This window comes from Lissotriton vulgaris, chromosome 7, assembly GCF_964263255.1.
Source record: "Lissotriton vulgaris chromosome 7, aLisVul1.2, whole genome shotgun sequence".
NCBI classification, from domain to species: Eukaryota; Metazoa; Chordata; class Amphibia; order Caudata; family Salamandridae; genus Lissotriton; species Lissotriton vulgaris.
In genome coordinates, this window is record NC_141695.1 from 115,040,456 (window position 1) to 115,112,544 (window position 72,089).

At 46.3% G+C, this 72,089-nt stretch overlaps 1 long non-coding RNA gene across 1 annotated transcript; it reads right to left on the reverse strand.

Moving 5' to 3' along the window:
• Nucleotides 1-5,533: 5,533 nt before the first annotated feature.
• LOC147700949 (uncharacterized) lies at nt 5,534-54,887 on the reverse strand. Its single transcript, XR_015297148.1, has 2 exons — nt 54,725-54,887; nt 5,534-6,739 (listed from the first exon to the last, which is right to left on the reverse strand). It is a non-coding gene; the product is annotated as an uncharacterized LOC147700949 (long non-coding RNA).
• Between the last annotated feature and the right edge of the window lie 17,202 nt (nt 54,888-72,089).

Here is a 72,089-nt window from a genome sequence, read left to right on the forward strand (position 1 = left end):
CCTCACCCTCACTCACTCACCCTCAACCCCTCACCCTCAACCCCTCACTCACCCTCACTCTCACTCATCCTCACTCAACCACCCTCAACCTCACTCACCCTCAACCCCTCACCCTCACTCACCCTCAACCCCTCACCCATTCACCCTCAACCCCTCACCCTCACTCACCCACCCTCAACCCCTCACCCTCACTCACCCTCAACCCCTCACCCTTACTCACTCACCCTCACTCACCCTCAACCCCTCCCCCTCGACCCCTCCCCCTCAACCCCTCACCCTAACCCTCACTCACCCTCCCTCACCCTCAACCCCTCACCCTCAAACCCTCACTCGCCCTCAACCCCTCACCCTCAACCCCTCACTCACCCTCAACCCCTCACCCTCACTCACCCTCACCCTCACTCACCCTCAACCCCTCACCCTCAACCCCTCACCCTCAACCCCTCACTCACCCTCACTCTCACTCACCCTCACTCAGCCTCAACTACTCCCCCTCACCCTCACTCACCCAAAACACCTCACCCTCACTCACCCTCACCCTCACTCACCCTCAACACCTCACTCACTCTCACCCTCACCCTCACTCACCCTCACCCTCACCCTCACTCACCCTCAACACCTCACCCTCAACCTCAACCCCTCACCCTCACTCACCCTCACTCACCCTCAACCCCTCACCCTCATTCACCCTCACCCTCACTCACCCTCACCCTCACTCACCCTCACCCTCACTCACCCTCACCCTCACTCACCCTCACCCTCACCCTCACCCTCACTCACCCTCACCCTCACACAGTGCAATAGTTCTCAGACCATTTCAGTTAGAGCTTTTAGAAATGTTTATGGCTTTTTTTATTTGTAATACTTTAGCATTGGCTACAGGAAACAAAAATGCTAAACATTTACAAAATAAACCCATAAATAATTCTAAAAGCACTAACTCTAATGGTGCGAGACCTATTGCATTTCCAATGCTTGTATCTAGTGGTTCCTGTGCAAGCTAACTTTGTAACTATTTTAACACGGCGCTGGCAGCTTGCTGGCGCCATTGTAAAATAGTTCCATGAGTGGGGGTTCAACTTTTGAACCCGTTACGTCCGCGGATTTTTTTTTGCGGATTTTGCGGGAAATCCACAAAATTCGCGGATTGCGGATTTCCCAAAAATCCGCAAAATCCGCGGGCGTAACGGATTTCCCGCTAACCCTTAATTAAAACCCCATTTATTTTGAAATGGTGAATACTGGATCTCGATCAGGGTTAATCACAGCTAGACCTAAGACTGATAGCGGTCCTTAGAAACTAAGCATGTACAATACTAAATAGCTTGAAAGAAATTGTAAAAAGGTAAAAGCAGGTCTAACCTTCTTAAAATGTGCTTTTTTAAGGATAGGGATAATAAAAGACTTTTTAGAAGACTCATAGAAACTACAAAACAATACAAAAAAATCATATCCTGTGGAGACTTGCCTCCGCAGCCACAGGGTATGAGACACTGCCTTCTATATGCGACACATGGTTGGGCCAAAAGATAATGAAAAAGATCAAGTCAAAATCTGGACAATAAAAGAAACAATCATGATTACTTTTAACCAATAAATAATAAGCGGGCATATTACCAACGTTTAGCGATATTTATCGCTAACGATGCTTAGCAACGAATTTTTTAACGCTACGCATCGCCGGAAATTATCGCAGAGATAACTTGCTATTAGCAAGGTTTATCTCAGAAGTGAAAAAAATCCTCACGCTAACTGCCAATTGAGAGATTATCGCTGGAAAACCAACGATAATCTCTCGAAGTTTGGCATTAGCTTGATGATAGGGGCTCACAAACGTAGCCATGATATCCACCTTGCATAGTATATCATGGCTAAGTCAGGAAAATACCAGGTGTAAAAAAAGCAGTGCTAACTGCGGTTAGCGCTGCTTTTTTTTTATAACTAACAGGGTTAGCGAAATCCTTGATAATAGGAGAAATGTTGCTTAACAAAATTTCTCCTATTATTTTTCTCTGGAACGCCCCCTTTGCATCTCATTAGAGATGCAAGGGGAAGCGTAGAGAAAAAGGGTGCCAACATGTGAATTTGCGTGTTAGCACCCTGTTTCTGATTGGGAGATAATTTTATCTCTGCTTTCTTGGCTTTTAAAGCCAAAAAAGCAGAGATAAATCCCTTGATAATATGCCCCAAGGTTAGATACAAGACACAGTTTTCAGTAAAATATACCTACGCACACTAGGCCGTCTTAACACTACTTCCTCTCTGGCCCAAATATGTTTCTTTTGAAAACACTCCTTTACTCAATTTAGATCCCTACTACAGATCCCCTCCAGATTCTCAAATAATTCTGCCCTTCCCAGACTGCAAAACATTCTCTAACATATTTTATCCAGTAGATATGGTTAACATGGTCAAGGGAAAGATACAATGTTTCCTTAAAAAATCCTTACTAAGGGTATTTTCCTTCTATTTCCAAATTTTCAACCACAAAACTAGGCAACAAAAAGGCAACACGTCTGATAGGAAGGCCAACCCCAATTCTTCACGCACTACATGCAACGGGATGCTCTGCGGTAAGGAAGGTACACATCTCAAGAAAGTATTTTCAACAATTTGCAGTGCCTCCTGGCCAAAATAGCCCCATATCTCACTCCCATAGATGACCTGCGAGATACATTTAGCTCTATAGATCTGCAGAAGTGCCCCGATCGGTATACCACCCAGTTTAGATATGACATTTAAAACAGCGGCGGTTGCTCTAGCCAGATCCCTTTTCTTTCAACTAATCAAAGGGTGCCAGCTCAGGACATCATCAAACACAACTCCCAGGTATGAAAAAACATCTGTCTTGGGGATCGGCATAGTCCCTACGCTAAATGTGTAGGGCTTAGCTCTTCGAGGGTCCACCTGAATTATAAACGATTTACTGTGGTTGACCAACAGGTCCAAGTCCTCCATGACATGTACAAAGGAGTTCAGCAAGAGTTGTAGACCCCTAAATGTCCTCGCCATGAGGACAGCATTGTCTTCATACAGGAGGACTGGTACACTATGCTTACTCAACTGGGGGCAGCCAGCTTTTAAATTCAAGAGGACCTTTTCCAGATTGTTAATATACAGGATAGAAAGGAAAGGAGCAAAGATACACCCTTGACGCACCCTTTCCTGATGGAAAACTCATGGGTCACTTTAAGATCTTTCGAGTAACAAACTACAGCTTTGGTATCTCTTTTGAGATCCCTTAAAAACTGGACAATGTCACTGTCTCTACCAATGGAAAGCATGATATGCCATAGTTTCGATCTGTTAGCACGATCAAACGCAGAAGACAGATCTATAAAAGCTAGGTAGATGTAACGAGTATGGGCCATGGTATACTTATTCAAGACCATGTATAAATTTAAACATTGGGCCACAGTTGAGTGACCCCGGCAAGAAACTATATTGCACCTCAGCCAGAATATTATGGTCTTCAGCCCAAGTCACAAGCCTGTTTAAAACCATACAACTCATCACCTTTACCACAGAGTCCAAAAGGTAGATGGGCCTATAGCAATGAATGCAGTCCTGATCACCTTTTTGAAGACAGGGATTATGGACGATTAGACCAATGAATCCGGGCAACCAGCCTTGACCAAGGCATTTATGATTGATGTGAGTATAGGCACCTAAATGTCCAAATTCAAGATGTAAAGGTCTGGCGGAATCCCATCAGGACCTGGGCCTTGTTTTTAGACAATCCCATGATACCTGCTGTTCTTGAGCTGTGAATATGACTTCAGATTTACTCTCCACACCTTCCTGGCCTTCCCTGGAAACATACCCTCAAAATGGCTTACCCAGTCATCCTCTGAGATATGAGCATTCAGTAGATTGGCACACTCACCTGCTGAAAAGGGACTATTGATAATATGTATGTATGTATGTATGTATTGGCATTTATATAGCGCACTACTTACCCGTAGGGTCCCAAGGCGCTTCGACCGCTGCGAAACCCTTCCTGGCTTCCCTGAGAGATGGTCCCTTAATGGGTATCTCCAGGGTGAGACCAGGCATCCCCGGCGGTCTGGTGGGGCCGTTAGTGAAGATGAGGCAAGCTAATGCCCAGAGTTGCCGAGTGTGATCGCTGATCAGAGTGGGCACCGAGGCGAGAGAATTATCGAGTCCGCTGACCCTGGTCCAGAAACCTGCCGCGCCGGGAATCGAACCCTGGTCCCAGGCCGTCCTCTGCTCTCGGGTCTGCCGCCTCTAACCAGTGAGCCACACTACTTCACTGTGTGGACGGGCACACTATGTGCATGTAATTACTTGTAGTCACTGTTTGTGGCATGAGCTAGGACCCGTTGGTTATATGGTGTGTCTTGTCTTCTTGTGTCTCGCAGGAATTTTTTCCTTATTTAAAGTGTCTGTGAGTACGCCAACATTTTTTCACATTTTTTACCCCACACCTTAGAGCGTTGGAGGTACCACATTGGTTTTTCATGTGGTTTTATTTCACCTTTCACCACTCACTTATCACCTCCTGGTCCTGAAGAAAGCCCCGTTAATCACACAGCGGGGGCTGAAAAATGTAGACCGCCACACATAAGCCAACTCATAGGTAATTAGTTGCATTACACATATTTTAAACATATCCTGAGCCGCCAATAATAAAATTAAAGTCAAGGATTCTCAGAGGTATTTTTAACTGTAGAACTTCACATCACGCTTACGCACCATCACCAGCTCCGCTGTAATCAGGCATCGTAGCACAACAAGGGGGGCATTCGGCCACCCGGTCGGGACTCCAATGATGAAGCATGACACCAACTAGGTTGGTGTGTGAGGGGTCTTTTAACAACACCCAATGGGTCCTAGCTCATGCCAAAAACAGTGACTACAAGTAATTATATGCACATAGTGGGCATGTTTACATTGATTAAGTATTATACACCTCTGGGGATAAGGACACACCCCCAAAAACCCTTGCTCTCCCATTGATTTCTCTACTATTGATAATACTCCAGAACTTGGAGCTGTTGCCCAAGCTACTGGCCTCTAACAGCTCTGACCAGGCCTCCTCATTCAGGGTAAACTTACGCTTTGCCAAGGTGGCCTTGTAAGCTCAATGAGGACTTTTAACAGCCAGGGGGTCTTGAGGTGAAGCACCCAAGACCTCTTTCAGTCTCCTAGAGTCAAACCCTCTCTGTCCTGAATGTGGCAAGCACCAGTCCAGGGCCCACAATAGGTTCACCATAGCTTATACTTCCAAAAGACTCTAGGAGATCTGATGGGTTAGCCACACTATCTAGGCAGATAGCAAACTCCCTTTACACTGTGTTAAAAGGGGCTCATCGAACTGATCTGGAACAATCTGACCCCACTTCAGTCTCCTCCCCCTTCCACAGCTTTTAGTGATACCCTTGTTTAATCCTTAATTAACTTTACTACCCGGGCCATCCAGTCGGAACACACACCGGATTATGATCACTGTGTGTGCTCACCTCGATGGTAAAATCCACAATATAAAAATAAAAAGGCGTGGAGACAAAAATGAAATTGATAAAATACTCCTACCCTCTCCCAGTGAAAGTGGGAGCAATATCAGTTTTATCCGGAGGTAACTTGTTCATGGCAGATATTAAGTCAAATACGTGCAAGATAGCATTAAGTATGGAGCTCTGAAGAGTATGTACCATGTCCAAACCGGTATGATGCGCACAACCCGAGTCTTTAATCCCCCGATGCATGAAATCCCCGCACATATGAACATTGAAGCCTCCTGCTATAAGGACATTGGAGTGGTTCTGCCCGCTCTGGATCATGTTCCTCAGGAAATTACCCAACCGTGTCATATTTCGTGCTCCCTGTTCAGGAATACCTACTATGAGCCCAAGACTCGGGTCTTTCAAGTGTTAATCTTGGTAGTCCTAATAGTTCGGATCTGTATCCTGGTCATGATGCAGCTCTCTCCAACAGTGCTTTGGAGGACCTCCTGCTCCCGAAACGTTTTCAGTCGAAGACGATGACTCCAACATTGAAATTGATGACAAACGACAAGTGACATGAGTCCCTGGGGCAATAGAAAGAAAACCAAGAGGGGTGGGGCGGGCAGCCATGCCTCTTCTGGTCTCTGACAGGCGCTGACGGGCCCACCCTTGGCCTGGGCTTCACCCGTACGCTGCCCGTGCGCGTTCTGTGCCACGCAAGGGGGTGAGCGCACTTACCGCACACGGCTGAGTGCAGGTCCTTCCCCTCTGCTGGATGTTTGCAACACCGAGTCCTTTCAGCCTCAAAACCAGTGTCACTAGGCCACCACAGTCCGAAAACTAAGTGACTGTGCCTTAGTAGCGGAGCAATTTGAGATTATGTTGCTAAATTAAGACCTTTGAAGCCAGTTTTACTTCATTTGGTCCAATACCTATTCGTGTGACAGTCACCCACACCGCGGGGGTTCTTTTTGTCTTGTAAATCTTTTTCTCACCACTAATAGAAGCAGTGATTAGGTTTTCATCTACATGGGTTGCCACATCATCTGTCCGAAGTCGCGTACTGGCTTCTGGTTCGCGCTGAAGTGATACAGGGTTGCTGGATTGCACAACTCTATATATGGTCCTTTTGAAAAGAGATTTTCAAAAAGTGGTAAAGGAACAAAGTAGAGCTGCCTTCTCATAAATGTCTATAGCAAAATGTCCGGGTAGCTGCGGAACTGTTGCCTGGCAGTAGATGACAAGGGAACAGCATGTGTAGATCGCTCTGTCTGGAATAAAAGAAGATGAACAAGGCATTAGTCATTTTATTTATTGTTTACGCTTACTTTCAAGCTACACAATAATTGATCATACAATTAACAAATTACAGGTTCCCTGAGTACAAATTATGCATTCAAGCATTAAAAGAACTACCTGCAATAAAAACAAGCATTGGCAAATCCAATTGTAATCAACTTTGAAACCTACTGGCTCTGCCAAATGCTTTTGGTGGTGTTGTACAGCATCGGGACCCTCTGCAACATCATCAAAAGACGTGCGGCCTAGACCGAAGTTGTGTGCACGCGTGCGAGCAAAAATAAAATAAAAATGAGTGAAGCAAGGAAGAGAAGAACGTGAGAAGTGGGGAACAAAGGGACAGCGGAAAGAGAGGCAGAGGAAAGAGGAAAACCAGACAGCAAGGGGGGGATATTTAGGGAAGACAGAAAGAGAGCGATTGGAGGGACAGTAGTCTCAGAGGGTAGAGAGACACAACAAAGAACAAATAAATAAAGTCTCAGGAGAGCGAGGCCAACAAGTTCGGGGGCGCATTCCTTTGAAGTCTGATGGGGGGGCGGGGGAGCGGCTCATTTGAAGTCTGATGCCGAGGCTCAGACAAATGGTGGTGTGCGAGCGGCTTCCTTTCAAGTCTGATGGGGAAGGGGGCCGGGGAGCAAATGGTGAGCGCACGCCCAGCGCACATGCATTGCTTATAATCTGCATTCCAAACTCCTCTTGTTAGGCTTTTCTAAAACCCCTACATTATTCTCGCCGAAGCAATGCGCAAGCGCATTGGCTCAGCGAGACCTAAAAATATAAAAGGCTTTCCTTAATGATGCACACAGCACGGTGCTACAGCTGCTACCACAGCTGTCAGCAGAGGAACCTGCACCCCCCTCCCCCAAAGAAAGCCAGAGGTGAGGGGCACGCTGGGCTGTGGACGGAGCACACCTGGAGACATCGGGCACTGGCAACCCCAGAGGGTACAGTGACCAATATTAACTGGCAGCAACCAGCGACCAGCAACAATCCCCTCTTGGACTGGGCACAGCTAGGTTCCGGGGACGTGGGAGGAGCGTGGCGCTGCTTATGAGGGTTGAGCCGGCAGAGTGCAGAGGTGGCCCGGCTAGGTCCGTGGTGCGGCCTGCTCTCTGCTGTGCGCTCCCCTCACCAGACTCTGGATCTGACACTGGGCAAAGAGCCTCGCCACCACCTCGCCTGTCCACAAACAGACGCGGATGGCATCCAGGACGCCTTCAGATCTGCTACTCTGCAAATGCTTAGAAAGTGCACATTCCCAGATCCTGAGGGGAAAAGCGCATGGACCTCAGCATTCCCAGCATTCCCTCACAAAAGGATCAGCACCCCGCTATTTCCTTTGGTGGAGAGCCCTTCTAACCTCCCTGGGCTTGACCTGACAAAAGACTCATCACCCTGCTCTTTCCCAGGGTGGAGAGCCCTTCGAACCTCTCTGGACTTCCCAGGCTATCAAATTTGTTTCGCCATACTCTGATGATATGCTTTTTTATGTGAGGGAGCCAGAGAGTCACCTTCCACCGGTGCTCGCAGGGGTGGTCTGGTTCGGGCAACTGTCCGGTTTAAGGATGAATTAGAACAAATCACAAATCTTTACACTAACCCCAGCGACAGCCCCAGTGCACTTAGAATTCGCACTGCAGTGGAACACGGAATCGGTTCGCTATTTGGGTATACAAATTCACACTGACTCTGCAGTAGTATTAATGGACAACTATGGCAGAGCTACGGGCAAGCTTGAAGAAGACATCACTAAATGGATAATATTGCCTCTCTCACTGCTGGGCCGGGTTTCGCTAATGAAGATTGTCATCCTTCCAAGGTTTTTATTCCTCTTTCAAAATATACCAATGCTCCTCCCGGCATACAGACCTGGAATTATATTACAGGGCAGCACTTAGCTTGCATGCCAACGCATGGATACATGGTCTTCAGGATCTCCTACATTTACACCTAGAGAGGGTTACACGCCTGGCGAAATTTATTAGACAGGCAAGCGGGTGCGCTAATGTACTCCCTCCTGATCCCGCTGGAATGGTGGACCTGGCTCCCGATGAGAAAAGAAAAGGAAGTTGTCGAAGACCTTGTACAGGGTGGTCATTGCAGAAGTAGGTGATCTGTTTAGGGAGGACGCCCTACGCAAGTGGGATGATATCTTAAAGGAGGAGCGCAAAGCTCACTGTGAGATCAGCTCCAGGTTTTCAGAGTCAAGCATGCACTGCAAGGGCTACTAGGGGAAAGTCTCAAGAGCCAGAGGAGATGATGGCCCTCACCCATATCATACGCACTCCCTCCACATATAAACTGATCACGAGAATATACAGCATTGCACAGGAAAATAGAAGACCACTACTCTCAAAACCGCTGCAAGACTGGCAAAAAAATTTAGCCCGGGTGATAGACGATGACAGCTGGCGTTACTGTTTCGAAGGGACCAAACAAATTTCTCTGAATGGCAGGCACCGCCTCATCCATTTCAAATATAGGATATACTACACCGTGATTAGGTTACACAGACATGTCCTTAGGGACTCAGCAGCTTGCTGCCGATGCTCAGAGATAAGAGCCACATTTATGCATGTTGCATGGTACTGTCCCAAAGTTTTACAGTTTTGGGGAAAGATCTTCCAGATCCTTAATTATATTACTGGTCTCTCACTCGCCCTGCACCCGTTCCTTGCATTGCTGGGCTACAGTAAGGGAGTCAGTAAAAGAGGCGCTGGCTAGTGGCAATGGGACTGCTGCTCGCCAAAAGACGGGTGGCAATGTGCTGGGCCAGAGGCCTAGGCCTAGGCCTGATACCACAACAGAAGAATGGATCAAAGATATGGGGCCCCAAGCATCAGACCAAACACCGGTTGCAAACGGGCAGATTCTCAGAATCCGCGCCTTTGCCACCAGTATTTTTGCACTTGGGATGCATCATCCCAAATGCAAAAATCGCAATTCAAGGAATCTCTAAATTGCGAATCCTTAAATTGCGATTGTATTTAAGGTATCCCAATTTGATATTCCTTAAATGCAATGCATGAAAGTTCAAAATTAGCGATTTCGATAATAGGAGTAGCAAATTACCATGAAGTTGAACTTAATGGTAATTTGCAAAAACTTTGAAAAATGCACTTTTGTGCATTTTTCAAAGTTTCATGTTGCGCACACACATGCCCTTGGGGCATGTGTGTGTGCAAGATATGTGCAGAGATCAATTTCAGGGGTGCAACAGGGTGTCATTTTGACACCCTTGCCCCCTTGAAATTGCATGAGCAATTTGCGAGATCCTACTGGTACTTGCAAATTGCTCAAGCAATCTCAAATTCATTCCTATGGGCCTGGAGGCCCATAGGAATGAATGGGAACGCATTCCTTAATTGTGACTAGCAATTTGCGAGTAGCAATTAAGGAATGCTTAGGAATCGCTATTTTTATAGCGATTCCTACATGCATAGGCTTTTGCGATTCCTAAATAGCGATTCCTTAAAAATCGCTATTTAGGAATCGCAAAAACCTACGTTGATGCATGTGCCATATGGTATCTTGCAATACTCAGGCGGACACATATATTGCACTTCTTCCTCCCCAGAGACAACCCAAGGCCCACTGGGGACTATTTCAACAATACTTGGTGGGCAGAGACACGGGGGAACCTGAAGGCACGGTGGGGGAGGAGTCAGGCGCCTGTCTATCTGAAAATAGGGAAAGGGGAAACAACATGTGCATAACTTAGGAAAAGTAATGGCCTGCATGTCTTTTTTCTCAGAACTCACAGAGCGGGGATCGTCATTGAAATGCATGTTACCTTCGCTACTTTGTGTAGCGCTGATTCCTAGGTGCTAATGTACGCAATCCACATTCTTCTGAACCGTACCCATATTTTGAAAGGTGTATCATTGTTTTTCTTTTTTTTTGGTGTTATGTTGACTGAAAACCAATAAAGAAAATTAAAAAAGAAAAAAAATGCTGGACACACTATAGCGATCCGATCTGGACCGTACCTTGGATTCCAATCAGGGGCGGCTCTAGGCTCATGGCGGCCCTGGGCAGGGAGCGTAGTTAGGGGGCCCCGGAAGAGGGGGTCCGGGTGGGGTGGAGTAGAGCGGGAGGCCAGTAAAGAGGGGGGGGTCAGGGTGTTTGAAAGTGGAACAGAGCCGGAGGCCACCAAATCCCTGGCAGGGGCCGCCACGCAAATATGTATCCATCCTCAGAGGATTATTATATTAAGGATATATATTGGCGTGGTGGCCCCTGGGGTTTGGTGGCCCTGTGCAGGTGCCCAGCTTGCACATGCCTAAGGCCGCCCCTGTTCCAACTCGTCTACCCTAGTGGTCAGTAGAAAGGCCTGTCAAATATCAGACCTATTTAAGCTAATATCGACTTCAGCAAGCAAGGAGAGTCACTTAAATGCTTCTATTGCGGTTCATCCCCAGGAGGGGCCAATAGACAAAGGAGGCTTAACGTCATACTTACTCCATTTCCAGGCAGGAGCCAGAGCGCCAACAATTTCTGCCCCCATATAAAAAAGGGAAATGGACTGCGCTCTTGGAGTGTGCTTCGATCCTGCGCCCCCCCAGTACACCAGCAACCAGCAGTCAGGTCAACCTGAAGGGCCAAGGCGGGCCCTCTAGACACTGGCACTGAATCGACAGGCGCAGAGTCCAGTCCTAGTGTCAACTATGCGCTGCAGATTATTGGATTATGACTCTGAGGTTTGAGGGCAGCCAACCGCTGCCAGATGTTGCTGACTTTAACGTAGTCATGTATGGGACAGTCAGCTCATATAGCCTCTCCACCTAGCCCCCTCGGTGCACCCCCTCCACCTCCAGCCCCCACCAGGAGCCTGAGCAGGACCTGCTGATCAATAATCAACATTCAGTTTTCATCCACTCATTAACTCAGACTTGGACATCTTGTCTATAACCCCAGAGCCCTTTACTTTCCCCTCCCCACAAACCTCGGGCATGTGGCCCTCCCTGCTTGGTGCCATACAAACCAAGGTAGACGCTATGGGCCACCACTCGGATACATCAGATGCCCGAATGAACATTTTGAGATCCCTTGTTCTTCTAATCACAGTTATCAGCAGGAAGCTGGGAGCACTAAATAGCTGCATCAAGCCTGCACAGTCATTAGCTGAACAGTCATCAGCGGCCCTGCCTGAGCCCCTCTTAGGCTACAGAGGTCCTGCCTGTGTTCCCCAATACTGAATAAACTAACTGTCTAGTTTAACACTAGCCATGGAAGCCTTTCTAATGGACCTCAGGTCACAGTATAAGCTCATCAAATTCTGCAACCAGGGGTAAACACAAGCAAAGCACGTCCCACCCAGCAACCTCTCTCCAGCCAATCAGAGACGTGCAATAAGGTGCGCCCAATAGTACCAACAAATCTAAAGCAGAAGATCTGGGGGGCGTATTTTCAAGTGCCATATAGCTGCTTTAGCTGGACTTTTTCCAGCTAAAGTGGTGATATTTTTATCGCCCTATTAGCAAGCTGTCGCTAACAGCAGTTAGTGTCAGCGACCGGTTTGGGGCCCGCTTTGCATGTCAGTGATATTTATCGCTAATGACATGCAAAGTGGGCGTACCCAACCTGTTAGCAACTGAAAGCAGTCGCTAACACAGCTATCGCCTATTAGCTAGGCAGGCGAAGCGATTAAAAGATTCACACTAAGCGCGAATATCGCTAGAAACTAACGCCTGCTCAGGTCAGGACTTAACCTGTATATCTAATGGGAGGTGGATATATAGGTTAAGTCCCCATTAGCGATAATGTCTGAATATAGCTGGATTTTCAGCGATATTCACACATTGAGCCGCTATCGCCGGATATTTTATCGCTTTAGAGATAAACGTTGCTAATAGCACGTTATCTCAGCGATAATAACCGGCGATGTGCGGCAATAAAAACAACATACGCTAAGCTCATTTAGCGATAATTATCGCTATTTGTTGATAATATGCCCCTTGGTTTCCTTCCCAGCATTGCGCTGCACCCTTGCAATTGCCCACAATGTCTACAGCGATAAGATCTCCTTCAATCAACTCAAATACAGGGAAGCTGAGCAAACGAGTACGCAAATGCTAAAGAAAACAATGCAACAAGCTCCACCATGCACCAACTTTAACAAGCAAAGGGATGGTATACCCAATGTTCACCAAACACCGACAAGAACAAACCAGAGTGAACCAAAATGAATAACTCTAGCCGCAGGAACAACACAGTGTACCTCGGTCATGAACGATGCAAAGCCGGATCATCTACCCTCGCCAGAGCCTGCCCCGGTTGAATGGCAGGCTCAAGGCACCAGCACCCTCACAAAGGCATCCATAGGGTGCCATGAATGCTACAGAGCCCTCAGAACAAAAATGCATGAACAGCGGTATAACCTCCTGCAAAAACACACTTCCCATAATCCCATCAAAGCCAGTACTCTAGGTGCTCTGCTGAATTCACCTGTGAGTGAAAGGCTCTCAGACCGCGAGTTGCGAGAAAGCCTACCTGCAACACTCTTCTCCTCTCGCGAATCCAAATAAGCAGGGCTCCCGAAATGACCCATCTGAACCTTCAGAGCACCACAAGCTGATCCTGATTCCAGAGTATCAAACGAGGGGTCTGCATGACATTTTAAACAGGGGCAACATCATTCTGTTGCTTCAATCATTCCCCAATATGAAACATATAAACTCCTGCGACATCTTGTCGACCACGTCGGGACCAAGGATCAGAACCTACTCTAGTATGATTTGCATCTTACTCTTGGATGACGCAATCCTGGCAAAAACAGAACTACCAGAAGGCTGGGGAATTGCACCCAAAAGAGTGAAGGCAAAAGGATATCCAGATGTTCCTACCCACCAGGTTAAGCCTCCCATTCAACAAAAACAACAAAAAAAGAAGAGGGTTCCCCGTGGGATTTAATGATACTGGCAGGAAAAGGGGGTTAATCATGAAAAGAAAAAAAGCAAGACCCTGCCAGGGCATATGTCAAGGTCCTACAAGAGGATCCTTAAATTAGAAACTGAGGTGACAAGTTATTAAACATCAGAGCCAGTTCCAGAGCCAGTAACCATTCATTTTCTTTTTTTGTATACATTTATTGTTTTATCAAACACATAGACATTCATCAAATATGGAGACAATTATTATCAGAATGATACATAGGACAATTTATTTCTGTCGTTATCAAAAAACATTTTTAGAAATACAGGCGTCCCACACACACCTAGTCATCACTACAAGATACACACTCAGTTACACATCATAAATAAATACCAGTCATTCATACTCAATCATAACACCATTATCACTTTCAAGCTAGTACAACAAGGCCTACAGTCAAGATGGAAATAAGACTGTATAGCAAAAGGTATAACAGGAGAGGTGGCAGAGACAAGATGACAAAAATTAAGCCAGAATAACACAGCTTCTGCCGCTCACAGGAACAGCGCCAACGCGCGTTTCGGCGTGAGGCTCTTTTCGGGCCACACCTTCATCAGGGCGATGATGTACCAAGGGGTGGGGGACACACAACTGAAAATACAAAAACATACATATCTATATAAAAATCCATATATTTATAAATAACATGTGTCATTTAATAACATCTCATTTGTTAACACAGAGAATAGAGAAAACTGGCTCTGATGTCAGAAATTCACTCATAGTGGATAGTCTTCATCAATGGGAGAGAACAAGGTCATAGGATTCGACTACGCGGAGTTAGGGTAGCCCCAACCATAAAACTCATTCATACCGTGTGACATTACAACATTTAGAAAGTGGCCCGCATATATCCTTGGACATGGTTTGGTTCATAGCCAAGTTTGTGGCTTTAAGAGAGGAGGGGGGTCACGATTTAAAATTGACCAAGTTAGATTTTCAGCGAATCATGTGAATGAACCCATATATAGATCAGGACAAATTGAGCAAAACCAAAAGATATTGCAGGGTTGCAGTTGAGAGGGCTGGATACCTGACATTCGTAGGTTGTCATCTACTACCTTTAAGAGGTCATAAAACTATATATCTCATTTAAGCTCCCTGGTAGGGTTTTGAGGGTTCAAACAGAGTGCTCACCAAATAGATGTCTGCCAACTATTTGGAAACATTTTTCGTCAGGCTTAAATCGTCTGTTTTTTGATGGCCCAGGAACCAAAGGCACCAGAGTAGAATAGGAGAAGAACGCGTCCAATCTAGAACGTACCATAAATTAACACAAGAGGTCAGGAAATGGTTCCTCTCGCGACGTATATACCTAAACTGTGTTCGAGATGGACTGAGCTCACTCTCAGAACGTAGACATACACACCTTCATGGCTATAAGTCAAGGGGAAATGAGGGCCGCCCGTTGTCGTTTAGAGGGGTGAATTCTGCAGCACGTAGAGGATTTAGATTATCTGCCAGGTGAAAGGCGGAAAAGACAAGGGGCAACAATTAGTTTCCTGGTCTAGCATATATACAGTGCGGATCGGTAGGGCCGAGCCTTAGTGCTTATTAAAAACAGTCTCCTATTCGCGAGTGCATGGAGAAAAGCACCATGCACGACAACGGGCGGCCCTCATTTCCCCTTGACTTATAGCCATGAAGGTGTGTATGTCTACGTTCTGAGAGTGAGCTCAGTCCATCTCGAACACAGTTTAGGTATATATGTCGTGAGAGGAACCATTTCCTGACCTCTTGTGTTAATTTATGGTACGTTCTAGATTGGACGCGTTCTCCTATTCTACTCTGGTGCCTTTGGTTCCTGGGCCATCAAAAAACAGACGATTTAAGCCTGACGAAAAATGTTTCCAAATAGTTGGCAGACATCTATTTGGTGAGCACTCTGTTTGAACCCTCAAAACCCTACCAGGGAGCTTAAATGAGATATATAGTTTTATGACCTCTTAAAGGTAGTAGATGACAACCTACGAATGTCAGGTATCCAGCCCTCTCAACTGCAACCCTGCAATATCTTTTGGTTTTGCTCAATTTGTCCTGATCTATATATGGGTTCATTCGCATGATTCGCTGAAAATCTAACTTGGTCAATTTTAAATCGTGACCCCCCTCCTCTCTTAAAGCCACAAACTTGGCTATGAACCAAACCATGTCCAAGGATATATGCGGGCCACTTTCTAAATGTTGTAATGTCACACGGTATGAATGAGTTTTATGGTTGGGGCTACCCTAACTCCGCGTAGTCGAATCCTATGACCTTGTTCTCTCCCATTGATGAAGACTATCCACTATGAGTGAATTTCTGACATCAGAGCCAGTTTTCTCTATTCTCTGTGTTAAAAAATGAGATGTTATTAAATGACACATGTTATTTATAAATATATGGATTTTTATATAGATATGTATGTTTTTGTATTTTCAGTTGTGTGTCCCCCACCCCTTGGTACATCATCGCCCTGATGAAGGTGTGGCCCGAAAAGAGCCTCACACCGAAACGCTCGTTGGCGCTGTTCCTGTGAGCGGCAGAAGCTGTGTTATTCTGGCTTAATTTTTGTCATCTTGTCTCTGCCACCTCTCCTGTTATACCTTTTGCTATACAGTCTTATTTCCATCTTGACTGTAGGCCCTGTTGTACTAGCTTGAAAGTGATAATGGTGTTATGATTGAGTATGAATGACTGGTATTTATTTATGATGTGTAACTGAGTGTGTATCTTGTAGTGATGACTAGGTGTGTGTGGGACGCCTGTATTTCTAAAAATGATTTTTTGATAACGACAGAAACAAATTGTCCTATGTATCATTCTGATAGTAATTGTCTCCATATTTAATGAATGTCTATGTGTTTGATAAAACAATAAATGTATACAAAAAAAGAAAATGAATGGTTACTGGCTCTGGAACTGGCTCTGATGTTTAATAACTTGTCACCTCAGTTTCTAATTTAAGGATCCTCTTGTAGGACCTTGACATATGCCCTGGCAGGGTCTTGCTTTTTTTCTTTTCGTGGTAAGCCTCCCATTCATTCAGTCTGAAAGAAGGAGCGCAGGCCATTAATGACTTGGAGCACAACTCCAACAGCTGGAACTGGTGGCCAACTGCCCTCCTGATCAAAAACAATCTGTGACACAGCAATGAGAGCCTAAACAGTTAGCATGCTTGCAAGGCAAAGATCAAAATATGTTCCTGGAACATTCACAATCTGGGGCTAAAACTTAAAGAAGATGGGGCAGATTTATGTTAACTGGCGCATCCCCAGGGATGCGCCAGTTAATGTGCGGCACAGTGCGCCACAGCTCCGCCACCCATGGTGCGCCGCATTTATAATGCGGTGCACCATGGTGCAAAAATGGCACAGAAGCGTGACACATCTGTGCCGGAAAGGTGGCGCATTGCTGGAGTTTCGTCGCAAGTGCGACGCAGCTCCAGCAAGGCTCGGGGGTGCCCCATCTTCACAATGCTGCATCAAGACCTACGCCTGCTTCAAGCAGGGGCAGGGTTTTGACGCAGCATTGGCCTAAAAGTGACTGAGTGAAATTTCATAGATTTCACTCAGCCACTTTCAGGAGGCGTTCCTGCGCAGGAACGCCCCCCCCCCCCTACGCAGGAACGCCTCCTTATGGCGCAGGGCTTTACAACGTGACGCATCTCCTAGATGCGTCACGTTGTAAATGAGCGCATTGTTTGCACCGCCGTTGCGTCAAATAAAGTGACGCAATTGCGGCTCAAAGAGGCGCAAGGGCATCATAAATCTGCCCCGATGAGTTCAGGACATTTTGAGGTAATTCTGAGAACCTCATCTTTCAAGAAACCTGGGTTCAAGCAACTGTCCTTCTGACGGGACGGGTTTTATAGAATATTACAAGCCAGCCCCTAACGTGAGCAGACGGGGATGCCCAATGGGCGGTCCAAAGATCTATACATCATCATCTGTGCACTGCACGGTGGAGGGGATGCCCCTGAAGGACTCATGGGTGTAAGCAATGATCTTCATCATGTCCTATAATAGAGAAGCCCTCCCTCTTGGTCAATTAGTGTCTACAGAAATCCTATCAGACCAAAAAGATGGTGAAACTGAACAGACTGTTTACAAAAAGAAGTGAGCTCAAGATAAGATTCCTGCTGTTTAACATGCTGCTAACTGGCGATTTCAATGCAGATTTGTTACTAACAAACTAGATATAACCTGTGATATTCCTTCGCAAAGGCTGCCCGCGATAACCCGCTGGAGCAAACTGGTAGATTCCTTCCAGTCAAACTGTGAAGTTCTGAGCCTCAGGCTACTAAACGGTTGATTGAGTGGAACCATGCCACCAAGGTGGACGCATACTACAGAAAAGTCCACCTCTTATACTGGCTTTACGCTACGCTCAGGTGCATTATTTAGGCAGATAAACGACTTCTCCACAGGGTCCAGTTTGATAGCGACCACAGACCGCAGCTAATTTCTCTTGCAATCTATACCTCGGAACTGGAGATTGCTCCCTCCACCAGCTCTGGGGTGAACACAGAAAACCTCAACACGAAAGGCCTTCAAGAAGAAGTGAGTCACAATATGGTCTACTTTCTAAAGCATCCTTCGACTTCAACTGAGAAAGTTAATCTAAAAAACTCTAGGGCAAACTTCAGGAAATCCATCTGGCTGTCCAAAAGAAAAAAGAAAGACGATTTCTGGGTCCAACTTCTGCATGTGAGCAAGAAAAAGAATGCTGAACAACTTTGGTCTATGGTCAACCAAACGTGAACCGGAGTCAAGAAAGGCATCAATGTAAACGTTTCTGAAACGGCCTGGGCACTAAAGCACTCACTATAGAATGATATCCGCGTCAGAAATGTTATTGATTTAAAGGACGTTAGTGGGGGTAGTTTTTTTTACTTATTTATGCAATTGTTTTACGGAATTTGAATGACTTTGAACATGAAAATATTTTTTAAAGCGATTTGAATTGTATTTTAAACTCACCTTGCACGAGTACAGATAACGCTGCTTGGCGACTTCCTTGGGAGGCGGGAGCAGCTAAAACATTGTGGGGCAGATTACAAGCCCCTTGCGCCCCTTTTACGCTGCTGGTGGCTGAGTGAAATCTACGAGATTTCACTCAGTCACTTTTGGGCCCATGCTGCGTTAAAACCCTGCGCCTGCCTGAAGCAGGCGTAGGGATTGACGCAGCATTGTAACAATAGGGCCCCCAGAGCATTGCTGGAGCTGCGGCGCGCTTGCGGCGCAACTCCAGCAATGCGCCACTTTTACGGCACAGATACGTCACGCATATTTGCCGTTTTTGCCCCATGGTGCACCGCATTGTAAATTCGGTGCATTCATGTTGGCGGAGGCATGGCGCACAATAACTGGCGCATCCCTGCTGATATGCAGGGATCCGCCAGTTATTGTAAATCTGCCCGTGGGTTGCTCTCCTTTCATGAAAATCGGACACTTTGAGCCGCCATCTTGGGCAGTGGGTGCTCCAGCATCCAGATCCCAGGGTGTATTTAAACCTATTTGCGCCGTGTTTGTGCAGCGGGTGCGTCGCAAGCACACATAAGGCAAGCCTGCCTGCGCCCGTCAGCGTCCAGGAAGCGCCCAACGCCAGCCATAATCCCCAAAGTACCTCCGAAGGTAAGATTCGGCTTGGTCAAAAGGCCAACCAACTATTCAATCTTGCCCCTGCAAGAAATGTGTATTTCACTCTTCTCTCCCCATGTGCATTAGTGATTTACCTTGCATACTGCTCACCGACTTCCTGCGGTTTTTAATTTAACCCTGATCAGCATCTCACCTCATCTAACTTACCCCATGGTCCCGCCACTAATTCAGGTTTTTCGGCTGCTATATTTAATGAACTATCACTGCCCAAACACGCAACTAATATCTGTGATCTTTTGTGTGAGGAAGACCTGGATGTACTGTTTCTGACTGAAACATGATGAACAGAATCCTCGAATCTCACTATCACCTCTGCCGTTCCTGAAGGTTTATTAAATACTTAACAAATCGCTCAAGTGGTAGATGGGGTGGTGTAGCTTTGATTTACAGGAGAATTTTGTTTGGTCACTAATTCCATAAGGGCTTAGAAGAAGTGGAGGCTGTAGGTCCCTGTCTTTCCTTATCACCTCGTCTGTCTCTGGCTGGAGAAATAATTTATCGGCCCCCGGGTCATGCAGGCCATTTTCTCACTTATTATCCAATGCCTTGGCCCATTGGGCCATGAGAGATGCCTACTTTATATTACTAGGAGACTTTAAACTCCATATGGAAAAAAGGAGGATAGTGAAGTAGCCTCCTTACTTGACAACACATCCACCCTAGGACTATTGCATCCAGCCCCACGCATCAGGCAGGACATGAGTTGAGATCAGATATTTATGTACTGAATCTTTGATAGTAGACACTCTTAGCCCACAAATCTGGTTGGATCATTTTTTGATTACATTTTATTGGGCTAGGGTAGGGGAAGCTCCTACAAAGCCAGTGATTCAAGTTCAAGTTCAAGAATTTATATAGCGCACTACTCACCCAGAGGGTCTCAAGGCGCTTTGGGAGGGGGTTCATTATTTATCAAATAACCAGGTTTTAAGTTCTTTTCTGAAGGAGATGTGGTTCTGTGTAAGGCGGAGGCGAGTGGGGAGTGAGTTCCAGGTCTTGGCCGCCAAGTAGGAGAAGGATCTGCCTCCCATGGTGGATCTTTGGATACGCGGAACTGCGGCGAGGCCTTGATTGGAGTCTCTTATTTGGCGGGTGGGTGTGTAGAAGGATACTCGAGTGTTGAGGCATTCGGGCCCTAGTTTGTAGAGGGCCTTGTGTGCGTGGGTGAGGAGACGGAATGTTATTCTCTTGTTGACGGGAAGCCAGTGGAGGTCTTTCAGGTAGCCGGTAATGTGATCTTGGCGAGGGATGTCCAAAATGAATCTCACTGATGCGTTTTGGATGCGCTGGAGTTTTTTTTGTAATTTGGCTGTAATTCCGGCGTAGAGGGTGTTTCCGTAGTCTAGTCGACTCCTAACCAGTGCGTGGGTGATAGTCTTTCTTGTCTCGGCGGGGATCCAATGGAAGATGTTTTTGAGCATACGAAGTACGTTGAAGCAGGAGGATGAGACGGCGTTGACTTGTTTGGTCATTGAGAGTGAGGAGTCTAGGATGAAGCCAAGGTTACGTGCGTGGTCTGTGGGTATGGGTGCTGAGCCCAGATCTGAAGGCCACCATGAGTCGTCCCAGGCAGAGGGGGATGATCCTAGGATGAGTACTTCCGTTTTGTCTGAGTTAAGCTTTAAGCGGCTGTTTTTCATCCATACGGCTACTTCTTTCATGCCTTCGTGAAGATTGGTTTTGGCGGTGTTGGGGTCTTTGGTGAGGGAAAGGATCATCTGGGTGTCGTCAGCGTAGGAGATGATGTTAAGATTGTGTTGACGCGCGATGGAAGCGAGTGGACTCATGTAAACGTTGAAGAGGGTGTGACTGAGTGATGATCCTTGTGGTACACCGCAGATGACTTCGGTGGCCTCTGATTTGAATGGGGGAAGTCGGACTCTCTGAGTTCTCCCAGCTAGGAACAAGATGATCCAGTCCAAGGCTTTTCCTTTTATGCCGATGTTGCTGAGGCGTTGTATGAGGGTGCTGTGACAGACAGTGTCGAAGGCGGCGGAGAGGTCGAGTAGAATGAGGGCCACTGTTTCTCCGTTGTCCAGTAGTGTTCGGATGTCGTCTGTTGCTGCGATGAGGGCGGTTTCGGTGCTGTGTTTGGCTCAAAAGCCGGACTGTGAGGGATCGAGGGAATTGTTGGATTCGAGGAAGGCGGCGAGTTGGCTATTGACGGCTTTCTCAATGACTTTGGCCGGGAATGGGAGGAGGGATATGGGGCGGTAGTTTTTAAGTTCAGAGGGGTCTGCTGTGGGTTTCTTCAGGAGGGCGCTGACTTCGGCATGTTTCCAGCTTGCTGGGAAGGTAGCAGAGTTGAAGGAGCAGTTGATGACATCACGGAGATGGGGTGCGATGATGGAGTCTGCTTTGTTGAAGATGTGGTGGGGACATGGGTCGGTTAGCGAACCAGAATGGATGGAATTCATTAGGCGGATGGTGTCTTTAATGGTTATTGGGTTCCAGGCGCTGAGGTTGTTAGAGTGTGGTTTAGGTTCAGAGGGGGGTGGAGAGGATTGTTCGTTGGAACTGTTTTCGGAGCTGTTATGTATGTCGGCAATTTTGTTGTAGAAGAAGAAGGATAACGAATCGCAGAGGTCTTGGGAGGGAGTGATGTTGTTTGAGGTTGCGGTGGGGTTGGTGAATTCTTTGACGATGTTGAATAGTTCCTTGCTGTTGTGGGCGTTGTTGTCGAGTCGATTCTTGAATGCTGATTTCTTGGTGGATCGAATTAGCTGGTGGTGTTTGCGGGTGGCTGCCTTGTAGGTGGTCATGTTGTCGGTGGTTGGGTTTTTTCTCCATGTTTTCTCGAGAGTACGGCATAGCTTCTTGGATTTCTTAAGGTCATCGTTGAACCAGGGGGCCTTTTTGCTGTCTTGTTTGGTGTGATGGTTTTTCAAGGGTGCTAATTCGTCAGCGCTGTGAGTGATCCATTGTTTGAATTTGATGGCAGCTTGGTTTGGGTCCGATGGGAGGGCGGGTGGGTTTTGGTTGAGCGATGTGAGGAGTTGGTCGGTGGTGATTTTGTTCCATTTTCTTCGGGGAATAGGTTGTGGGGGGTTGTGGGACGAGGTGGTTTTGTAGCTGAAGTGAACACAACTGTGGTCCGTCCAATGGAGAGCTGTGGTGTGATCGAAGGAGATGTGTTTGCTGGAGGTGAAGATTGGGTCGAGCGTATGTCCGGCTGCATGGGTGGGGGTGTCAACAAGTTGTTTGAGGCCGAGATTGGCCAGGTTGTCAAGAAGGGTGGTGGTGTTGCTGTCGTTTTTCTTTTCCAGGTGGAAGTTGAGGTCTCCTAGTAGAATGCAGTTCTCGGAGGCGAGGGCATGTGGACTGATGAAGTCAGTGATGTCTTTGCTGAATTGTTTACGGGTTCCTGGAGGCCTGTAGATGAGGGTGCCTCTGAGTGTGGTCCTAGGGTCGGTGTGGATCTGGAAGTGGAGGTGTTCGGCGATTGTAAGGTTATCGTTGGAGCTGGTCGTGATTTTGATGGTGTTCTTATGGACGATGGCGATGCCTCCTCCTGTTTGGACGGAGCGGTCTTTTCGGATGATCTTGTAATGATCTTGTAATTGTCCGAGATGGCTATGGTGATAGGTCCCCATGTCTCAAGAACCTTTCATAAAAGCCAATCAGAGAATTTTCTTAGAACGTTGGAGGCAAGAACCCCATCTCTTACAGGGAGCCTGCACCTGAAATCAAGCGAGCCCCACGCAGAGCCAACCACTTGCATCCTAGGGATACCTACACCCTTAAAGAAGGCAAGAAACAGTGCATGGCCTTAGAAAGACAATGAAGGAATTCTTATAGTCTTATCCGCAAAGCCCACTATAAGGCTACTTTAAACAAGCATTGGCATAGCCAATAGGTCTCACTTTTGGAACCTTCTGAGTATTTAGTTATGCAGCACAATATCCTTGGTGCAACAACATTAACTGTTGCATGACTAAACACTTCTAAGGTCCCAAAAGCGAGACCTATTGGCTAGGCCAATGCTTGGTGTGGTTGTGTGTGTGCGTGTGGTTGGGTGTGGTTGTGTGTTTGTTGTGGTTGTGTGTGTGTGGTTGTGTGTATGTGGTTGTGTGTATGTGGTTGTGTGTGTGGTTGTATGTGTGGTTGTGTGTGGTTGTGGGGTGTGGTTGTGTGTGTGTGTGAGTGTGGTTGTGTGTGTGTGTGTGGTTGTGTGTTTGTTGTGGTTGTGTGTGTGGTTGTATGTGTGGTTGTGTGTGTGGTTGCGGTTGTGTGTGTGGTTGTGTGCGTGGCTGTGTGTGTGTGCTTGTGTGTGTGTGTTTGTGGTTTTGTGTGTGGTTGTGGTTGTGTGTGTGTGTGTGTGTGTGTGGTTGTGTGTGTGTGTTTGGTTGTGTGCTTGGTTGTGAGTATGTGGTTGTGTGTATGTGGTTGTGTGTGTGGTTGTGTGTGTGATTGTGTGTGTGGTTGTGGTTGTGTGTGTGGTTGTGGTTGTGTTTGTGGTTGTGTTTGAGTGGTGTTGTGAGTGTGTGTGTGTGGGTGTGTGTATGGTTGTGTGTGTGGGTGTGGATGTGTTAGTGTGTGTGGTTGTGTGTATGGTTGTGGTTGTGTGTGTAGTTGTGTGTGTGGTTGTGTGTGGTTGTGTAGTTGTGTGTGGTTGTGTGTGTGGTTGTGTGTGTGGTTGTGTGGTTGTGTGTGTGGTTGTGTGTGGTTGTGTGTGTGTGGCTGTGTGTGTGGTTGTGTGTATGTGTGGTTGTATGTGTGGTTGTGTGTGTGGATGTGTATGTGGTTGTGTGTGGGTGTGTGTGTGGGTGTGGGAGTGGTTGTGGTTGTGTGTGTGTATATTGTTGTGTAGTTGTTGCTGTGTGTGTGTGTGTTGTGTGTGTGTGTTTGTGTGGTTGTGTGTAGTTGTATGTGTGGCTGTGTTTGAGTGTGTGTAGTTGTGTGTGGTTGTGGTTGTGTGTGTGGTTGGGTGTGTTGTGTGTGGTTGTGTGTGTGTGGTTAATTGTGTGTGTGCGGCTGTGTGTTTGTGGTTGTTTGTGTGTGTGTGGTTGTGTGTGGTTGTGGGTGTGTGTGGTTGTGTGTGTTGTGTGTGTGGTTGTGTGTGTGTGGGTTGTGTTTGTGGTTGTGTGTGTGGTTGGGTGTGGTTGTGTGTGTATGGTTGTGTTTGTGGTTGAGTGTGTATGTGTGTGGTTGTGTGCATTTGTGTTTGCGTGGTTGTGGGTGTGTTGTATGTGTGGTTGTGTGTGTGGTTGTGGTTGTGGTTATGTGTGTGGTTGTGTATGTCGGTGTGGTTGTGTGGTTAGGTGTGATTGTGTGTGTGTGTGGTTGTTTGTGTGTGTGGTTGGTTGTGTGGTTGTGGTTGTGTGTGTGGTTGTGCGTGTGTTTGTGTTTGTTTGTGTGTGGTTGTGTGTTTGGTTGTGGTTGTGTGTTTGGGTGTGGTTGTGTGTGTGGTTGTATGTGTGTGTGATTGTGTGGTTGTGGTTGTGTGTGTGGTTCTGGTTGTGTGTGTGTGTGTTATTGTGGTTGTATGTGTGTTGGTGTGTGTGTGGTTGTGGTTGTGTGTGTGGTTGTGTGTGTTGTTGTGCTTGTAGTTGTGTGCATGGTTGTGGGCGTGGTTGTGTGTGTGGTTGGGTGGTTGGCTGGTTGTGTGTGGTTGTTTGTGTGTCTTGTGGATGTGTGTGTGGTTGTGGTTGTATGTGGTTGTGTGTATGGTTGATTGTGTGTGTGGCTGTGTGTGTGTGGTTGTATGTGCGTTTGTGTGTGGTTGTGTATAGGGTTGTGTGTGTGTTTTGGTTGTGTGTGTGGTTGTATGTGTTTGTGGTTGTGTGTGTGGTTGTTTGTGTGGTTGGGTGTGGTTGTGTGTGTGTGTGTGTGAGTGTGTGTGGTTGTGTTTGTGTGTGTGGTTGTGTGTCGGATTGTTTGTGTGGTTGTGTGTGTATGGTTGGGTGTCGGTGTGTTTGGTGTGTGTGGTTGTTGTTGTGTGTGGTTGTGTGTGTGGTTGTGTGTGTTTGTTGTTTTTGTGGTTGTGTGTGTGGTTGTGGTTGTGTCTGTGGTTGTGTGTGTTGTGCTTGTGTGTGTGGTTGTGTGTGTGGTTCTGTGTGTGTGTGGTTGGATGTGGTTGTGTGTGTGTGTTTGTGGTTGTGTGTGTGGTTATTTGTGGTTGTGTGTGTGTTGGTGTGGTTGTGCTTGTGGTTGTATGTGTGGTTATGTGTGTGGTTGTGGTTGTGTGTGTGGTTGTGTGTGTGGTTATATGTGTGGTTGTGTGTGGTTGTGTGTGGGTTTGTGTGGTTGTGTGTGTGTGTAGTTGTGTGTGAGTGTGTGTGGTTATGTGTGTTTGGTTGAGTGTGTGGTTGTGTGTGTGGTTGTGCATGTAGTTGTAGTAGTGTGTGTAGTTGTGTGTGTGGTTGTGGTTGTGTGTGTGAGTGTAATGCTAAAAGCATCTCAAAATAAAGGAACACAAACATCGAGTTTGGGGAAAGAGAAAGCACGTTGTAAGTCAAACGGGCGCAGCAAAACATTGACACAACAACAAAACAAGATCACTTATGTTATGTTACGTTATAAAAGGACTTATATCGCGCTCAAATACTCTAGAGTGTCCTGGCGCATGCGTGGGCTGAGGAAGAGGGGGCAGGATAAATTAGATGAGTAGTTTAAAAAGATGAGTTTTTAAATGTTTTTTAAAAAGGCGAAAATCCTGTGTATGCTGTAGCTTCACAGGGAGGACATTCCAGGCAACTGCTGCTTTGACAGAAAGGGACTGGCCTTCCAATCGTGCCCTACAAAACCGCGGGATGACCAGCCGGCGCTGAGTGGCAGATCGTAAGGGACGGCTCGGCGTATACAGAACAAAACGCCTCCTAAGGTGCACAGGCCCTTGGCCATGAACGGCCCTGTGAGATAGAATAAGTGCCTTGAATTGCACCGGATAGGTCACAAGTAGCCAATGCAGATCCCGCAGATGCTGCCGGACACCAGATCTCCGAGAGATGTCGAACAGGAGTCTGGCTACGGTATTCTGTATGAATTGAAGTTTCTTAACCAGATAGCCAGGAATGCCAATGAACAAAGCATTGGCATAATCAAGGCGGGAGAGGATGAGGGCGCGCGCTACCATTTCTTTAGCCTCCCTAGGAAGCAGGGGAAAGAACCTTCCCAAGGCCTTAAGGGTCCCGAAGCAGACTCCAGTACGTTTTTTAATGTGTTCTGCAAACGGGAGATCTTCACCAAACCCCACACCCAAGTTCTTTGCCTCGTCACCTACTGAGCTGGGGCATGGGACATTTGGAGGCCACAGGGATTCTCTGAAGGCAATGGGGAACTGGCCATACAGGAGTACCTCCGACTTATCCCCATTGCACTTAAGGTGAGCATGTGCAAACCAGTGGAAAACAGACGGAAGGCAAATCTGAGGGGCATTGATATCCAGATCAGAACCCCTCGAAGGAAATTGCAGCTGGGTGTCATCCGCGTAGGTTATAATTTTTGCACCCAGTTCCTCCGCTAAAAAAATCATGGGGGTCAGATATATATTGAAAAGCAGGGGGCTCAACGTGGAGCCCTGAGGCACTCCCATTTAAAGTTTTCTCACTGAGTAAGAATGGGGAGGCATCCACACCTGCTGAGTACGATCGTCTAGAAAGGATTCTATCCAATCCAATGCATGACCAGCGATGCCAATAGATGACAGCCGGGCAAGAAGAAGCTGGTGGGGCACCGTATCGAAGGTGGCAGAGAGTTCCAGCAAAATCAGAGCCGCCCTGCTGCCTCCATCCAGGCACTCCCTGATCGCCTCTGTCATTTCCATCAGTGCAGTCTCCGTACTATAGGAGGCTCTAAACCTGGATTGAGCAGGGTGCAGAGCACTAGATGTTTCAATGAAGGCCTCAAGCTGCCGGAATACCACCGTCTCACGGACTTTAGGCAAGGCTGGCAAAAGAGAGATGGGATGATAGTTTGATGGAACAGAGGGATCTAACGAAGATTTTTTAAGAAGGGGTAAAAGTTTAGCCTGCTTCCAACACACAGGAATGGTGGCAGTCTGAAGGGAAAGATTAATATTCTCAGCTACCTCTGAACAGACAACCTCAGTTACCCCAGCTAATTCTTGGGCTGAGCACAGATCAGTAGGCGAGCCTGATTTCAAAGATTTCAGATTAGCTAAAATGTCAGGCTCCGCCACAGGCAGAAATTGCGTAAACAGGGAGGTGGGTAAACTGGAAATCAGAGGGGGTGCTAGAGGAGCACTCCTCTATTCATGGGAAACATTTCCCAAACTGTCCTGAATCTTTGTTATTTTCTCAATAAAGAAGGAAGATAGGTCCTCACACCATTGTGCAGAGGCTGGCAGAGTCCTTTGCTCTGCGCAGGGTGATAAAAAGCTCCTAACAATAGAGAAAATCTCCTTACTGTTGTTATTGGCTCTGGTAATCTGCCCAGCATAGTAGTTACTTTTCGCTTTCCTGATAGCAGTGTAATATACCATCTTGGCTGTGTGGATTGTGGACTTAGCGGAAGGGCAGTACTCCTGAGGCCAGCTGCTCTCCAATTTTTTACAGCCCAGGTTCAGCTCCTTTAGGGCATTTGAAAACCAAGGCTTCGAAGGTGGAAAGCGCTGTTTACCACTGGAAGCTGGTTTGGCAGTGGAGCTAACCCCTCGGCTAATACAGGAGTTAAAGCTGTCCACCGCCCAAACAATATCAAGAACAGGTTCCGGGCAGGCCTGAAACAGAGCTTCAGAGAACGCTGGAAGATTAATCTTCTGGGGGTGGGCGCTAGGAAGTACGGCAGAAGTACGCGGAGACTTCCCCATGGACCACGAAAACCTGATCAGATAGTGATCAGACCAGGTAACTTGTTCTGGTTCCCTTATAGACAAATTAAAATTAGTACAGGCTAGGTCCAGTAATTGGCCCCCGAGTGCAACGGCATCTTGACCCACTGGGTCAGCTGAGCCAGATTGAATGAGTCCAGGAGTCTTAGGGGCTTAGAGTGCGTCCAGGTGAATATTAAAACCAGTAAATTAATACACATTGCATGTATCTATATGGAGTTAGATTCTGTTAACCGTTTTTGGTCAGATTATATAAAAAAAGAAATAACATAGGAAACCGTTACCTTGTTTCACCAAATAGAGACGCATTTTTTGGAGCCTAATATAACTATTAGGTGTCTTCTACTAATAGAAAATATGTATTCCGTCCCGCATTTCGACATTTAAAGATGAATCAGGACACTCCACGAGCATATAGCTCAGTAGTTAAAAACAACAACTTAGCCTAAAACATTCCGTCCCGCACTTCGACATTTAAAGATGAATCAGGACACTCCACGAGCATATAGCTCGGTAGTTAAAAACAACAACTTAGCCTAAAATATGACAGAATCATTTTATTATTATAAATCTTAGAAGGAGCTTTAAACAAAAGGTGCACTTTGACCACGGTTTATAATAAATATGTCTTTACCGCAGGCCATCAACACCAGCGTTTTTATCCAATCAAACAGAGGCATTTCGAGCTCTGTTATGCTATTCTGACAGTCTGTTCCCTTTACTTTCATTGGTCAACTACTTAACCAATAAAGAACACCAGCGTTTTCATCCAATCAAACAGAGGCATTTCGAGCTCTGTTATGCTATTCTGACAGCCTGTTCCCTTTACTTTCATTGGTCAACTACTTAACCAATGAAGAACACCAGCGTTTTTATCCAATTAAACAGAGGCATTTCGAGCCCTGTTATGCTAATCTTATAGCTTGTTCCCTTAAGTTCCCATTGGTCAACAACTCAACCAATGAAGAACGAAGGCATAGGTTATAACCAAGGCGAGCCGCTCTCTGGCTCACATTGGAGAACTAGGACCAGAGAAGCGTGCAGCCGCCAGCAGACGTAGAGGTAAGCACTTGGGGCAGAGGTTTCCACGTTAAACTTTACTGCTTAATTCAGTATCCTTGAGGACGCTCACTAAAACGCCCTCTTTGTTTTCCTTTTCTATCGGTATCTTGTCTTTGATAGGGTACAAAGACTCACGCTACTGGGGCAAGACTTATGCGCCTCTGGTCTAACGCAGCGCATTTGAAAATTAAAACGCTGTGCAACAAAATTAATTTGACGGTACACTGCCATCCAACCTAACAGGTATGATACCAGAGTCTGCACTAGGGATAAGTTAGGAACTATAGAAAGTAGTTTTGGGTATAATACATTCATTTCATGATTACAGATCGCAGGTACTCTGAACCACAAGGCCAGAATAAAAGCTATTATACAAGGAATCATTTTTGTGTCCAGACCTGAATCACCTTACCATAAACTTTCAACACGTTACGGATAAGGTAAATTTAAATCTAATATTTATAATTCAAGTATCAATACAGGTTACGTTAATCTTTACATAGTAACAATGGAATGCACTCTCTCTTGTACATTACTATGTAATTTACCCATCAGGGACAATTACAAAGACAAAGCCCGAACGTTGCTCTAAGACACTCTCGGCCCAATCAACCACGCCACCATAGAGGAAGATCATTCTAACCATACAGATCGGTCTCTCGTACCAAAGAGGTAAAATCCTAAGCAAATTCTAGTTTTTGGCATATGAAAGTTATCCCTCTGCATCATTGTTAAACAAATAGAAATTAATGTGCCTTTGATGCTTCAAACAGTGCATCTAAGCAATTAGATCTAGGTAACAATCACCTTTTGAGATATAGTCGATTTATTCAATATGGAACAACAAATTCTGATTACCAGATGGGCTAAGTCAAGAGATAGGCAATAAACAGCACTATAGATTAGATTCTAGTAGCTTTCCCTGTCCCTTTGGACCCTGAGAAACTGGCCCTAGATGTGCATGTAACAGCTATTCCTTCACCACATAGGTAAGATACCCTTATGTGCCAATACAGGATATATGTGAATTAATAGCTGTGTTTGGATAAGAACTTACTTAATCCACTCTGAAACTCAGTACCCAGAGCAACACTGTGCATATGATATGATATGTGTGTTAAATCTGAATAAGCACAATGTGTTAAAATTGTTTAGCCCCGTATGACATTATGAAATTCTGTACCTAGACATGTACTGTATGTATCTTTAGTTAAATAACATGAATAACAGTTTCTATGCAAACGTAAACAAGTTAAACTTAACAACAAGTACACTGCTATGTAATTAATTGCACTGTGTATCCATTTTTTAGGACCATATGTACACCACGACAGAAATTGATTTTTTGTCTTGATAAAGGTGGATAGTATTCCAAAAGACCACCGAAACGCGTCGACGCCTTAATACAGTGTGATTCGTGGCTCAAACATCGTTGTTGATACAGTATTACCACATATGTACATTACGTTGTCCCAAAAGAGCATCAGAACACACGCCTTGTATTGTACAAATCATATGTCTTACTGTTTTTCTGTCTGTTTCTAGCAATATTGCGGGTCAATATTGTTTTTTTATAATTCCTATTTTAACCTGTGTTAAGCAGTTTATTATATTCTGCTTTTTTAACTTTATTGTATACAATAAATTTTGCTAAATTTTTTACTCCAGATCTAATTGTCATATTTCCTTAATTTTTTTTCTTCTCATTTATAGTGTTTATGTATATGACTTTGTTCAAGGCAATTGCTTTTTTATACTGAATATTAAAATCCCCCAGGAGTAGAAACTTGGAGAAACGAAGGGCGCGAGGAATGATAACATCGTCCAGGGCTTTTGAAAAAGCTCTGGGCGGGCCAGGCGGGCGATACACCAACATGACTCCCAGCATGAAATGAGGAGATAAAATAAAAGTGAAGTCCAAGGCCTCACCCTACCCAACTCGCCAGAGACCTCGCTGGAAAAGGACCAAGTATCCCTGAACACCACTGCTGTTCCACCGCCTCGTCCAGTTTTCCGGTCGGCTCAGACTATTTTGTAGCCCCTGGGAATAGCATGCTCCACCACCGGGGCACAAGAATCATTCAGCCATGTCTCGGTTATAAATAAGTCTAGTTTAGCATCGGAAAGAAGCTCATAAATATCCGATGCGTGCTTAGCCATGGAGCAGGAGTTAATAAGTGCCGCATAAATCCTGGTCTCGCTTCCAGCTAGTTGGGGGGGATCTATGCGCCTTGGTTGGAGGCAAAATTTACAAGAGGGACATGACTTAGAGAGGCTATGCAGTACTTCCCACTGCATACATCCTTTAGATTCTGAAACGTTCAGCGCCATGAATTCCTCGCGATTATGCACCCTCTTACCACCCAGCGCCTCAGCAGGGTCTCAGGCAGCATGGCTGGTGCTGGACGCTCCCGGAATGCGGATGGGCGCAGACGGGCTTGCCTTTGGCGTGCCCGCTGATCGCGTCCACTGTGCATCCGGGATAACATGTGTGTTTTATGTAAGACTCCCTCCCTCAGCTAGACCGCAGCCTACAGTCCCGCCGGGATCCAGAACACCACCAAGATGGCACCCTGCCCTCCACTCAATTGGCGCAGGAAGCTGTGGTGGAACGGGGCAGGGGAAGCACACCTCCTCCTCCGGTAAGTAGGGAGCACAATAGAATATTGTCGCTAGCAAGAGCAGATTGATTTTTTTTTAAATAGATGCGAGCGCCTTAGCGCATAAACTGTCAGCACTGCAATGAGGACATCCACAATAAAAGAAGGTAAAAGTAATGTACATCAAGCACCCAAACTGCCACAGCATTGCAAACGGGGTCGGGCAGGTACTGCCACCACCTACTCTAGCCTCAATGCGCCTCAAGCAGCCTGTCAATTTATGTATGAATCTCTCCCCCAGCTAGACCGCAGCCTACAGTCCCGCCGGGATCCGGTACTCCCACCAAGATGGCGCCCTGCCCTCCACTCAATCGGCACAGGAAGCTACCCGGTGGAACGGGGCAGGGGAAGCACACTTCCTCCTCAGATAAGTAGGGAGCACAATAGAATACTGTTGCTAGCAAGAGCAGAATGATTTTGTTTAAAAATAGATGCGTGCACTTTAGCGCATTAACTGTCAGCACAGCAATGAGGACATCCACAATAAAAGAAGGTAAAAGTAATGTATATCAAGCACACAAACTGCGCAGCAGCGCAAACGGGGTCGAGCAGGTACTGCCACCAACTACCCTAGTCGCAATGCGCCTCAAGCAGGCTGTCAATTTATGTAAGACTCTCTTCCCCAGCCAGACCGCAGCCTACTGTCCCGCCGGGATCCGGGACCCCCACCAAGATGGCGCCCAGCCCTCCACTCGATCGGCAGAGGAAGCTGCGGGGGAAAGGGGCAGGGGAAGCACACCTCCTCCTCAGATAAGTAGGGAGCACAATAGAATACTGTCACTATCAAGAGCAGATTGATTTTTTTTTTTTAAATAGATGCGAGCGCCTTAGCGCATAAACTGTCAGCACAGCAATGAGGACATCCACAATAAAAGAAGGTAAAAGTAATGTATATCAAGCACACAAACTGCGCAGCAGCGCAAACGGGGTCGAACAGGTACTGCCACCAACTACCCTAGCCGCAATGCGCCTCAAGCAGGCTGTCAATTTATGTAAGACTCTCTTCCCCAGCCAGACCGCAGCCTACAGTCCCGCCGGGATCCGGGTACCCCACCAAGATGGCGCCCAGCCCTCCACTCAATCGGCAGAGGAAGCTGCATGGGAAAGGGGCAGGGGAAGCACACCTCCTCCTCAGATAAGTAGGGAGCACAATAGAATACTATCACTAGCAAGAGCAGATTGATTTTTTTTAAATAGATGCGAGCGCCTTAGCGCATAAACTGTCAGCACAGCAATGAGGACATCCACAATAAAAGAAGGTAAAAGTAATGTATATCAAGCACACAAACTGCGCAGCAGCGCAAACGGGGTCGAACAGGTACTGCCACCAACTACCCTAGCCGCAATGCTCCTCAAGCAGCCTGTCAATTTATGTAAGACTCTCTTCCCCAGCCAGACCGCAGCCTACAGTCTCGCCGGGATCCGGGTCCCCCACCAAGATGGCGCCCAGCCCTCCACTCGATCGGCAGAGGAAGCTGCGGGGGAAAGGGGCAGGGGAAGCACACCTCCTCCTCAGGTAAGTAGGGAGCAAAAAAGAATACTGTGGCTAGCAAGAGCCGATTGATTTTTTTTAAATAGATGCGAGCGCCTTAGCGCATAAACTGTCAGCACAGCAATGAGGACATCCACAATAAAAGAAGGTAAAAGTAATGTATATCAAGCACACAAACTGCCACAGCAGCACAAACGGGGTCGAGCATCTACCCTAGCAGCAATGCTCCTCAAGCAGCCTGTCAATTTATGTAAGACTCCCTCCCCCAGCTAGACCGCAGCCTACAGTCCCGCCGGGATCCTGGACTCCCACCAAGATGGTGCCCTGCTCTCCACTCAATTGGCACAAGAAGCCGTGGTGGAACGGGGCAGGGGAAGCACACCTCTTCCTCAGGTAAGTAGGGAGCAAAAAAGAATACTGTGGCTAGCAAGAGCCGATTGATTTTTTTTAAATAGATGCGAGCGCCTTAGCGCATAAACTGTCAGCACAGCACTGAGGACATCCACTATAAAAGAAGGTAAAAGTAATGTATATCAAGCACACAAACTGCCACAGCAGCGCAAACGGGGTCGAGCAGGTACTGCCACCACCTACCCTAGCTGAAGACTGAGTGCTGATAATGGATACACACAACTTAAGAGTTCGATTGCAGTCAATGTGCACTCAAAACTGCCCCCTCCTTGTGATTTGCACCCCATATTTCAGGAGTTTTAACTGCTGCATAACAATCAACAAAATTATGACGGCGTAACTAAAAAGAAAAAGAAAAGTCAAGGAGTAGTTTAGTTTCTACCACCAAAACAGGTTCCTAGTTAGTAGGGAGGTAAGGTAAGCATGCTCAGTGAAAAGAAAAGGACCCTTAGGCACCAACTGAAAGTCGGTAGCCAGTTGTCTTCATTGGGTCCTTATGGAAAGAATAATATCATAAAGTGTGATGAAAGAAGTGAATTAAAAGGAGTGTGGACTACTCCCCAAACTGAAACATTCTTTTAATAAGAGGGTAGTTCTAACTCCATTAAAACCATTGAAAATAGCGGACTAGTGAAAGGTTATGTTAATTTAAACCATAAAGTCCTATTAGTCAATAGAGAAAGAGGGTCGACATGTTTCTGCTAATGAGCCAATAGTCAGCTCAGCATTCATCAGGACCGAAAAAACGTCCTCACTCCGCGGTTGACGCACGCTAAGGCGCCTGAACCAATGGTGTGGGACAAAGAAACTTTGCAACCTTATCTGTAAAAGTTTGCACAGGTGTTGTCTCCTATGGCCGCTCCAGGATGTGAGTGACAGGGAAATAATCAATTAGTTGTGGAGGCACCCCTTAGGCTTGTGGCAGGGAGAATCCTTCACGCCCAGAGTATTTGCTTCCGGGCGACTGCCTGCCGTGAAAACCTAGAGCGTCCACATCCTGTGGAACCTGTTTTGGTGGTAGAAACTAAACTACTCCTTGACTTTTCTTTTTCTTTTTAGTTACGCCGTCACTCTTTTGTTGATTGTTATCTATTACTGCTAACGGGTACAAGAGTGGCCTTTTGACCCTTTCTCTCTTGTTGATTGCATTTTAACTGCTGCACCCACCATAGCGCTTTGAGATCTAAAGCGCTACATAGGTGTAATCGACTAACCAGTCGCCATCATGCTGTGCTTTTAAAGTGAATGTGCCAAAAGTTTCCAGGTTCCTCATCATATCCTCATAAATGCGCCAACGAAAGGACTCCCTGAATGGCGCAACGGACATGAAGCAGCTGCTGCGATCAGAAATAAACACTGTGAACGTTGTCCAGCTTCACAGTAACATTTCCTTAATGTTTCTTAAGTCACAAAACAGTAATACTAAAAGCATCTCAAAATAAACTATGTCGAGATGTTTCATAACTCACAGCTTTAATGTTGCTGAAAACCCTGCATTAACACATAGGGTTCCAAATGGAACTTCTGCCTGCAATTAAAAGCCAGCCTTGGATCAAGCGTAAACATAGTTTAGCCTATACATAGTTTGCAAACAAATACAGGAAGCTGACAAAGACAAGGAAGGAGTTCAAATAATGAAAGTGAAACGGCTACAAGTTAGCACGCGCCATACAAAGGCAGGAAGCTGACAAGGAAGGAGTGATAGAAGGGAGGAGGTAAGGGAGGGCCTTCACACATGCAATGAAAGAAGCCAAATAGCAGCTGTGCATGTCACGAGCGTGCTTGTGCGTGTGACATCAAGCTGGTGGTCGGCAAAGTAGGTAGCACTTTTTTAAGCAGCTACTAAATGTCTCGCCAGAGCAGCGCATGCACTGGCTCAGGCTAGACTTAAAAAGTACCATATGGAGGTCCGATTAGCATAGATAACCTATCTGGGAGACGGAAATGAACTTGCTGGCACCAAATCACTCGAAATTGTTCAAATTGTACAAAGTTTTATGTCACCAAAAGCAGGCTACAGAGGGCATGACTCATCAGCTGAATGGTGTGAGCAGTTGGCACAACTCTTCCATGATAAGATTGAGAACACCCAAGACAGCATCCTTTCCAGCAGATGGCTGGAGGGCGTCTGTCCAGAGAGTTTACAAGCAAGTCGTCCCCTGAATCCCATAGGGTCTCTTTCCAAATTCGATTCTATTTCCTGGGGAGATTCTTTGAAAAGCTATTCTAAGTCTCAAATCAGGTTCACCTAAGGACCGTTGCCCCGTAACATGTTTGAGCTGGGAGCCAGAGCGGTGAACCCTTTGGCCGATATATCTTGAATGAATTACTGTCATCAGCAGTTGTACTCAAGGGCTGGAAGCAGGCTAACATCCTGTCTCTGTTGAAAAAAGCCCAGGCAGACCCAGTTGAACTATCTAATTACAGACCTATTTCCTTGCTCCCAACTCTATCAAAACATTTGGGAAAACATGTCAAGTCTCTGCTCTCCCAATATTTGGAAACCAACATTTTATTACATTCCAGTCAGTCTGGCTTCCTCCCATGTTTTTAGTACTGAGACATTGCTAGTAGAGGTGATAGATTACATCAAAAATATTTTAGACTCAGGAGGGAAGGCATTGCTAATAATGTTAGATCTTTCAGTGGCCTTTGATACAGTTCCCCACGCCTTTCCCCTGGCCCGTCTCACTCATATTGGAATTGGGGGCAGGTAATGTAAGCGCTGGTGTGATCTGGGCTGTATTATTGCAATGACTTATATCTGTGCCTGCGTGAATAACTTATTAACAAACTGCAGGTGGTCCAAAATGCTGCTGTATGTACTCTCCTCGGTTTGCCCCTGAGAATATACGTGCCGCCATATCTAAAGACACTACATTGGATCCGTATAAAAAAAGAATCTTATTTAAGACTCTCGTCCTGGTTCATTAAGGCCTTAATCGGGCAGGTGCCAAATATTTCAGGGCACGTTTCAAATGTTATGCTCCCCCAGACGCCTGCAGTCAGCTTACGCATTTTCAACCAAAATGCCTAAGATTAAGCGCAATAGGACTGGCGGTAGATCCTTTTCCTTCTTTGGTCCGTCAGCTTGGAATGGAGTTCCCTCTGCGATTCGCAGCATTACAGATGTGCCTCAGTTGAGGAAAAGAATGAAGACATGGTTGTTCAACCAGCCCTAAATTGACTAGGCTTCCTAGGTAGGAGCAGAGGTGCAGAGTGCTAGGACACTCCTTGGAGTAACAGTGCGCTTTACAAATGTCCTTTCATTCATTCATTCATTCATTCATTCTTGTCATCTCACTTTTCTATTGACAATAAACAGGGGATTTTGTTTCCTCCACAGCCACACCTCAAGGATCACCCTGTCACCTCAGAATCCCTAAAGATACCCATAACGGATCTATCAGAGTAATGTTCAGGGATTAACATCTCAAATAACTGGGCAACCTCAAGAGAAGATGCTGCAGATTCAAACTGGAGAGGATGAGGAAAGACAGGGCTCCCGACCCAAATGGGCTTCCGACAGCACTCTTCACATCTGATCCCTTGTTTTGGGCTATGACAATATCACAAGTTGCAGGATCCTGCTTGTCAACCAATTGAGTTCCAGACTCCTAGAGAGGATCGTGTATTCAGCCAATCTTTAAAGGGGAATCAAAATCAGAACCTCACACCTACCACCTCATAGCGCTAATGGACAATGATGCCAAACTCTTCACCAGCCTTCTGCTTGATGACCTAAAAGCTTTGGCTGATGAAGGTCAGATCACCCCAGAAATCATATTGGCAAGCAAATGATTGCAGTGGCTAACTAGAAATGGCCAGCACATCCGTTATGATTGCGTATAAAGTAAAATAGGAAATGACTCTAAGCGTGCTCTATGTTTATTTATTTATTTAATTTATTTAAAACACTTGTAAAGCGCAGCTGTCACCTGGCAGGCATCCTGGCACTGGGAGGCTTACTCCTGAGTTGGAGGCTGTGGGAGTTGATTTAAGGAAGTGGAAGTGGAAGGGGGATCTAGGGGAAAAGCCAAGTCTTTATTAGTTTCCGAAAAGGCAAGAGCTGTGAGGTATGACGAATGTCAGCGGGCAGACTGTTCCAGAGCTTTGCAGCCGCCACTCGGAACGATCTTCCCCCGATCCTGGCTCTCTTGATTCTGGGTACTATTACAAGTCGGGCAGTCGCGGATCGTAAAGCTCTGGTTGGTGTATACCAGGTAAACATCCGTTGTAGAGGTCTAGGTCCTAACCCGTTTAATGCCTTGAAGACCAGGCAGAGAGACTTAAAGGCAATACGTTGCTTCAAGGGAAGCCAGTGTAGCTCGGCTAAGGCAGCCGTGGTTGAGGATCTCCTGTCCATCCAAGGGCCAGTTTGGCTGCTGCTGACTGGACACGTTGGAGTCTGTCCAGCAGTACCAAGGGGGAGTCGAGCAGGAGGGCATTGCAATAGTCAAGGCGACTAAGAATAGTGCACCTGACTATCTGTGCTCTTGCGGGTGGTGGAAGTAGTGGCAGGATTTTACGTAGTGAGCGCATAAGGGCCGAGCAGGTGGCGACTGTTCTTGAAACCTGTGTTTCCATGCTCAGTTTGTTATTCAGCATGACGCCCAAGTTGCGAACACTGGCCACCGGTTGCGGATTATCTGAATTTTCCGGGGGCCAGAACTCAGCAGGTAGAAGGCGAGGTATGCGGCTTGCTGGACAGAACAGAACCTCGGTTTTAGAGGAATTGAATTGGAGGGAGTTATGGTGTAACCAGCCAGCAGTATCTCTCAGGCAGTTGTGGAAGGCTTATAAGGTAATAGAGTCTTCACCCTCTATGTCCCTGTACTGAGCCGCCTGCAGTACTAAACGATATACATAGAATCCTCCATATATATACATGCAAAAAACAACATAGACAGAGCACAGCACCAGGTAAGTATATAACTGACTATCCACAGACAGTACAAAAGTTTCATACACAACATGCATCAGTTATTTGTCCAGCAAGCGGTCTTCATCACAGTCATTAAATTGTAAGTAACATTGATTCTGTCACAGCCGACACATGTTTCGTTGCCTTTTCCGACTTCTTCAAGGCTTCAAAAGTTAAGTAGATTGGGATTTGAAAATCACATCTGTTCAGTCGATCTAACCTTGCAGGATCTGGATATTATTTGTCCAGATTTGCTGATATCGCTCCCAATTTGTGGACTGGCGTCAATGGCAAAAAGGGTGTCATTCCCGAGTGGAAAGATGAGGAATTATAAACCTCTCAAAGATTAAGGATCATTTATAATGTAGTCCAAAATGATTCACTCTAGGCAGGCGTGTTCTACACTGTGATGTGGTCACGCCATTTTTATTAGCGGAATCACGTTGCAGCTACTTTTTTATCTGTCAAAGGTCAAAACGTGTAATTGCTCAGGGAAACGTCACCTCCAGTCCACAGGATGGAAAAAACAGGAAAGTGTAAAAGAATTCATTGTGGTTTCAAAGACCTAACATGCTTTATGGATCTTAAAGCTGCCTTGAGAGCATCCCTAGAGCCTTCTTGTGCTGCAAACTGCAGGACTAAGGTCTCCCAGCCAACTTACTGAGTCCAATAGAGCAACTCTACTCCAATACCTGGGTGAGGATAGAACGTGAATCTCAAGAAAGATAGCAACAAACTTGGGTTTGAAAGAAGGATGTGCATTCGCCTCCCTGCTCGTCAATCTTTACTTCACTGCCCTGTCGGAGAACTTAGATAAAGAAACCTGCCATACTCCCAAGCTGGGAGGCGAACGTATTACACGCATGCTCTGTGCAAACGACCTTGGGGCATATTAGCAAGAACCTCGTTAATATTAACCCAGTTTTAGCGGCAGGAAACTGCCGCCAAAACGGCAATAATGGGCTCGCTAATATGCGTTATAGAATTCCAATAGAAGCCCAGGTTAGATGTGCAGGACAAAACGGCGATAATTTTACCGAGGTTCTTGCTAATATTCCCCTTTGTTCTGGTACGACAAAGCAAAATTAGCCTTCAGCATCAACCCTCCACTCACTGAATGAATACATTTATTTGCCTCAATTAATAAAAACATTTACAAAATCATTGCATGATTGTGCGAAAATTATCACATTATTAGTTAACTCATTTCATTCCCATTGGTACATTTCATAATGCAGCTAAAAGAATTCATAAGACCACCACTAGAACTAAGGTTTATATTCCAACAAGAAACTACATTAAGTTTCTTCAGTGTTCGTCAGCATGTGCGTGGCTTCCTGTTAATAGGCTTTTGTGCGAATTTGGCTTGACTCGCCAACTCCATTGGAGTTTCTAAGTTATAAGAAACGTTCCATTGCTTCTGTGCAGGTGCGGGTGCCATATTTTAAAGACAGAGGTTTTAATAAAGTGCCGCTTGCGTTCATCAAACTTGGACAAATGCATAGGAAGAGGGCAGAGATTCATCGCTTAATTTACACAGTCTGCAGGCGGTAACTGTCTCTGGGACTTTCCAGTGGGATTTTATATCTTTTATTGGAAGCGGAATGAGCCGAATTATTAAAATATGCTTTAAATTTGTTTTGTTCGGTGCACTATTTTTGTCGCTGTAGGAATTACCTAATACCTGAATGTTGCTTCAGAGGTTTCAATGAGTCGCATGTCTTCTTGCCAAAGATAAATGTCTGACTTGGTCGCTCAGCACCGTTTTTAGGATCCTAGATTGATGGATAAAAGTGCTCCTGTTAGAAGGGGCGATCCCAGAGGCCGGGTTATGTCTGGCGCGTCTGGGGCCTACGCTGCGCTGGGGCTGGGGTCATGCTAGGCCCACGGAGTCAGGGATCTCGGGAAGGGAAAATGGCTGCCCGGGAGCCTATGGGGCCTTGCGGGTTCAGGGCGCGCGGGCTGGGAAGGTGGCCGGGGACAGGCCAATGCGGGTCGTGGGCGTTTGGCCAGACATGGCCAGGGCAGCTAGGGGTCTCTGTGTACGGAGCTGGGCTACCGGGGAGCCATGTCGCGGGGGGGGGGGGACCACGCCACGAGGCCAGGTCCAACAGCTCCAGTTTGTTAATTCTAAGTGTAGTTTACTGCAGGCAGTCCGCAGGTGCTCTGACCAGGGGTCCTTCTCTTGTATGCAGATATCCTTCAAGACTTCCTTCGTGGTATTTGGGGGTGTTGCATAGATGCTGCGATTGTATAGCACAATGGAGTCCCAATTTTCATATGTTTGTTTATTTAATCTGAACTCCAGTTCTTATCATTGCATTCCGGGTGTGGCGCGCAACTGCGAAAATCCTTTAAAAAGCCCGACAATGTGCAGTTTCCAAGGTTTTTGCCAGTGCCCATGGAAAGGCCAGTTGTCCTTATGAAATTGAGGGGAGTAGTTTGGCTTTTATCACTTTTCGTACTGCCACCGGGGATGGACTGTACATTTTTCCGTGTAGTTTGCGCATGGCGTAAATCAGCGTCTTGGCCTTTTGTTTCCATGGAGGCGCTATGATGGTTGGGCCTGTCCTTGCTTGTGAAGCACACGCCCAAATAATTAAAATTCACTCCACTCTATACTCATACACAGTCGGGGAAGGCCTTGAATCAAAGTGCACAAAAACCATGACAGTCACCTTTGGAAGGAAAACTGCAGGATGTGGCAGATGGCACCTCAAATCTCACTTGCTCTGCCTGAAAAACAAGGACACCAGCCATATGACTCTTGCCCAGAAACTTCAAGGGCCGGGCCTAGAGCCTACACTGTCGGTGCTGAAAGCAAAAGTAGTTCCCAAACTGTCCTATGGGAGTTGAATCACTCTGGGCTTGTGGCCTCGCAGCTGGATTAATCCTTCCCTCATATCTAAAAAGCTGATCTTCGACTTCCCCCACTTTTGCCGATCCTACATGACCTGCAGTTTTCTTGACTATGGTAATTCTGCCCATATTGGTGCACCTTCTCTGCTCTCCGAACAATGTAAGCTAACCCTTCCACTCTCAGCACTACTTTATCCTGTATATTTCCCGAATATGATGTTATTGTTGTGATTGCTCCGCTATCTGTATACCTGTAAAGTGCTCTGATACCCGCAAGGATCATGTGTGTGCTCTATAAAGCTATCAAAATAAATGAATTAAATAAAAATGAAAGACATGGTGCAAGCATGGGCAGTAATGATTTCTTATACCCCCTGTAAAAAGCAGAGATAAGTTACATACACTTACAAGTTATGGCTAAAAGCCAGGTCTGTGGCACTTCGGCTGGGGTAGTGGAATTTGTGGGCTCATCTACCAACATGGCGAAACACTGCAATTCAGGGGGGAATGTGTGGCTTCTGCGGCCTAAGCTAGGAAACCATTGTGCACATACTCTGCATGGCCCCTCAGTCACGGCTTAGAAAATATCTTCTTTGCAGAGAGTATGTTTGCTTGGGAGTCCGGACCAGCCATCAGGCTTGAATCCTGAGAATACCTTACTAAATTCTTTTGAAATTGTTTTTATTTACTAATTATTGCCATGCTCTTATATATTTTCAATATGTGTACATTTGTCCTGTGTTCGGGTAGAATCCTTGTCTCTCTATATTATGATGTCTTGCCCCTAGTTTCTGTACACATTTTATACCCCCCTATTTCCAGTTATTTTTTTTCAGTTCTACCAAAATTGTATACACAATTATTTCTACATTTGTGTGAAACTGAAGTTTGGTTTTTGTAGTGGCGCACTAGTTGTTGCACGTCACGTAAGGACGTGACGTGCGGCTCCCATTTTGGGTGATGCGCGCGCATCCAGAGACGGAGGCGCGAAAGCACAGAGGGAGCAGCGCCGGCTCGGCGCTCTTTAAGGGAAATAGTTAAAGCAAATAAAACAAGCTTAACCAGCATCATTTGTGCAGCGTCATTACTGGTGCTAACTTCATTACAGTGGCGACGAGGTCGGGAAACCACCACAAGGGCACACAGAGGGAAACAGCAGCACACCTGTGAGTCCAGAGTCCACCAAGGCAGGACCAGCACAACCAAGTGGCCTACAAGAGCACAAGGAGGTCACAGCTTCCACAGAAGACACCTAACAAGGTATTGGACCCTAAGGAGCGCGGCAGAGCCCTAAGAGCAGGCAGGATAAAGCGTGCCAAAACCCAACCACCACACAAACGCGAGTAACCGCGCTGGCTACCACAAAGGAGAAACAACAAACGGACAGCACCCCAGGAAGCCCCAGTAGCAAAGGGAACACAGCACCCACAGTTAAGGAAGAAAAAATTAGCACACCAGCGGGATATGCAATAGCGCCAGTCCAATTTCTGCCCAAACCAGGGGAACCACTAATGAAGTGGGAAGACTGGAGAGAATATATAGACAATTTCATAGGGGTTCTGGAAGACGAGAATGAGGAACATTTTAACCCCAAAAGAAAGAAGCGCATACTACTACTCAACCTGGGACCAGAAGGACTTAGAATCTACAAAAGCCTGGTGCCCAAACCGAGAGGAAGCACGGACGACGATGTATATGCCCATGCTATTGATGACTTGAACGAACATTACCGGCCCACGGTATGTGTGTCAGTCGAAAGATTCAACTTCCAGCAAAGGAAACAACGCCCCGGAGAGTCGGTAGAGGAGTATGTGGCGGCCCTGAAGAAACTGGCAACCACTTGCAGATACGGAGCTTGGGAGGAGGAGTTCATCAAAGAGACCAGATAGTGATGCACACTACCAGCACCAACGTTCAGGACAAGCTGTGGGCGAGGGGGACACCACACTCAAGGAATTAATGGTCATCGTCAAAAGGGCAGAGCTGGCACGCAGGTGCGCAGACGCAACCAAGAAAGAAACGGCACCCAGTCCCATGGTAAACAGAGTGTATGATGAGGAACTGCGTGGAGACCACAAGTACAAGAGTGCTGCCCCAAAGACACCTAACAGATGGCAAGGCAACACCGGACCTCCGGGGAAACAAGCAGGCAACGACAACAAGAAAACGTGCTACAGATGTGGAAGCTGGTCCCATGAAGCACACGACAGAAAGTGCCCAGCGTTCTGGGCCAAATGTATGTACTAAGGGATCATCGGCCACTATGAGAAAGTATGTCGGAAGAAATCGTCCAAGAGCGTGGTGAAATACATCGACCAGGGCGATGAAGACCAAGAAGATAACACAGAAGAAGAGGTAGTCACAGTCCTGTGTATATACGACCAGGTACTATGCGTGGATGGAAAAAGGACAACTAAACCTGTACTGGAAATGACGATTGGCGGAATACCCATAAGTGTGGTAGCGGATACAGGCTCTCCCTACACCATCGTCCAGAGAGCGGTGTGGAATGAAACATTCAGACCACACTTGGTCCCAGAACTAGAGAAACTGGACATTCGGCCAGTCACATACAATGGCGACCGCATACCAATGGCGGGATTCCGACCCTTGAAGTTCGAGTTCAGAGGCCGGTCAGCGTTCTGCAAGCTGTATATCTCAGAGAAGGGACCGTCAGTCCTGGGATGGCTGGACCAGGGTGACCTGGGAATCAAATTGGACCCAGGAGGGAAGGAACAGATACTGCTCACAGAACCAGAAGTGTGGCCAAATCTGGCCAAATGGAAAGAAGACTACCCGAAGGTATTTGGAGGCACAGTGGGGAAACTGGAGAGATTCCTACATAAGATAGTACTGAAGGAGGGAGCCATTCCAATCGCCCACAAAGTAAGAAACGTACCTATAGCGGTGAGAGAAGCAGTTCAAACAGAACTACAAGACTTGGAGAAAAAAGGAATAATTGAACCCATCATGTGTGCAGAGTGGCTCGCGCCATTGGTGGTAGTCATGAAGCCCAACGGGAAGGTCAGGCTCTGTGTTGACCTGAGAGAACTAAATAAGAACATTGTGGTGGAGAAATTCCCCCTCCCAAGGATTGACGAGATGTTGGCGAAAACAAGGGGAGTCAAGTGGTACTCCACCATTGATTTAACCTCCACCTACCATCAAATAGTCTTGCACCCGGACAGCAGAAAACTCACGTCATTCATCACCCCATTCGGATGCTATCAGTTCTGCCGCATGCCGTTTGGACTGGCCTCGGCAGCCGCAGTGTTCCAGAAGCTAATGCACCAGCTGTTTAGGAACATGGCGGGCGTCCAGTATTTCCAGGACGATATCCTGGTAATGGGGTGTGACAAAATGGACCATGACTCGAAGCTTGGAAAGGTGCTGGAAACCCTGGAGGTCAAGGGCCTCACGGCTGAATGGACAAAGTGCCGACTGGGCCTGGAATCGGTGACCTATCTAGGCCACGAGATAGGTGTGCAAGGAATCACACCCAAGGCAGGAAATGTGAAGGCAATCTCGGAGGCTCCTCCCACCACCAACAAGGAGGAGGTCAGATCCTTTTTGGGCATTGTGGAGTACTACAGCAAATTCGTGGTACACTTCGCCTCAAAGACACACCATATGAGGATGCTGACCAGGGAGAGCACCACCTTCCTGTGGACACCAGAGGCTCAAGGTGAATTTGAGACAGTCAAGAAAGATGTTGCAGGAGCGGTACCACTCCAAGGATATGATCCACAGGGCACAACGGTGCTCACGACCGACGCCAGCGACAAGGGGCTAGGTGCGGTGCTCATGCAGGATCGGGGACAAGGGAAGATGGAGACGATCAGTTTTGCGTCCCGCGCATTGAGCGACACCGAAAGAAAATATAGCGTAATCGAAAAGGAGATGTTAGCGGTAGTGTGGGCAATGACAAGATTTCGACAATTCCTATGGGGAACCTGATTCCAACTAAAGACAGATCATAAGCCCTTGGTGAAGGTGCTAACATCCAGCGGTCACGCCAACGCCACCCCCAGGATATCTAAAATGACTCTGAAGTTATTGGAATTCAGGTACGACGTAGAGTATATTCCAGGAAATCGGAATAGAGTAGCGGACTACCTGAGCACAGCAGCAGCCATGGAGCCAGGGGAGGAAGACCCAACCGGTAAGGAGGAGATGGTAGCTCTCATGGAGGACCAAGAGAGAGCCATCAGCTACCAAGAGTGGACAGAAGCATACGAGGAGGACAGCGTCATGCAGGAAGTGAAGATGCACATTGTCAAGGGTTGGCCGGATAAGAGACAAACGAGTGAAACTCTTAAGCCCTACTACGAGGTCAGAGAAGTATTGTCGCTAGGTGACAAAGGAGTATTCAGGTACAGAGGAGACAAAGTCATCCCGCCAAGAAACATCATCCCCAAACTACTAGACACTCTACATGAGGGACACCTGGGGATAGGAAAATTGAAGCTAAGAACAAAACAAAACTACTGGTGGCCAGGAATGGATATACGAGCAGAGAGACATGTCAGAGATTGTCCACAGTGCCAAGGAGCTGACAAGACGCTCAAACCCTTGCGCCCGGCCTTAGGAAAGTTTGACCCCCCGCAGAATCCATGGGAAGAACTGTCGATAGACGTTTTGGGCCCAATCCTTGATGGCCAAGGCATCCAGAAGTACGTATGTGTCATCATAGATAGATACTCCAAGTGGCCAGAGGTAAAGGTAGACGAGGCTATGGACACTGAAAACATATTGAGGTTTCTGTCGGACACATTAGTGAGAGAGGGCATCCCCAAATCCATCCTGAGTGATAATGGACCCCAATTTACGTCTGAAAGATGGAACAAATTCATGCAGAGGAATGGCATCACAAGCAAACATACGTCGATCTACCATCCTGCTGGCAACGGATTGGTGGAGCGATTTAACAGAGTAGTGATAGGAGCCGTACAAGCAGCGATCTCCAGTAACAAGGACTGGGAAAAAGCAATATGGAACATGGTGTGGGCGTACAGAATTACCCCCACTGGAACTGGATACAGCCCCTTCCAGATTTTGAGAGGCCGTGAACCCTTCACGCACGACAACTGGGTTTGGAAAGAGAAAATCATTACCAGTGAGTAGTCTCCCGCAGTGGTACAAGCCAATCTGGAAAGGGCACAGTCCATCTATGCCAACCACTACAATAAACGCAGGAACGTAAAAGGGACAGAGCTGGAGAAAGGCAAGTGGGTACGAGTCAAGCTGGCAGTGCTACAGAAGAAGGGAGACAGTAAATACAGTAAACCCATGCAGGTTAAGGAAGTGTACGACCGAGCGGCCTTGCTGAGCGATGGGAACTTGTGGTCCCGAGACCGCATGGCCAGATGCAACAAAGTCCTGCGATGGCAACAAGGTGGAACTGAATGGGAGGACATGGAGGAACCCAATGCGGAGCTGGTACAACCGACAGGAGAGCCACAAGATGGAAGAAGCGAGGGAGGTGAACGAATGGAGGAGAGAAGCCCTGACTGCGACCAAGGAACCGAAATGGACATGCAAAGGAGGAGCACGGGTGAGAGCGCGGCTGCGCTGAGGAAGGGAAGAAGCACAGAGATACAGAGCAAGGGGGCCCTGGGGACCCCGACCAGAGTAACCCGGAGTGGAAGGACTGTGGTGAGACCCTCCAGGTTTCGAGACTACGATTTAGACAGCGAACTGTAAGTGACTGATCCTTGTTTGGAAAATAGGGGAGATATGTAGTGGCGCACTAGTTGCTGCACGTCACGTAAGGACGTGACGTGTGGCGGCCATTTTGGGTGATGCGCGCGCATCCAGAGACGGAGGCGCGAAAGCACAGAGGGAGCAGCACCGGCTCGGCGCTCTTTAAGGGATATAGTTAAAGCAAATAAAACAACCTTAACCAGCATCATTTCTGCAGCGTCATTACTGGTGCTAACTTCATTACAGTTTTTTGTGTATACTTTGTTTGTGCTTGTATGGCCTCCTGCCGAAATAAAGTTTATCTCGACGGAACTGAACTTACTAAATGTCAAAACATTTACATTTCTTCAGTTGGTTGCGGAGAAATTGGGACCCACAAATGCTTCCTTTGTTGCAGAACTCGGTCCCAAAATCTGCCCTCCTTATTAAACAATCTGCCGTCGATCATTTGGGATAATACAGGGATAACTACGGTATAACATTTTATACATCCGTTTCTATAATGCACCTACCACTTTATACTGCACGAGCCACATGTTGTGGCTGCACCACGGCTGTTATACCTGGAAGAGGTGTGGCGCAGCGGCCAGGGTGCCTGATTCCAGACCACAGGGTTCACGGTTCATCCCCGCACCGGCGGCAGGTTAGTCCAGCATCATGTGACTCTAGTCTAGGCAATAGCTCGCTTAATCTTCCCGGAGGCCCCCAGCTCCAAGACGCCTCCATCGGAGGTAGCTGTGCACTTTACAAATGGCAGCAACATTGGGATAATCTGTGCTGCCTTATATCTGCACTTTCATATTGGCTCGGGCCAAGAAAAGGACGCTTAATGTCTGCGAAGAGTCAACATTCATAGCAACGTTGGAGGAAGTGTCTCTCGCTATATCGGGCCAAAAAGTCGTCTCACACTTTGCACTTTGCTTCATCTACTCTGATGCTAAACATCTGTCTATATATTCACTTCTCCAATGCACTTGGCACTTTCTACCGCAGCGCCTTGAGACCCTACGGGTGAGTAGTTGCGCTTCACCAACCTCATGATTGATTGGTTGATTGATCGAGTGGGCAAGAGGAATATTATGGATTTCACGGCTGCACCGTCGGTGCCATACCGCAATGTCAGCAGCAACCAAGGGACGACTTGTGCTGCCGTCTATCGCGCCTTCCATGTCTGCTTTGACCATGATCACGACGGTCACCTCCTGGAGCCATCATCCATAGCAACTTCAGATCAATTGCTTATTGGTTATATCTAAAAATGAAGACTATGGGTGGCGTCGAGGACAATTCTAAAGACCTGTGCACAGACCACAAAGCCACTTTGGCACTTTGCGCTCTTCTTACACCCTTTAGCACTTTGCACTCTTCCTGCACCCTTTGGCACTTTGCACTCTTGGCACTTTGGCTTACTCACCTTCATCTCCTTTGATGCTAAGTGTCTGTCTACTAAGGACCGCTCCTTTGGCGGCTAAGTCCCTGCCCATAAATTCTTTGCTTGTTTGTGTTATTTTATCTACTTAATGACGAAACTTTTGCTATGTGTATGTGCTTTAATGGTTTAATGGTGGTTTAAGTCCTGTTCCAAACTTTTGTTTGAATGTGTGACACGAGCTGATCACCTGTTAAGGATTAAATTAATGCACAATAAAATTATACTTACTTATTAATTGCAAATTGCAGTCCAAAGGATGAGTGTTAACCCTCAGTGGGCAGCTAATCCAAGTGATTCTCCAAATATTATGTCATAAAAAGAGATCCGAAGAGTTGCTGTGACTGTCGTCCTCCGTGTAAATTACAAGTAAAATGCAACATTTCTAGGCCGAGGAACAATAGCAGCTAGCAGAAGAATACGGCTTCCAGATAGGTATAACCTAGCTACTAAAAATATAACAAAATAAAATAAAAAAGCGACTTTGACTATTATACAGAATTATGAGGGAATAAACCGCGCAATCACTGATGTCCTCGGCTCTGCAAAAAAACGAATATTGTGCTGTGTTTAGCAGTCATGGAAGCCAACGCTAAACTCGATGGCCTTAAAATGTCCATCCGTCTCACTGACCTTGTCTGTGCACATAGCTATTAAAGTGCATTCATACAGCACATAGCCTTAAATGTAATGCACCCTACCAATGGAAAACCTGGCAGATACACAGAAGCTGTTTGTAAAAAATGAAAGAGGGAACTTGACTAATATGCAAGATTATAAGTAGGAAAATAAACAATCAATGCTATCCTTGACAGTGGGAAAAGCTAGTACAGTACTATGTACAGTAATCATATCAGCCAGCTCGAGTCTGATGGCTTAAAATGTCAATCCCTTCCAACGGCCTTGTCTTAGGAAATGGCTAAAAAAAAGTTAAAATCTTGAGAAGTGTGTCTTTGTGTGCAGAATGTGTCTAAGATGTTAAAACGCACCTGGGGCCATATTATTAAGTAAGAGCGATACATTATCGCCGCTTTTATTTGCAGGAAACTACGGATAAAGTGGCGATAATGGGCTTGATAATATGCCCTTGTGAATTCCCATAGAAGCCCAGGTTAACACCAGAACCTGGGCTGCTATGGGAATTCACAAGGGCATATTATCAAGCCCATTATCGCCGCTTTAGCTGCAGTTTCCTGCCGATAAAAGCGGCAATACTGTATCGCCCTTTCTTGATAATATGGCCCACCGTTCGGAATATATAATCATGGTACAGCCTCGGACAGCGCTGCTGCATGTCTAGGTGCGAGTGCAATGTGCACATTAAGAACCGAAGCACAAAGCACTCGCAGCGAGCGCTGCTTCTTATCCAATCGCTGTGCTTCCCGCGCTGTGTACATGTAGGATGCTACAGCCAGATATATTCCCAAACAATCTGTTCCGTAGCAGAGCGTTAGCGCATCCGTGCAGTTCATCGCATTATATTTTAAAAACAGATGACAAGATAAAACCTTCGAGGAGTTAATGAAGTAACAGAGTGAAGCATAAAGTGCATAAGTGTTTCTTGGCCGCCAGAGGGCAGCTGCACAAGTCAGCACTCGAGCCGCAGACTTTGGACCAGGATTTAGTTACAGACTGGGGGGCAGATTTACAATAACTGGCGCATCCCTGCATATTAGCAGGGATGCGTCAGTTATTTTGCGTGACTCAAACAACCACTTGCGCAACCATGGATGCGCCGCGAGCGCAAGGATAGACAGATGTGTGATGCATCTGTCGGCGTAAGGGTGACGCAGTGCTGGAGTTGTATCGCAAGTGCGACACAACTCCAGCACTGCTCTGGGGTGCCCTATACCTAATATGCTGCGTCACTCCTTATGCCTGCTTCAAGCAGGCTTAAGGATTTGACGCAGCGGGGACGTAAAAGTGGCTCAGTGAAATCTTGTAGATTTCACTGCGTCACTTTTATGGGGCTTCCTGGTGACGGAACACCCACCCTACATACATTATACCTGACGCAGGTATAATGTAGCGCAGGGCTTTACAACGTGACGCATCTAACTAGATGCAGCACATTGTAAATATGTTGCATAGTGGTGCATTGTTTATGCCGTAACTGTGTCACAAAAGTGATGCAACTGCAGCGTAAAAGTGTTGCATGGGGCTTGTAAATCTGCCCCTGGATCTGTAGGGCTCCTGTTCTGAGCATAAGATACAGAGATCTTTTCTCAGACAGCCATATCAGGTTGAGGAATTGCTCCCACTGAGGTTCAGATCTTCATGTCAGGTACTTTGTCAATAGAGCACTTTTCTTAGCCTCATGCTTACGCCACGTAAAAGCCAGATACTTCTCTTTCACCATTTCTAGTATGGCTTCATTCATCGTTTCTGGATTTCAACATAGATTTAAATGAATGAATGAGAGAATTTATAAAGCGCAACATTCACTCCAAGGAGCATCTTGACGCTTGCGGAAAGAACATCTAAGAATCTGTAGTGGGGAAAAATAACTTAAGGCAACGGAAGCAAGAATTATATTTAGATGAGAGATAGCACAATGTGGCCCGACGTGGTGAAAATCCTGGTTTTTAGAAGCTTCTTGAAAGTAGGTTCCGTTTGTGTATGTCTAAGTTGAGTAGGCAGGGAATTCCATGCTTTGGTCCCTAGGACAGACATTGCCTTGCCCCCTCTAGATTTCAGTTTGAAAGCCGGGGCTGTTAGGAGGTTCTACGAGGATGACCGCAGGATGCGATGGGTGGTATATGGTTTGATTCTGGACCTTATGTATCCTGGTCCTGTTGCCCTTGTGGCTTTGTAAATGACGGTCAGGATTTTAAAGAGAATCCATCTGAGCAGTCTATTAGCGTAATAATGTGCGCAACATGTCTAAACCAATGCAGTCTGCTGCATTTATGGCTGTTCATGAGATCTTTGAGGGTCTTCCAGTACTTTACGGGGGCAGGAGTAGACCAGACTCGAATCCAGTAACCTATGGGGACAAAGGCAGTAAAGTCCTCCACAGATGTCACCCCAACTGCGCACCAGGTATTACCATTGCAGTTCCTGCACCTTGGTGTAATATTCCCCTCAAGTAAGAATTTTCCAATTTTTGTAAAGCCTGCACATTTACGTGTGCCCCAAATTACGATGCCATAAGAACTCAACACCACAGTTTTGTTTTCTACGTAGTAGGTGCAGGCTTTATTAGGTGATTTTTGCAGTTATTTGTGCATCTCCTTATTGCTGCAGCCTGTTGTGGCAGCATTGCCTTAGACTTGGCTCTCCGGGCGCACCAGCGAAGCCCGTCATTCATCCGAATGCCCAAATAGTAGTAGGTCTTAACCTGCTCAATAGATTTTCCGTAAATCCTGAAGGTCGGTTTTAGCTTAGCTTTGGATTTTATTATCATAAATTTTGTTTTCTCTATATTAATGACTAGCAGCCCGTCCCGACGTTGTCCGGGTATGAATTGCTGCCGGCCAGTAGTGTATTGTTTTGTAGGATTTCGTTTAGATAGCATTTTTTATCTGTGACAGGCCTGTGAAACGCTCCGATTCACAGTGCACTGCTGGTACACTTAAGAGTGCGCATTCAGTAGTGTGTGAACTCGAGTTTCCCTACTTTATTTTTCTTTGCAATATTATATAGCGCAAACTCGACAACATGGCATGAGCACAATTTACATTACAGAAGAACACATTCATTTGTGGTAGGCACAGGGAGACAAAGCTATTTGCCTGAAATCATAGGATGTTGAGCTGATGCCGAGATTCGAACGCAGCTCCCCAGCTCTAAAGTTCGCAATTCTAGAACTTGTGGCGGGAGGTGTGTCTAAAAGTGTATGTCGGTGCTGGCGATCAATGAGAGAGACCTGTACATTTTTTAAATCGGTGGTGAAAAAATATAGGTATGTTGCTGGAGATGTGGGCTGCAGTACCACCTATGTACTTACCGGGGGAGGGTAAACACCCATTATTTCGCAACTTTTTTTCCGCATACCATCACTCTGCATACTTTCATTACGAAAGTACCATGACTCCGCAATGCCATTATAACGCATGGCATTACATTTTATATGCTTTTACCGCGCATACATTTACAACGCAATTCGTTGTAAATGCATGAATGGTAAAAGCATGTTTTTTTAAATGTTTGGATAAGGGAAGTATGGGTATAGGGGTATATGTTTTGGGGTACTGAGGTATATGTTTTGGGGTGACACGCCCACAAGGGACTACTTTGCTGGCATGGTTCTTTTACCTTTTGAATGTATATGGTGGGCGTCTGCATAGCCTATGTCCTTCTGCTGCAACTGCCCTTTCCAACGCTGTATTGGGTGTTGTGATTGGTGCTGTGGTTCCTGAGATTACCCGCCTCAAAGGTTTGGGCTCTCTCTTTATTATATTAATATAGATAGATTGAGATACGGTTTACTTGAGTTCAACCAAAGTAGTAAATTGATATATGAATTATTCATCTTACAACAGGTGAAATTGGTCTGATTATGTAATTCTCTCTTGTATTACAGAATACTCTGTTTACAGTGAATTTGATTACTGGCAATGACACTGGCTAATCCTAGGTTGTGGACAGTTGCTATTAGTATAGATTATGGTGCACGCCTGATTCGGCCAGAAGTTGATGCCTGTGTTTTAAAAACTACGGAGGGAAAAATGTGCGAGATTGTTACCACTGATTTTAACCCTTTACAATACCATCCATCTTCTAGGTGTTCAGTAAGGAAAACTGAAAAAGTCACTGTGTTTTAGCCCGTGCTGCTAGACTGCATCGCCCTTGTAATTATTAGAAACAACGTTCTACTCCCAAACAATATTTCCTAGTTACTTCCAGAGAACCATACAAAAAACTGCACCGGTTACTACTGTGGCCCATTAAACACCGACAATTATTTAATAGAAATTCACTGTTATAAAACAAACGACCCCATGTGTTTTTCTGCTCACTGCCTTAGCAGACAGGTTGTACACAATGAACAAAGACACCACCAGAGTCTGCCATGTCAGTGATGTAACTCCGACAATGGAATAAATACCTTTAGAACCACAGAAGGCAACCCCATCTTAGAATAAAATGTGGAGCGATATCTTTGACGCCACCTTAAACTAAAACAGCATAATAGGTTTCATGAGCATTCATCCTACACAAAAAAACTGCATAGAGGAACCCCATAGTTCCTATGAATTATTTTGGTAATATTACAGAATAATGTACATTTATCAATTGCTTCAGAATTAGGGGCCGGATGTTCAAAGCATTTTTTGGTCGCAAGCATCTCGCTTCACAGACCGAAAAAATGCTTTTTAAATGTACAAATACCAAACTGAAATTCTAGCGATTAGCAGTTTAGGTTTGCGACCAGAAACAGAATTACTATTTGAAATGGTGTGTTTAAGGCGTCCATTCCAAATAGGGACTCAGAATGGTATGTTTAAATGTTTTGTGACTGAAATGTGGTTAAAATACATACATTCTTTACCAAAACCCTTTACTACCATCACTTAGGACACCTTCTCATTTGAGAATGTTTTATTAAATGCAAGCAGCCCGTCCCGACGTTGTCCGGGGACTGTGGTGAGAGAACAGAGCTATTGATGAAAGCGCCGTGAATTATCAGCACTGTGTGTGGCCAAGTAAAATTAGCGGTACCGAAATCGTTATGTGTTTTTTTATGTTAGCCCCCTTTCCGAAGGTTTGATGTACTCCAAAGGGTGAAAGTCAGTTGTATTTCGCGCAGCAATTGTAGAGAGTGGCAGTGCGAGGAGGCCCCTCTCCGTAATTCTGCAATACCGGCCGCTCTCAGTAATGATGTGTTGTTGGCAAGGTGTGAATGAGAATGCGAGTGTGTTCGTTGCGTCAGAAGGGTCTTTCTCGTTTCCCTCGTCTAGCCTCCTATTTGGAAGGTTGTTGTTTGACAAATACGTTAAGGGTTTGCACAGTAGCAGCCCGTCCAGACGCAACCGCCACCTTCAGGGTCTCCAAGCACCCGCACAGGGGCCGCGTGCGCAGACCTCTGGCAGCATTTCGTTCTTTACCTGTCCAGTTGAGTTGTGCACGTTACGCCACTTCGAGGCCCCACATCGCACCCAAATGAGCAGCACCGCTGACTCGCCTGTGCACCCGCACCTGACGCCTTCGCCCACACGCCATGTTGCCTCTCGTTGTATGCAGACGCCCTGACGCCATCACCCACACGCCACCTTGCCTCTCGCAAGCGTTGTATACGCCCATGACGCCTAACGCCGCGTTCATATCACTGTATGCATACGCCCATGCCCCAACGGATTACTTTTCCTCTAACGTTCTTCCCCCCCCCCTAATGTATATGGTGTGGTGCTGTATAGCCTATGTCCATCTGCTGAAACTACCCTTTCCAATGGTGTATTGGGTGTTGTAATTGGTGCTGTAGTTCTTCAGTTTACCTGCCTCAAAGGTTTCCAGTTCTCTCTTTATAATAGTAGTATAGATTAGTTTTCTTCTTTTACAGAATAATTCAAAGCCTTCCAGCAGCTGATATATTGACAATTCTGTTCGTGCCAGGAATACTGTTATATTCGATGTAGGTACCCTATATAGGTGCAGGTAACACTGCAACCTTTCAACTATATCCATCCCTACATTACATACATAACGGTTCTTAGGCACTGACTTTTCACCTAGATACGACACTGCATTCAGAATGTGGGTTTCTCCCTGGTTTGAAACTAATGCATTATGCATGAGGCTTCTTGGAATCACAGCAGGACTCACATCTCCTGTATAATATCTATGTTAAAGTTCAAGCCCGACGTCATCCTTTAGGCCGACACAGTATCACAACAAAACAGGACCCCTGGGGAGACCTGCGAGTATATATACATCATGCTTTGCTTAGAGACTCAGCGGAGACCGTGACTTCCCGGCTGACCCACTGACCAGAGACGCTGAGGTTCCTGCATGCAGACACTACAGCTCGCCGTGGTCTAACATCCCTCGTGGGGTGTCCAACTAGAGACAAGGAAGGGGTCCCATATTGTCTCCTTTCTCAGGTAATGGGGTTGACTAAATCTTAGAGGGATTCTTGGCATTACACCGATGCTAGGTACATTTAGGTACATCTAGTTAGAGAGGCATCGTAGGAGTATTCACTTTCTTATCATGTGTTTTACGTACTTGTATATATTCATGATTACTACAAGATGGTAGAACTGTACCATCCCTTTAATTTCATTGTACTGCTAATCATATATCTCTGCTTCTGTCTAATGGTTGTTACAGCGAATATTTCAACACTAAAATAACAACTGTTCAATAAATCCTTACTGAAACGCCCAGACTGGTTTTTCTGTGTATCTCTGAGACCAACTGAGTGAGCTAAAGAGACTGAGTGAAAAGTAGTATATTGTTGCCTCAATTCTGGGGGATCAGGGTTATCATGTTCTGAAGTAGCCAAAAACTATTCTATCCTCGATAAGAGGAGATTCTAATGGCACTGTGAGCTAGTTAATGCAAACAGGTAAACATATGCGGTGGGGGTGCTCAGACCCAGTCTGCCACCAAACCCACAATTTATGTTATCCGAGCGTGCAGATCCTGTATAGGGTATATAGGAACTACATAACAATACTGCATTATCTGAAAACATCAAGATCAGAATATGCTTCCTCTCCAGGTTGGGCACATCATGACCAAGGTCAATGGGAAACTTTCCTATACCTTTAATGTAGATGTTGAATAGGGACGGCCTAAATGCAACCCTCCCTGACATCTGTGTGTCTACCAAACGTGGTCGGGCATTCGCCCGTGCTTCCATATCTCAAAGCTGCTATGTTGCCAGTATGTAGATTGGTTAACATTCTCATTAGATTATTAGGTCCTGCTTGTTCCCCCCGATACTCCAAAGAACGGACCGATCAACACAATAAAAAGCAGTCTTAAGTCTATAAAGGCAAGACAAATGGTGTAGTTTCTCAGAGCTGCATACTTCAAACTGATCACGTACCATCTCAAGACTCGATCGATTGTGCTCTGCTCCTTGCGAAGTTCAGCTTGAAGGTGCGATATAATGTGTCTATCTTCCATCCACAACGCCAGAAGAAAAAGCGATAACTTGATGAATAGCTTACCTACGATGTCCAGGAAGGAGTTCGGGCAATAGTGGAATCGTCTCTCCTCTCTTTTTGTGAATTGGCACCATGATAGAAGACCTCCAGGAGTCTAGTACCACACCTTCTCCCATTATGGCATTAAACGACACTGTCAAGGGGCCACGTATCTGCATTGTTTTTAAACACACTTCGAATGGCACCATATCTAGGCCTGGGGCTTCGCCCGACTTTTAATGTTGATGACCTGAGATACGTTCCTGTTATTAAATGCATCTTCTGCATGATGGTGGTACGCAAGGAAGGTAGGCTAGCATGTTGGCTCTTGTGGACTCCATATGGGTCCTTTTCTGTGTTGCCCTTTTTAACCTCTGTAGGATTTTTGTACAAGGAGGAAAAGTGCTACACCCATCCTAAAGGGCTTATGTCAGCCTTCAGGTTTCTAGGAGGGCCTTGACAGCCCCTGCATATAATTTCTCAGTACTTTTTTGTATCCTTTCGACCAATTGCAGCTTGTAGAGATTAGCAAGCCTTGGAACACTGTTTTTTCTTCTTACATTTTATTAGGTAGAGTTACAGTTTCAGCAGCGTAGGCCAATAGTGGCTGCACACGTATAGTGATTCTCAACTTATACCTTAATCTATTATGCTCAAGCTTTTCATGGCCCCACTGATTAGAAGTCACAATAATAGTAACATTTTCCAAAACAAACCAATGAAAAAGAGCATACAATTATATACAATCCATTGGTAAAATACAACCAGTATCACAAGTCCATAAGATCCAAACATATTGACCAGGGAGTCTTGGAGTGTCTGTTTCCAATTTCTCTTTATTTGTAGTCAGAAGTGACATGCGTACATCAGTCCAGCCAACGCGTTTTGTCCAACAGGACTTCCTCAGGGTTGGGTAAATCATTCAAAGGAACTGGCATGTTCCTCCTCTGTTCCAATACTATTCTGCACTGGGATTCCCCATAACGTAAAGCTTTCATGCGGTAAAAGATTAAATGCTTTCTAATTCGATCTGCCGTGTGCCACGTCCTAATCCGCAAGCTGTCTCGCCTATCCATGTCCTTCTTTTTAATGCAATCCTCATCAAGGTAGGAATCTTGCAATGTTATTTTAATGTTTTCTTTATGATCCTATAATTCTTGGTTGGCAGCTTTAAGCAAGAACTTGAAGGATTCCATCATCTCGGGTCTTAGTACTTTAGCTTCCACACTCATGATTGTGTAAGACACCTTCCACTGCTGATTAGAGAAGAAATCAACTATTTTTCATTTATTTAATTAGTGACAACTTGGGATAATGTTTTTCTATTGACGTTCATGCTGAGTTTACAGGTACATACAGGTTGTGTCTGATACCAAACCTCAGTTTGAGTTCTGGAGAAATTGAGCACAAGATGGAGTGGATTTCTATTCTCTTGTGCTCCGAGGAGGAGTGCGAGGCGGCCCCATCAGGGAGCTGAGGCTTCATGCAGGGACCAGTGCTGCTCCCTGCAATGCCTAATATTATAGACAAAAGGCGTCCATACAAGGGATCATCACGGACAACGGACGTGAGACCCAAATTGCGAACGGTCCGTGAGATTTACGGACCGTTGGTCACCCTGGCTTCCCGTGCTGCGTACATGTAGGATAATACAGCCTGGTACATTTCTGAACAACCTGTTCTGTAGCAGAGTCTTAGAGCATCCTCGCATTTCCTCATATTATGAGCCATATTATCAAGCAAGGGTGATACATTATTGCAGCTTTTATTGGCAGGAAACTGCAGCTAAATCGGCGATAATGGGCTTTGAAGGACTGGGTTCTTTGGACCCAGCGGTGCCAGGGCACAACACCTGAAACCTTCGTGGGTAACCTGCTCCGGCGTACAAATCACAGAGACACGGGACACTTCCTTCGGCGTCAAAGAGTCAAGGTTTATTTACTGCAGGGAACACAGAAGTCACAGGAAGTACATCGAGTGTAGTTCGGGGAGACTGCTTCAAATTGTATTTGTGGATCGCTCCTTTTATACAGTTTCTACCCATAGGATAACATGATACACAATAGTTTACAACCTGGTTCCCACAAGTCGCTCTCAGAGGGGTCGCTTAGATCACTTTGAAACACACAAGATCCGGAACATAAGTGCGGAAACATTTGGCGGTTCCCAACTGTAAAAACCCATCTTCCCACCATTAGCAAATTCCAATCAGCAGTAAAGTAGATCGAAACAGGAACGAAGACAGGTGCAGAGGAAGACGGAGACAGTGGGGAGATCGGAAAGGGTGTAAAAGGGGAGTGTCGAGAAGCACGAGATACAGGCATCAAAGGGACGTGCCTAATGAGATGCACAACTGAGACAATAAGCCCGTGCGGCAAGATGAGCCTCGAGCGGCGCCATCTGCCTTACAGTAGCATCCCCCTCGTCATAAAGACACTTTCAAAGAACATGTGTCTTCCGCAAATATCTTGGGAGTCCCAGGGTCGCGAAGCGGACAGCGTCCGTTCGCTGGCTACTTGAGGGCAAGAGACAAAATGGATGCCGTATCTAAGATGGAACCCGTGGGTACAGATGACAAACCCACATAACAAACGAACGGTTTAAGTTAGCACAGCGAAACTGCGCACACTTGCTAAACTCGTCATTTGCGGTTCATAGATACTAGACTCGACCATATTCGTGTGAGTCGAAAACACCACTTACAATTGTCACGGAACCTCAGACGCTCCTTTTGCCCTCATGTAGGCAAGCACTAGTCGGAATCATACTCGATATTCATCAGACCATCAAGATGTCGTTGTAGCATAGCTCTGTCCAACCGAGTCCCCTTGGTAACAGATGGTTGTCTCATACACGTTGTAGCACAGAGGCCACATAAGGCAGGACCACACTGCACACAAAGGCAACACGTGAACAGGAACACTACCACAACCCCGATGATCGTCAGAATCTTCCAACCCCAAGTCGACACCAGGCCCCAAAGCCAACCAAGTAGCGTCCAATCCCCTACATCCACGTGTATGGATTCGGAGATCTTGTGCAACTTCGAGATGGCTTGATAGACAGTAGGAGCATTATCTGGAATGAAAATGCAACAGCTCGAATGGATCACTTTACATACCCCACCGCGATCTGCTAAGACAACATCTAAAACCATACGGTTTTGTAATGTCATAAGTCTCTCCGCCTGAAGTTCTGTGGTGATATTACCAAGGGCACTGGCAGTAATGTTAGCTGTCGATTCTACCACTCGAGTCAAATGTCTCAGGTTCCTACTATTAACCATAGGTCCCCAAAACGGGAGGAAACCCTTGAAAAAGTCTCCTGCCTCTTGACCGGCAGTATCTTCTTCACTAATTACGCCTCGTACAACTCTAGTCTTATGATAATCGGCATCTACAGTAAACGTCGGAGGCAACAGATTTGCAACAAAACATGAGCCCATGAAGTCTGCGGGCAACCATGTGTATGCACGATCATGACAGATGAAGTACGTACCCTTGGCAGCCAGAAGCACAGGGATCGGGGACATTGACAGAACGTAACTTTCAGTGCAAGCACTTACTCCAAGTGAGGCTTGCGAGCCACGACCCACAAGACAAAGATTACCAGTGTGGGGTACGACCCATATTGGAGACGAGCTTTTAAGCTGCTTTTCATTAGTGAACGTACTATATTCCCCTCTATTCGGTGCCCTATAGGCTTGTACCTCTGCCTTAGGGATGAGATAAGCATCATGGATCTCATCTTCCAAATCCTGTATTATCATCGATACCACCCACTGCCATGAGGTAGGACCCGGTTTGGGGGAACGTTCTGGAGAGGGGTGGAAACCTAGTGCGCTTCGAAGCATTGTTTGGTATGCTCGAGCTGACCCTTGGGAACTATACGGTAACACCAGATATGGAATTCCCTTACCCGTAGTATGTGGCATCAACCCACACACCCAACAATTAGTAGTGTTAACCACTAACTGATGCTGATGGAGGAGCTGGATAAAGGAATTGTTGCGGAATTCTACACGTCTAGCCTGTTCGTGTTCTGGTAACATATGAAAGGAATGAGGAGAAGCAGTAGAAGTAATGTTAGGGTAAGGAATAGGAGTAGGAGTAGGAAGTAAGAAGTAAGACATAGTGTAATACACCCCACCCGCCAAAAATGCGGAAGCAGTTAAAAACAATACAAACAATTGGGATACAAAACATTTCGTACGACTAAGTTTCTGCAGCTTGACTCTATATGCCTGAGCTCCTTCCAAATCATTCAGCTTCAAAAATGCCATTTCCCTATGACCGTCCGCAACGTTTCTTGACGCACTTCGTTCTGTGCAGCAATAGTCAATTCCCAGGAGTTCCTAGGAACCGACGGCCTTTAACCTAGCGTCAAGACCTACTGTCCAGAAGGAAGTACGCGCGCGGCCCTACGGCCCTCAATACACAATATGTATTTTATTTAGCACAATAATTCAGCTGTGGAAGGAAAAAGATACAAGGAAGAAGCTTGATATATATATACAAAACAATTTTCAGTGATACGAATTGTTCACAGTTGATCAGGGGAAACGAAGATATTGCAGTTATCAGTTTCAACAAAGCAAGCAAAAAAATTTATTTGTCCTTAGTATGAGAACGCAAAGAATATCGATGTTTCCCGGGACGTGTCTGCTCGTCAAACAAAGGATCTGTCGAAGAGACAGCGTCCTGCTGATCAGTTCGCTGATTTGGTCTTGAGTCTTTTGCTGACAATGTTCCAACAATGGCTTTCTGCTGCGCTGAGTGTTCACCAACAAGTTGTGCGTCACTGAAAGGTACAAACGCCGGCAATGTCGCTGCTTCTGTTGACGCAATGCCTTTCCTCACCCACGGGTCTGCCGGCAAAGGAATAGGGACTCGCTTACAATGGGTAGCATGTACCCAGTTCTTCCGTCCCTCAAGACGAACGGCAGTCCTCGTGGCCAAAAGCACCTGGTGAGGTCCAACAAAGCGGGGGTCCAGATTCTTCTTGCGCGAAAAATTTCGGGTGACAACCCAATCACCAGGCTGGAGCTGGTGGCCTGGACCCTCCGTCTGCGTCGGCAAGGCGTCGTAAACCTGTTGATGAATTAACCTCAGTTTAGCAGTCAAGTCATGTAAGTAGTCAATCAACATCGGGTACTCAAGATCAACAAACATACCTGGCCTAGGAACCCCCCACACATTCGCAGGACGGCCGAACACTATTTCATAGGGACTAAGCCCTATTCGGGAGTGTACAGTCGCCCTAGTTGACAGTAATGCTAGAGGCAAAGCGTCAGGCCACGAAAGTCCAGTCGTAGCCTGGATCTTCGCTAATTTCAGTTTAAGGGTGCCATTGTACCCTTCAACCAATCCAGCTGACTGGGGATGATTGGCGCTGTGGAATTTCTGACTAATTCCAAGGCCCTTACACACACTCCTCATCACACTTCCAACAAACTCACTTCCGTTATCTGACCACACGACTCTAGGCATTCCATACCGAGGAAAGTATTCCTTCAGTAGGATTTTCGCAGTAGACAAAGCAGTATTATCTTTGAGGGGATAGGCCTCGATCCATCGGGAGAATGCGCAAACCACAACCAAAACGTATTTCAGGTTATTGCATCGCTCCATATGGATGAAGTCCAATTGGATCACCTCAAAGGGATACGAAGGAGGAGCAAAACTGCCAGGGGGAGTTGGGGTTCCTTTGCCAGGATTGTACATTATACACACCATACAATTCTTCACCAAACGTTCAGCACACTTAGTAATTCCATCATTCTTCCACACATCAGCCAACAACTTGCAAATACCTTTCGCGCTAATATGTGCTAACCCATGTGCCATTTGCACAACGGCCAGTACATACGCATCAGGCAACATCCATCTTTTCTGATCTGACAAATCAATCCAGCAACCATTCACATCCAACCTTCCCGTACTTTCTTTCCACTTCATCTTTTCAGTGTCGGTGGCCTCATTCTGAATTGCTTTCACACTCTCTATAGTATTCTCACACATACTTGATTCTGTAGGCCACCTAACCGAATTCGTCACATACATTCGAGTGCTAAGGTTCCGGGCAGTCTCCTTAGCAATCTCATCTGCAAACGCATTACCACGACCAACATCATCCGTCACCTTACGATGCGCACTACATTTAACAATTGCAACTTGAGCAGGCAAAGTCAATGCATCCAAAAGATCGTTCACAAGCTGGCCATGCTGTATTTTCGTGCCATGCGACGTCAAGAAACCACGTTCTCGCCACAATCGTCCGAAACTATGCGCTACACCGAAAGCGTACTGACTATCGGTGTACACATTCACACGTTTACCTTTTGCTAATACACATGCTCTAGTAAGAGCGATCAGCTCTGCAGCTTGGGCAGAATTCTGACTCAATCTCGCAGTCTCAACAACAGTATTCAATGTCACCACAGCATAAGCAGTAGTCACATCACCATTCGGCAATTTAAAACATGACCCATCCACATACAGGGTGCCATCCGGGTCTTCCAATGGGGTGTTTTTAAGGTCCACACGACCTTTTGTTTCCTCCTCTGTACGCAAGTAGCAGTCATGTTCTGCTACTACATCTGACTCTGCACTAATTGGTAACAAAGTTGCCGGATTTAGGACATTACAACGTTTTATCTGAATGTGGCTTGCCAAGAGCGTCAATTCGTACCCAGATAACCTCGCACTCGTCAAGTGCTGAGTTTTCGTACGGTTCAAAAGAGTATCGACTGCATGCGGAACCATCACCGTAAGCATATTATCCATGACCAATCCTGCTGATTGTCGGATGGAGACCGCAGCTGCCGCAGTTGCTCTCAAACAACTCGGCAATGCTCTAGCTACTGGGTCTAAGGTCGAGGAAAAATATGCACATGGACGTTGCTTACCACCAAAAGGTTGCGTTAAGACGCTTAAAGCACAACCTTCCCTCTCGTGAACATATAACGTGAACGGTTTACTGTAATCAGGGGTACCTAACACAGGGGCCGAACACAATGAATCACGTAATTCAGAAAAACTTTTCTGACATTCTTCCGTCCATGGTAAAGGAGTCGAAACATCCCTGCACGTAAGAGCCACCAATGGTTTCGCTAGCAATGAAAAATTAGGAATCCACTGCCTGCAGTACGATGTGATACCTAGAAAGGCACGCACATCTCTTTGGGTTTGTGGCACAGCCATGCGCGCAATCGCTGCAATTCTCTCTGGGGTCAATCTCCTTCCCTCCTTTGACAATAAGTGACCTAGATAGGTTACTTCTTGACAACAATATTGGAGTTTAGAAGGTGACACCTTGTGATTTAAGTCACAGAGATGTTGCAGCAACGACACTGTAGCAATTTTGCAAATGTCCTGAGTATCAGCAGCCACCAATAAGTCGTCGACGTATTGTATTAAAGCCGCACCAACCGGCAACCTAAACGCATCTAGTTGACCCTTCAAAGCTTGACTGTAAATCGATGGACTTTCACAGTAGCCCTGAGGAGCGCGTTTGAACCGGAAGCTACGTCCACCAAGAGAGAAACCGAAAAGGTCCCTGCTCTCTTCGGCAATCGGGATGCTGAAAAACGCATTTTTCAAATCAATCACCGAAAACCATGAAGCCGTAGCTGGAATCAGAGTCAGTAGCGCCGTAATGTCAGGCACAACAGGGAATTGAGGAACCACAATTTTATTCACCTCCCGTAAATCAATAACAAAACGATAAACAGGCGGTTTGGTAGGATCAGTACGTTTAAGAATGGGCAGTACAGGACTATTGCACACGTTTCCCCGAGTTTCTTCAATGACATCTTTCTCGATCAAATCATAGATGATCGCTAACAAAGCTCGTTCACCATCCAGGGAGATACGATATTGGGGAATACGTGGCAATCGCACATTCGATTTCAACTGAACAACATAAGGGGAGATATCAAGTAGGCCCACGTCGTTTGGACCCGTCGCCCACAAAGATGCAGGAAGAGAATCCAATTCCGGTGGAAGCTTATCGAGGGACAAATACATGGGAGAGACTACTTTCTCTCCGAACGTAAGCTTTACACCCGCAGGAGAACAATACAAAGTCGCATACAAGCGTTTAAGCAAATCCAGACCCAAAAGATTTTCACCACAACCAGTGGTTAAAATCAACGGAGCTTCGAGCTCACGAGGCCCAATTTTAAGGGGCAAAGGGCGCGAAACTGGATTGCTAACGGGGGCGCCAGAGAATCCAACAGATACATTTGTTAAGCCAGACAAAGGTGCGCCAGGGAGTTTCGAATGCATGATAGAACTTTTCGCTGCACCAGTGTCCAACAGAAAAGGCTCAACGACGCCCGATGTAGCAACTGCGACGTAAGGCCCTCTCTGATCAACCGGAACTGATACCTCTCCCTCTCCTTGTCTTTGGCTGTCCTAGTAATTACTATCGTCAGTTCCCTGATCGACGTAATAATCGTCTACATTGTACTGCGCAGATCGTCCTTGCGATGATCCACGTTGGTCGAAACAATTATTAGAATTTGACGAGTTATCAGAACAGTCGTTCTGAGCACCACGACCTCTACCACGTGATGCGTGCTGTGCACCACCACGACCTCCTCTAGACGAATTACCACCACTACGGTCATTTAAAGCAGGACAATTGAATTTAATGTGTCCCTCCTGTCTACAATAAGCACATTGGTTGTACCCCAACGAAGATCTCTGAAAAGATGAATCATTACGCGGCTGCGATCGATTCGATTGCGACTGCGATCTATTCTGCTGAGGCGCATTCTGATTAGAACGCGGCGGATATGCTTGTTGTAACAACACTTTAGTTTTCAGCTCTTTCGTCTTTTTATCGGCACGGTCATTTTCCTCTTTTTCTCTATTTTCGTAATATTGTGCCGTAGCCAGAATCTGAGCTGAGGTAGAAACGGCCCACGCACTTTCTGAATTCTTCAATTTACTGCACAAGTCGGGCAATAAGTTCGATACAAATTTATCCACAAACAACCTCTGTCCACCCTCAGTACCCATATCCTGCCCACTATGATCGACGAATGTTTCCTCGAACCTCGTAAAGAAGTCTGAAACACTCTCATCTTTCTTCTGCTTACAGGCTGACAACTTGTCCCAATTTACCCTCATAGCTGGCATAAGCGTTTTCATTAACGTAATGATTCGCTGGGGAAGAAGTTCAATCAACTGATCGGGTTTAGTAGCAGCCACTTGTCCAGCGTCTGCCGCTGTAATGGCAGCCCAATCACCACCTAATTCATTCGCGTGATCTTGGTGACGAATCTTGGCCCATACCGGTTGCGGTACGACATTGCCAAACAACATGTCGATATCGGCCAGATTCATTATCGTAGCGTCTACGAGCTGCGATAATTCTTTGTAATACCCCGCAGGATTTTTGCGAGGATCAGGCAAAGTTTGTTTCACCTGAAGCACTTCCGATCGTTTCCAAGGGAGGTGTATCCACACTCTCTGGAAATGTGCTGGTATTGGAGCATTAGCATTAGTATTATCAGCGGGTACCCAAACTGGCGGAACTTCTCGCATAGGATATTGGCCAGACCCATCTCGTTGTTCAATGTCCTCAACGAACAATGCATGAGGAATAGGAGCGGGACGAAGAGATAGCAACCGTTCAATAGCACGTCGGACATTAGTGTCGACTATCAGTCCAGTTGCGAACTGAAGCCGAAGATTAGACAGGGCGGTCAGCACCTCGTCAGGCGCAACAGCCGCTATCTGATCATGTAAGAACTTGCACATTTCATCAAACACATATCTCTGAGTAGGTATGTTGAATTGATCAAACGTTTCGAGGACAACACGAGGTGGATTTCTAACAGGGTTTATCATCCAACCCATCGCCATATTGTATAGCGCAACACGTTCTCTATTACCAGGAAGCTGGCTACGTCTCTGTGGACCATCAGAACCAGCAGACCCAAAAACAGGTCCGAGCGACTGAAAGAAGTTTGTCGCAAGGGGAGAATCACGATTACGAGTAGAGGGAGAAGAGTAAGACACAGGACTAACAAGAGAAGGAGTAGAGACATTAGCAACAACAGGGGTTAACAACACAGGAGCAGTAGCGTGAGTAGTAGCGGGAACAGGAGTATGTGGAAGCGGAGGAGCAGTAGGAATAGACACAGGCACAGGAGCAGGAACAGTCGGAAGAGCGGGTGCAGGTTGAGGAACTGGTGGGACAGGTACGGCAGGGACCACAGGAGCTGCGGTACCCTGTACGTACGGAGGTGGCGACTTCATAAGATAGGACATTAAAGAATCCTCAACTGCCTCTTCCTTCTTATCCGACTCCGTAGACAAAACAGGATAGCATTTGTCTATGGACATACGCTGTAATCTCTCAAACACTTCCTTATCCTTATCCTCCTTATCACGCTGAAACTGCTCAGCTTTCTTCACTATAGTAGCAACAGTATCTCGCTGACTACGTTTATTTTGTCTGATCTCTTTCTGTCGGGCTTCTTTGCGCCAGAACCGAAAGGCATCAAACATGGCCGGCCTTGATTTACGTTCGAACAACTTTATTTCCAAATTATCTAAGATCGACGCTTCGAAGCTACCGTGAGGTGGCCAACGAAGATCGCCGTCTTTCTTTGTATATTTGATCCAATAATCGTTAAAAGCAATCGGGCCTAGCCCATGTTTGCTATATAGGTCATAAGTAGGAGTTCCAACCGGAGGTATCGGACACGAGTCCTCCAGCAGGGAATCCGCACCACAAGGTCTAAAGCAACTGAACAAAGTACTGCGACCAGGCATCTTGCACACTAGCCGAGTTTCACAAACTTCAAGGGTTACGGGATTTACCAAGTCCCAGCAAGAACAAAACCCTCGGTCTTTGGCGGCTGCAGTCGTCAAACAAATACAACAACAACAAAGTACGCTAGCAAAGTGTCACCGACAAAAACACTCACACAGCGTGTACAACAAAGACACCCGCTAAAGTGTCTACAACAAAAACACTCGCTAAAGTGTTTACAACAAAGAACTCTGGGAGCGACCCACAAATACTTAACTCAAAGATCAATGGCGTCCTCAGGAAGGCCCGTCTATCGTCTCGCTATACCAAGGTCTACGCCAGGCGCCAAAACAGGTCTACAGTCAGGGTAGCAGTCCGTCGCAGCCGTTAGGAGGCGGGAATCTTCGCGGGAAAAGTCTTCGGGCCACTTATTTCGACAACAGGATCGATGAAGCGGGGTGCACCTTCCCTCGGAGATTTCACACGAAGTTCCTCACGATCGTCAGGCTTGGACCGGTACCACTGATGCAGCCCCACGTTGGGCGCCAACTGAAGGACTGGGTTCTTTGGACCCAGCGGTGCCAGGGCACAACACCTGAAACCTTCGTGGGTAACCTGCTCCGGCGTACAAATCACAGAGACACGGGACACTTCCTTCGGCGTCAAAGAGTCAAGGTTTATTTACTGCAGGGAACACAGAAGTCACAGGAAGTACATCGAGTGTAGTTCGGGGAGACTGCTTCAAATTGTATTTGTGGATCGCTCCTTTTATACAGTTTCTACCCATAGGATAACATGATACACAATAGTTTACAACCTGGTTCCCACAAGTCGCTCTCAGAGGGGTCGCTTAGATCACTTTGAAACACACAAGATCCGGAACATAAGTGCGGAAACATTTGGCGGTTCCCAACTGTAAAAACCCATCTTCCCACCATTAGCAAATTCCAATCAGCAGTAAAGTAGATCGAAACAGGAACGAAGACAGGTGCAGAGGAAGACGGAGACAGTGGGGAGATCGGAAAGGGTGTAAAAGGGGAGTGTCGAGAAGCACGAGATACAGGCATCAAAGGGACGTGCCTAATGAGATGCACAACTGAGACAATAAGCCCGTGCGGCAAGATGAGCCTCGAGCGGCGCCATCTGCCTTACAGTAGCATCCCCCTCGTCATAAAGACACTTTCAAAGAACATGTGTCTTCCGCAAATATCTTGGGAGTCCCAGGGTCGCGAAGCGGACAGCGTCCGTTCGCTGGCTACTTGAGGGCAAGAGACAAAATGGATGCCGTATCTAAGATGGAACCCGTGGGTACAGATGACAAACCCACATAACAAACGAACGGTTTAAGTTAGCACAGCGAAACTGCGCACACTTGCTAAACTCGTCATTTGCGGTTCATAGATACTAGACTCGACCATATTCGTGTGAGTCGAAAACACCACTTACAATTGTCACGGAACCTCAGCTTGATAATATGTCCTTGTGAATTCCCATAGAAGCCCAGGTTAACAGCAGAACCTGGGCTACTATGGGAATTCACATGGGCATATTATCAAGCCCATCATTGTCATTTTAGCAGCAGTTTCCTGCTGATAAAAGCGGCGATAATGTATCGCCCGTGCTTGATAATATGGCCCTATATTTTAAAAACAGAGAACAATATAAAACCTTTGAGGAGTTAATGACGTAACGCAGAGCAGCATATAGTGCATAAGTGTTTCTTGGCCGCCTAGAGGGCTGCTGCCTGAGTCAGCACTCGGCACGGACACCTGGGACCAGGATTTAGTAACCGACTGGATCTGTTTGGTTCCTAACCTGAACCTAAGATAAAGAGATCTTTTCCAGATGGCCATATCCGGTTGAGGAATGGCTCCCACTGAGGTCTAGTCTTCAGAGTCAGGTATTATGTCAATAGAGCACTTTTCTTAGCCTCATGCTTACGCCACGTAAAAGCCCAATACTTCTCTTTCGCCATTTGTAGTGTGGCTTCATTCATTGATTCCAGGTTGCGCCATATATCAGAGCACTCTATTAGCGTAATAATGTGCTCAACATGTCTAAACCAATGTAGCTTGCCGAATCTATGGCTATTCATAAGATCGTTGACGGTCTTCCAGTACTTTACGAGGGCAGGCGTAGACCAGACTCAAATCCAGTAACCTACAGGGTGAAAGGCAGTAATGTCCTCCACAGATGTCAAATCCCGACTCCGCTCTAGGGGCCTCATTTATGAGAAGTGACGCATCGCTGCGTGAAAGCAGCGATGCGTCACTTCTCAGTGCGCACTCCTTGCGACATGATTGGTGCGTCATATTTACTGTATGACGTATCATTTTGCAAGGAGTTACAGATACGTCAGTATTTCTGATGTATCTGTATGGCGCAAAAGTGACGCATTGCTGAAGTGTGTCACAAAAGTGACGAAACTCCAGCAATGTGTCCTTTCACATGGGGCTCTGTGTCAGTCTTACACCTGCTGTGAGGCAGGCGTAAGATTTTGATGCATTTGCGTCCTAGAAGTGGCGCAGTGAAATCTTATAGATTTCACTGCGTCACTTCTATGACCCTTTCTTGCACCAGAACGCCCCCCTGCATACATTATACCTGGCGGAGGTATAATGGGGCGCAGGGGTTTACGAAGTGACGCATCTACTTAGATGCGTCACTTTGTAAATATGGTGCAACAAGGCACATTTTTTACGCTGCTGGTGCGTAACAAAAAGTGACGCATCGGCGGCGTAAAAGTGACGCACCGCCTCATAAATCAGGCCCTAGGTATATTCATTGGACTTCCTGGACCTTAATGTAACATTTGCTTCAAGAAGGAATTTTCTAATTTTTGTAAAGCCTGCACATTTACATGACCCCAAATATCAGCTTCATATAAACTCTGCACCTCAGCTTTTGTTGTATACATGGGAAGTGCAGGCTTTATTAGGCATTTTTTGCAGTTGCAAATCTCCATATTGCTCCCGCCTGTTGAGACAGTATCGCCTTAGACTTGTCTGCTCGGGCGCCCAGCGAAGCCGGCCATTCATCCGAATGCACGCACAGTAGTAGGTATGAACCTGCTCAATTGATTTTCCGTAAATCCTGAAGGTCAATTTTAGCTTAGCTTTCGATTTCATTATCATAAATTTAGTTTTCTCTACATTAATAATTAAGGGGCATATTATCAAGAAAGGCGTTAAAATTATCGCCGCTTTAGGGGCAGGAACCTGCTGCTAAAGCGGCGATAAGCGGCTTGATAATATGCCCTTGTGAATTACCGTAGAAGCCCAGGTTCACACCAGAACATGGGCTTCTATGGGAATTCACAAGGGCATATTATCAAGCCCCTTATACCTGCTTTAGCGGCAGAAGCAGTGGTAATTTTAACGCTGTTCTTGATAATATGCCCCTAATTTCCTTGTTTTACAGAATAATTCAAAGCCTTCCAGCAGCTGATGTATTGACAACTCTGTTTGTGTCAGGAATACTACATCATCTGAGAACATCAGGATAGGAAATGTGCTTGTTCTCCAGCTTGGGCACATCATGGCCAAGGTCAATGGGAAACTTCCCTCTACCATTATTGTGGTTGTTGAACACAGCCCTGCCTGACGTCTGTGTGTCTACCAAACGTGGTGGTGCATTCACCCGCGCTTCCATATCTCAAAGCTGCTACGTTGCCAGTATGTAGATTGGTTAACATTCTCATTAGATTATTAGGTCCTGTTTGATCCACCCAGATACTCCAAAGAACGGACCGATCAACACTATCAAAAGCAGTCTTTAAGTCTATAAAAACAAGAAAACTGGTGTAGTTTCTCAGAGCTGCCTTCTCCAACATGATCATGTACAGTCTCAAGGCTCAATCGATTGTGCTCTGCCCCTTGCGAAGTTCAGCTTGAAGAAGCGATATAATGTGTCTATCTTCCATCCACGACGCCAGACGAAAAAGCGATAACTTGATGAATAGCTTACCTATGATGTCCAGGAAGGAGATTGGGCAATAGTGGAATCGTCTCTCCTCCCTTTTTGTGAATTGGCACCATGATAGAAGACCTCCAGGAGTCTAGGACCACACCCTCTGCCATTATGGCATTAAAGGACACTGTCCAGGGGACATGTGTCCGCATTGTTTTTAAACACACATCGACTGGCACCATATCCAGGCCTGAGGCTTTGCCAGACTTTTAATGTTGTGGCCTGAGATACGTTCCTGTTATTGAATGCATCTTCTGCACGATGGTGGTACGCCAGAGAGGTAGGCTAGCATGTTGGCTCTTGTGGACTCCATATGGGTCCTTGTCTGAGTTGCCCTTTTTAGCTTCTGTAGGATTTTTATACAACGAGGCAAAGTGCTCCACCCATCCTAAAGGGCTTATGTTGGCCTCAACAGCCCGGCGTATTATTTCTCAGTACTTTTTTACCCTTTCGATCAATTGCAGCTTGTAGAGCTTAGCAAGCCTGGGTACACTGGTTTTTCTTCTTGCATTTTATAAGGTGTTCATAAGCCCTTCTGGCTTCAAGCAATTGTCCCCGCACCCGCCCAGATATTCCTTCT